Source organism: Solea solea, chromosome 18 (genome assembly GCF_958295425.1).
Source record: "Solea solea chromosome 18, fSolSol10.1, whole genome shotgun sequence".
Lineage (NCBI taxonomy): Eukaryota > Metazoa > Chordata > Actinopteri > Pleuronectiformes > Soleidae > Solea > Solea solea.
Window position 1 is genome coordinate 10,203,397 of NC_081151.1, and position 72,089 is coordinate 10,275,485.

General features: G+C 39.6%; 2 protein-coding genes across 12 annotated transcripts in view; one reads left to right on the forward strand and one right to left on the reverse strand.

Annotated features, from left to right (window-relative positions):
- The first annotated feature begins 13,562 nt into the window (after positions 1-13,562).
- On the forward strand, positions 13,563-24,230 carry LOC131445365 (protein delta homolog 1). The gene is made up of 6 exons (XM_058616409.1): positions 13,563-14,011; positions 14,395-14,473; positions 14,647-14,710; positions 16,208-16,338; positions 17,026-17,167; positions 22,773-24,230. Exons 2-6 carry the CDS (start codon positions 14,422-14,424, stop codon positions 23,560-23,562), a joined length of 1,179 nt encoding a protein of 392 aa, XP_058472392.1. The 5' UTR covers positions 13,563-14,011; positions 14,395-14,421; the 3' UTR covers positions 23,563-24,230.
- Positions 24,231-44,706: 20,476 nt separating this feature from the next.
- Positions 44,707-72,089, reverse strand: part of nrxn3a (neurexin 3a) — a 144,389-nt gene continuing 117,006 nt past the window's right edge. For 3 of the 11 annotated variants that reach the window (XM_058614638.1, XM_058614639.1, XM_058614636.1), the window contains 6 exons: positions 62,896-63,077; positions 61,632-61,803; positions 59,170-59,259; positions 57,570-57,877; positions 56,429-56,513; positions 44,707-45,981 (listed from right to left, as the gene is read on the reverse strand). In XM_058614638.1, the coding sequence (XP_058470621.1) occupies positions 45,341-45,981; positions 56,429-56,513; positions 57,570-57,877; positions 59,170-59,259; positions 61,632-61,803; positions 62,896-63,077 (1,478 nt within the window). In that variant the 3' untranslated portion in view covers positions 44,707-45,340. Of the gene's footprint in view, positions 45,982-46,140; positions 46,298-49,610; positions 50,156-56,428; positions 56,514-57,569; positions 57,878-59,169; positions 59,260-61,631; positions 61,804-62,895; positions 63,078-67,317; positions 68,315-72,089 lie in introns of those variants that run through there. The other 8 variants (XR_009233718.1, XR_009233717.1, XM_058614642.1 and 5 more) reach the window with 6 other exon arrangements.

The window sequence follows — 72,089 nt, forward strand, 5'->3', positions numbered from 1 at the left end:
TGGTAATTTCAGTTTCAAGCTGCAATGCGAGACTTCGTCTTCGTTTTCTTAGTCTTTGTGAAGAGAAAAGATGTCACATTATCCGCATGCCAGGCTCTGTCCAGCAATACTATCAGACCTGACCGCGTGCGCGACAGAATCATTCCCCGTCAAACTGCTAAACGACACGTATTTTTTTTGAGCGGCAGCAACTCCTATTAGGTGCTTCTTTGTGTTTTCAGTCACTTTTGCTTTAGTGCAATGTTGACTTTGTCTGTCTGCACATAAACGAATTGCTTCCTGTGTGCAGCGTGGAAATGTCGCCAGGCAACATGATGCCAGAGAGAGGGGTGCGGAGCATTCTGCACCCCCATTAGACATTTATATTCCAAAGTTATGCACTATAACTTTACCTTCATTTATCTATTTTTTTAATTTGGTAAATTACTGCTAAATGTTAAACTTAGCCTTTTCATCATCATTGCGCCGTGTTGTATCAGATTATGTGGAAACAAGTGCCTAGTACTTTGGGTGTGAATGACTGGATCATTAGCAGTGAGATTACTGAACATTAACGGCGTAATGTTGTCGGGTAAACTTCAGCCGCAGCGGCCGTGACGACACAGTGTTCTGACATTGTCATTCATCCCACCGTCTCCCACTGTGACTGATGGAAAATCAAACAAGCTTAGATCAACTATTTATAAGGAACGACAGAGGCGCCTTTGTAACTGACGTGCGCGGATAAGCCCACTGATCTCCACTGGTGACTGATGCCTGTGTCTAATAAGAAGGACTATGTGTTCTATATTTCACGGTCCCTCGACGTCGCAGCGCTGAAACAAGGGGAAACTTTCTTGAAGAATGAAGAGGATTATTTCACATCACTCCCCTCAGATTAAAAATGCTTTGAGTGGTGCAGAGAAGCGAGGCTGTGTCTGTAAGGCAGCGGTGATATTTTCTAATCTCTGTGTCTCTAAGCAACCTTCGCACTGCATCCCTTACTGTAATGTTGTGTCATCCCAGCAGCGATTAAGAGTAAACCTTGACTGTGGCGCTGTGGATTGTGGCATATTACTCACAGCACCGTGAGCCTGGCTCAATTTACAAGACAGTAATGTTCCGTGAAGATCTGTCGACTAATGTCAATCATTTTCCCCTCAGCCCTTTTTGCTTTGAAATCCAATGATTCGGATGCAAATGCGATTCCCAGCCTGCTGCTGTGAGTCACGCTGCTTGGTTTTCTCCATGTGGGCAGAGGAGAGGACACACTGATCTCACGCACGAACACTTGAGAACATGCCGTATAGTCAATACTTTGTCTGTTTGAGTTGACGCCGTTTGTTGGGTGGTGTATCTGCATCTGTCACCCGAGGAGGAGGAGGAAGAGGAGGAGGAGGAGGAGGTCAGTTTCTGTGTCGGCAAGTTTTAATGAGTGAATCCTGAGGAAAATAATACATGACATGCCATTGTACTGTGACAATTACACCCGCGCATGTTGCATATTGCAAAGATTTAGCAGGTTTTAAGTGTAATATATGCAAAGTGACACTCTAACCTTCGCTGTACAGTGTAATTAAAAGCCCCCAGGAGACTCCACTGTGACACGCTGTCTCTCCACACAGGTGCAGTTTGTCACCTTCACAATTATCTCTGCTACTTATATAATTATTAGAGATGACGGGGCGCCCTTGGCTCTCAGTGCCAGCTGTTTCCAAGCAACAAAGTGAGACAGTTTCATTATTAAATGGATTATAATTAGGTTACCTGTCAATCATGGACATGGCAAAGGAAGTGACACGCTCAGGGAGGGATGATCACTTTCCTTTCGTCGGCGTCCTTTGTTCTGTTCTGTGCGCTCGGTGATTCGCAGACAGACAAACGCGTGGCGTTAATCACGGCGTGTCCGTGCGGTGTGTGATTATAAGAATCACATTTAAAGGAAAGTGTGGTGGATACAGCGCTTAACAAGAGGAATCCTGTAGGTAAAACTTCACAGTGCAACCACATGGTGATAGTTTGGTAACAATTCTGAAAAAGGGAAGTAATATTATGGTAATGCCATTTTATTCCCGTAATAATTGTAAACAATAGATAATAATAGTGTGTGTGAAACATAAGGGTTATTATATATTATGATAATTTACATTTTTTTGTCACCTATTACACACATGCCAATTAAAAACCTCATTACCAAGCTATTGCATAGATGTTATTATAGAAATAACTATAATACTTTGTTACTATTACTTTGTTGAAATGACATTAGACGCGACATTAGACGCGATGCCCCTTTTGTCTGATGAGAGAAATGTGTTCAAAACGCGACCATGTCTGGGATTTTTTCTGCATTTCCGTTGCCAGTGCTGAGGAAACACTCAAAGGTCGCTCAGTGGGGCGCGCTGCCAAAGCTATGCACCAGTCACTGTGAAGAAAAACACGAGTGCAGAGCCAGAGACCAAACACCAAAAACTCCCGGAGGACGTGACGGGTGCATGCACCAGCGCTGAGATGATCTCTTCATAACCCATGAGGCCGTGTACTGAAAAATCTGCTTTAATGAGGGGCGCAAATGAGCTGAGCTTCGGTAGGTTTGCGAAACTCACAAGCCTTGCCTTCCAAATGGAGATATTTGGAAATGGCGTTTTGTGTTTTTTTTTCCCTCTCATTGCCAAGACAACAGAACATAAAAGCCAGCGTGAGTCATCGCTGAGATCTTCTTCTCCTCCTCCGCTCGTAGTTTGATGTGACAAAAACCTGGCGCTGAGAAAACAAACAACTCCAAAGACATTGGTATTACTCTGTGTCAAACATCGGTTAGTGATCAGTGATCACACTAAGTGTGGACTTGTTTTTGCACTTACGACACGAAACAAGGGAATACATTAAAAATTCTCTTCATGTTTTCCCCCCCCAAATTAATTTACGTTCCATATATTTCAGTAATCCTTTTAATCCGACATGAGACACAACAGTTGTGTTCCAGCTCTGTAAACCGCGCGGGGCGTTAATGATGTCTTCATATCATCATTAGTTTAATAATTACCCTGCTGACATTTTATAAGATCATCAAAATCGGTGAAGAGTGACCGTGTCACAGTGATATAATGATGGTGGGCAAATCTCTGTCCACATCTCTTACAGCCATTATGGTCTGATAATGTAAAAGTATATGAATCATAGTTTTAATCAGTTCATTCATCATTTATTTTGATTTGTTACTACAGTTTCAGCCTAATGTTCATTATGTGCAATATTTAAAAGTTGTTTATTACATGTCTTGGATGAAACGGTGCTATTGCAAGAGGCCCGGCTTTGTTCCCTCGGTGTTCCACACATCTTTATTCTCATAAATATTCACTAAAATGGAGCCGTTAGAGGAGTGTGTTTACTGTCCCGGGTGTAGTTGTTTATTGCGTCCACATCCCGCCTCGCTTCCCCGCACTTTGGCCACCGTGGAGGTGAAATTCCGCCACCTCTGTGCCGTTTGTTCCTAATTGCATTTTGTCTCCAGCAGATTTGCACGAAACGAGCTTCATAGAAACCCACGGCCTCTCTGTTCCCTCGCTCCCATTTGTCTCTCTTCTCTCCATCGCTCTAATTCCTCCTGCACATTTTCTTCCCATTGGTCTTTTTTCCACTTCACTTCCACAAAGAAATCGTTAGTGAGAAAACAAAAATACAGAGAGAGAGAGAGACAGCAGGTGATAGAATCAGAATAAACAGAGCAACAGTCATGCTGTGTCTGCACTGCTGTGCACGTCTCACTGCCTCTTTGTCTATTCCTGTCAATTTCGTGCCGGTTTCACTTTGGGCTTTTTAATCACGGCAGATTCAGAAAGTGTTCTCAACAATAAATAATACATTTACTTCAAGTGCAGCGCCGTTGAGTCTTCTACTCCGAATGTGATTGCAATTTTTTTATTACACGGGCAACTGCGAGTATCTTCCCGAGCACAGGTTGAGTCGAGAAATGAATTTGTATCATTTTTTTTTGTTAAAAACTGATAGCGCTCCCTCAGCGGTGGACAGAATGTCCGAAATTCAACATGGGAGATGGGGAAACGAGCTCCATCACGTTGGTTATAGTTGGTGGAGCGCTGACACTTTCATTATCTGTGTGAGGGAGGAACTGATGGACATTTTCAGCAAGGTCATGACTATGATCTTTAAATGTCAGTGGACTGCGGCGGTTTGGGTGTAAAAGCATCGCTTTTTATTCACGAGTACAATATGTTGTGTAACCGGCTCATAAAACACAGAGCGTGGAGCCTAAATGCTTGGGTTGATCGTGCTTTTCCTCGCAGGGTTTTTATAGTTTTGTGATCTAAGAGAGTGAGTTTATCTTCCCTCGCCTTGGCCTCATTTCAGACTGTGACTGCGTACGTGAATAATTCATACACAAAAGGGACTGTCGTGAACCGAGAGGCAATATCAACGCCGTCTTAACCTTGACGTGACAGCCACAGGTTTGTTTTGAGAGATGAGATTCGTTTAGACAGAGGGAGAAAATGTCGTGTTTTGTCTCAGTGGAGCGACTTCGCGGTGACAGCAGATAATCGGGAATCTAAGTGATGGTGTTTTACCTGCCGTTGTGTCACACAGTTTACATTATCGGTGATGGAAGTCTTTTTCAAATCATGTTTTGCATTACTGTCGGGTTCCCATTGAGGGTTTGTTTTTATTTTAGTTAAGTGTGGGCCACAGGAGGAGCAGCTGACGTCGTTAAACACTGTTAAACGTCGTTATTTGGTCACAAAAGGAAAGGTTTTAGCTGATGGTATTTATTTTCTCATTTATAATTAACCCTAAATGTCTAAATAACCCCTGCTGATTGATAATGGCCAAACAAAACCTTGAATGCACCATAGGGCAATTCCAGTTACGTCCCAAATAGCTTCCAGAAAAGACGTCACACAAAGAGTTTTATTGGTAATGTTCGTAACATCATTATTTATTGTTTAGCTTATACAATCAAACAATAACAGACGTTATAATTAATAATTATAAATAATAATTAAGTTTGAGACGTTCAGCTGTTGTTGAACAGCATCGCAGATCTGTGACCTTGCGTGTCCCTCGTCGCCCTCGTCTTCTTCGACACCTGCAGGTGGCGTCAGGTCATGACGAGTGACAGGTGGAGGAAGCTGATGTCAATTGTTATAACCATTATTGTTATTGTTGCTTTCACATCTGGTCTCTAATGCCCGAGGATGCGTTACCTACAATAATGCATTTTGAACAAAGCTGCATTGGTCCTGTGTGAGAAAAGGTTATTTTAATTATTAATCATTTATTTGAGATGAGTCATGCAACACAGCGGGTTGTGTCTGCTTTGCTGCTTATCTGCTGTGTCATTTTATACCGTATGTGTGTGGCTGTCATGAAAAAGACCTGAAGACAAAGAGTTGGGGGGAGAGACAACAGCATCCATCTCGATGGTATTATATATATATAATACATTATATAACACATGGACACAGCAGTGGACGCAGAGCAGCTCCAGGACACATTAATAAAATAACACCAACGTGGTGCCAGCTTTTGTAGACACAGGTAGAGTTATGTGAATGCACCATGAGTCATCAAAACGTTTTTAATACGCTCACCAACAAATTAACTGACCCCAACATAACGGCTGCATAAATCACAACATCTACCACCAGTGGTTGTGTTTAAGAGCAATTTTCAATCTGACACTGACATATAACCAAGTGTATATGAGGCAGATTCAGTCAGTAAGTGTTATGAGCCACACTGACTTACCCATGCTGTCTGTGTTTACTTCAGGGCCTGCAAATCAGCTCTCTGCAGCACCACTGCAATTTTGCTCTAAGCGTTGAGTTTGTAGATGGGAGTGTAAAGAGGCCTCAGAGACACACATACAGAACATGTGCCTTTGTAGGAACAAACTCACACACACCATACAAATACTGTGTACGCGACAACTTTGGGGCGCTCATAAATACCAGGCTCTAAGAACGTGGCACATTTGCACTCCTATGGTGTGTTTTCACCGGCTCTACCTCGGTTAAATGGGTTTCCACTGGCATACCTCCTCTGGCCAGGTTCCAAGCGGCACTGAGTAGGTGCTGTGTGTGACTGGCCCGAGTGCCGTCACAGGAAGAGACGTCCGACACAAAAATCAAGCCCGAATAATGCCGAACTGTAGATCAGTTAAACGTAAAGCGGCCATAGCATGGTCCTGTCTCACTTATATGTGAGATATGGAGGTGTACTTACAAACATGAAGTTGTTTTTATGGTCAAAAACGTCCTAGTCGCTACAAACGAGCCGGTACAACGAGAGTAGTTCTTCTTCTTCTACGGTTGAAAGTACGTCACCGTATGTGTCCGGGCTAGGAGGCGCTGCTGGTGAATTTCGCCATTTGCGTAACTAGTCAACAAAAGTGCCGTTCCGCTTCGTAGAGTCGCAGCGGTGGCTGAACTGTTTGTTATGGACTTTTAGGGCGTCATAAACGAGGTAAGGACGCAGATACACACAAAAATGCAGCGTTAATTGGCACTTCGGGGCTATGGGATCTTTAACGATCCTAAAAACGTGGGTTACTCTCCTACAACTACCAGGGAATTGTCTGAAATCACAAACCCTGCCGCTGTATTGCAGTCCAGTAACTGTATCAGATGGAGTCTGTGCTCCGGTCATGGAGGAAGCACTGCACAAATATGAACTGATTCTCGTGCTTTACTAGTCACCAGTCACTCGTTTGTGTGTGTTGCGTGTAACACAACACCGCAGTTTCATGCAGCCGTGCAGTGATGACTCCACCCACATTGAGTAGGTACTTTATTTGTCGTGGAGATGCAACCTAAACCGTGCCGTGTTGTGACGTGCCGTGCCGAGCCGAGGAGGGACCATAGTGGAAAAGAGCCATTATACTTCTGTTATACTCCTTCTTCTTCTTCTTCTTCACCTTTGAGGAACTGAACCTCCAGCACCACACAACACAAGCACTGTTACATCTGTATGCTTATTGGCTCACTGACGCTGTCGAGATTAACCACAATCAATGTCAGGTGACGCCGAGGACGTTTGGTACCCAGTTTGAGACCGCAAATGTGTTTGTGTAGTAGTTTGATACTCAGCCCCGATATACTCCAGCCTTTCACCTTTGCAGGATGGGGAATCAGTTTGTCAGTAAACAAGTCACGTACGAGAGACTTCCCTATAAGCCAATGAGGATTTCAGGCAGATGAATCTAAAACCACACGTGAGGGAATTGGTAAAACGAACTCTCCGAGCACGGGGGAATCAGTTTCTTAACCCGCAACAAGTGAAGCATTAAATCACTGTTAACACTCCATCAATTTTCACCGTGACTAAAACCCACACACAGCGCAGCAGCAGCAGCAGCAGCAGCAGCAGCAGCAGCAGGATTTAGTCTAAATTCTCACCTCTGATAACCATCTGTGTCTGGGTCACTTCAGGATATATCACTGTTTGGGTGGAGAAGTGATCGGTTTGTTGTATGTGGACGATGCAAGCACGTAAGCAAAGGTGAAACACACAGAGATAGCATCACCTTCCCGTATCCCATGGTAACAAGGAACAACTGGCATCAGGTGAAGTCCTTCTCCGTACATGTTATCCTCGTTTGTTTCCCCTCAATCTCTGCCTCTCCCTCCCTCCTGCAAACTATCAGCCTTGTCCATCTGCTTCCTCCACAACCTTTCCCCGACAATGAGAGGTTACAGTTGCTATGGAGATAACGACCGCACTATCTCCTTTAATGAAATTAAGGCAACATCTCTACTTTCTGGCTCTGATCTCGTCGGAGCAGATGGCAAATTCCACATTATCATTTAGCCGGTGCGGTGTTTACAAGACATGTACATATGATGTGATTGGTCGACTCCACCAGTGGTCCTGTTACATTCACGTTAAAGAAAGCAATGAATTAGATCATTAAAACACCATTCTCTTCAGGTGACCTCTTCAGTGTTGTCATGTGTCTTCTCTCAACAGAATAGATTAAGTGACTCCCAAACACTGGGAAACTTTTATTTACTTCCTTGTCATGTTTAAGGCCGCTTAAAAGCCATAGCTTGTATTTGAATTTATATCTCTCTCTTTTAATCGCACCTAAAAATGACTTAGAAAAGCCCTCAACTTGAGATATTTTCATTTAAATGTATTATTACATTATTGTGGCAGATCAATAGATTGATACTTGGCTTTATAAAGTCATTAATTGTTGACAAACTTGAGCAGATGCAGGCATTTGCATTCCACTGTGTTCTTTTGTCAAACTCCAAATAATTAGAAAATATAAATTAAAAGTAAAACATCAGGTCCATATAAAGTAGCCTGTCGGTGGCAGACTTGCTCATACGCGGGGTGTTCTCCTCCAGTTTAGTTTGGTGAAGAGCTTTGCTATGGCAAAGTTGCTTTGCTAAATTGCTAACGTCTTCGCTGCTAGCGTTAGCCGTCGCTGCACTCGCTACTCGGTGCTTTGCATTGACGTGGTAGGCTGAACTGCTTCGGTGCTACGCTAACTCCTTCTCACGCAGAAGACTTATCACTTTACCTTTGAAACGTGAATGTGAATACAGAAACTCGCATACAGAAACAGTAAAGTTAGAGATAAAAAATGAGATTAACGCCATTGAAAAACATAGCGCGCTAAATATGCCGCGATAATTTGACGCTCCTAATTGAAAGCGCTCAAAAAGTGTGGCTTACTTCAGTTTCTTTTGTCCTTGGGTCCATACTTTTAATAATAATATATTAATAAAATAATATGGTGGAGCGCGTTGAGCCCACACTCTGAACAAAGTCACTCAAAAACAGAGCGCACGTGATGAGTTTTGTTATATTTTACTCCTTTTCTAATGAAAATGACTGACATCCCCACCTTTTATTTGTTTCGGTGCAAGTTCTGTTCAACGCACATTTGTAAGTGGTAATTATTGATCCTTTTTTTTATTTTAGTGGTATAGTGCTGCACCAGAAAGCTAGTTTTCAGAGTCAGAGGAGCGGTTGATTCTGTGGGAGGCAAAAAAAAATGACTTACGTAAGAAAAGACAAATGATATTCTTCTGTACGGGATACAACACGGAGTCTTTGTAACACTTATGCCCTGCGTGAATAGTGAAAGAGATAAATGAGCTGAATCCAGGCACAAATCAGGGATTTCTTAACATTATCAAGACAGTAGATCTGACCTGCAGACAAACCAGAGGGCAACAGAAAACCAAGGCTGATACGGATCATCCTGCATGTAAAAATGAAATGGCTCGTTGCCCGTTAATGAGTCGCAAATATCAGCGACACCATCCGTTATCGTGCACAAACTGGAAATGCGGCAAAAAAAATCTCTCACCTTCCATATTTTCCTCTCACCTCTGTTTGCTAATTCAAGATATTCTGGAGAGGATTGTGCACAAGCACGACAGCAGGAGCTGAAGGTGCTTGAAGTTCTGCCAACACTCTGAGACTGAGGCAGAGCGGTTTGTCCTTAACGTAGTGCCAGGAAAACACACGGTATGCTGCCATTCAGCAATAGACACATCGTCTCTACCGGTTGCCACTGCTATATAATTGGTGTCTTTGGAAGAGAGAAATGTGCTCTCAGTTTCCGGCCACTATCCCAGATTTATGCAGGAGTTCTCCTCATCATGTTGAGAATAAAGAGACTCATGCGCTGCCCAGATGCAGCTGTGTAGTTTATCATTGCTGTGTGGAGCTAAAAGCATCTTTCTTGTGGAGACGAGGGCGTTTTGTACCCTTGAGAAATGGAGTATTTGTTGCACTACCTATGGTTCTCATTGGATTAAACTCGTGCATCCTCTTAGGCAACCGCAAGCGTCCTGGCTGTTGAAGGAGATGTAATGGGAAAGAAATACTTTGTGTTTCCTTTCATCCAGCGATGCAATTAAACAGCGAGCTCATCCCCTAAGTCCGACGCAGACTTCTCCTTTGTGACTAATTACGGTGCATGTTTGGAAGCCAGAAAATAGAATTAACCCAAGCTCTCTGTCTGTCTGTCACCCACAGAGGAAAGACAAGCGGAAGCATCCTGCAATCAGCTCGTTTTCCTGTTTGCTCGGAGTCCTCTGAGACCAGATAAGGAGGCAACATCCGTGTTAATTACCACTTTCATCGCTGATTTATTTAACAATTATTTCTTGATTAATCGATCGAGGGTCCATCGACAAAAATGCTCCGTTCAATTTTGAAGGTAGTGTAGTGTAGTCTAGTTATTAAAGTGCAATTACTGGACAAAAGGTAAGCGTTTAAGGTAGGATCGGTCAAGAATGCAGTAATATGGTTTGCAGAGTATGACACTGGTACACTGTGTGTGCACAGTATGTAAAACAGCTGCGAAGCAAAGAATAAGCAGATGTTGTGAACAGCATTCAAAAGCCATTAAATCCGTCACACATTTAACACTATATCTGAAATGTAACAACAGACGGTTGTTGTGGAATGTTGCAGATTTACACGTCGCACTCTACCTGCCCGCGATCCTCAGCTGCACCTCGTGTCATTATGTAGGTAATTGTGTTTGGGAGTCAATGCGCGGGATTCATTTCCGGCGCGCTGCCTTTTTCGCCGCCCGGGAAACAGAAATGAAATGATCTGTATCAAAGCGAGCAGCTTGGCCGGTGAGCATCACATCAAGCGCGTGTGGAAATCTTTAATCAGTGTGCTGGTAGACTTCGGTGCAAATTCTGTCGCGGCGGCTCCCAGCCTCGAGTGGTGTCGAAATGAAATAATCTACATGGGCACTTTGCAAATCCTAACTGTGCCTTCTCTGACATGTAATATGTTCTCCCCTGTGTGCACAGCAGTGCTGCGCTAACCTTCACCGAGATTAAAGCGAACATTTTCGCTGTTGACACTCGCTCCAGATGCATAATTCACTGCAATGAGGTTGGACTGTAATAACCGACACCGAGACTGGAGCTGTAACTTATTTTCAGTGCTAATCAATCAACTATATTATAATATAAGTGTATGTGTGTATAATTGCTTTAAAGCTCCAGTATGACGTAAAAGAGCAACAGTGGAGCCATCAGCAGATAAACGAAAAGAAAGACGGAGTTGGAAAGGGAGAGATGAGCAGATGAGTCCTCTGTTTGTTGCACTGTTGCAGTCTCACCACTAGATGTCACTAACTCCTACTCACTGGTCAAGATTCCGGATCTTTAATGCACTCAGTAACAGTGCAACTTTATTACAGTAATGCAATCCTTTGTGCTCAGTGTCTTCTCAACTTTACTTTAAAAAAGCAAGCAATAACACACATAAACAAAGGATAACGCGTCTAGAAATAAACTTTGCCGAAAGCAGAGTCACAAAATAAACAATGAATAACGATTTTGTAAAACTTAAAACTTTCTGATTAATCCTTTAAACCTCCAACAAATGAGACGTCCAATAACCAAGACGCGACACGGACCGGAGGCGGAATCTAAATGTAATGCTTTACAGTTTTCTCATTCACCCGTTCACTCACACATTCATGCAGCACATTCTGTGTGCAGCGCATTTTTATATCACACACACACACACACACATTCACACTGTTGCAGGCACAGCTGCCCAGGAGGAACTTGGAGTTGAGAGTCTTGCTCAAGGACACGTCGGCATGTCGAGTAGTAGTAGTAGAGCCGGGAATCGAACCCACAACCTCCCAGTTGAAGGACGACGGCTAAGATGAGATGAGACCGTGTGTAAAATCAGACGCTAGGAGAGGGGGGGGGGAATGTAATGGATGGATGAATGTTCCACTTAATATTAAACTCACACAGAAAAGACATTTCATTAAAAAGGAACGACTGCTGTGGCTGAAGAGAGACAGACAGAGAGAGAGAGAGAGAGAGGTGTCACTGCTATTATTATTCCCTCACTATGAGCTTCACCTCAGGTGGTTTGAAAATAAACTCAAAACCCAGATTGAACGAGGGGCTGTCAGAGTGGAGACGTGTCCTTGTCTCGGGTCTGATTCTCTGTGAGAGCAATGAGGAGCTCCTTTGTACTTTTCCATCTTCTTTTACATACTGTATATACAACATGTGCTCCCCGTGTCCTGGCTGCAGGCCCGCACACCTGCTTTGATCCACATCTTATCGAGGTGTGCTGTCATTTATCATATAAACCCCCACAAGGAAACACATTTGGCCCCTTTTTCAAACAACACGGTCTGAGAAGGACACAAAATGTACAGGTGAAGACGATTAGTGAGAGTGTCTCACATTTCCCCTGATGGCTGCTTGGGCACCATTTTCCTGAGCTAATAATGACGGAGCTCATAAAAACTCATCATTAGATGTATAATAGTAAGCCATATTCTTTGCGGGGAGGAAAATGCCATTGCCTGCCTTAGGGAGGGATAAAAGAGGATTGTGGGCGGGCAGTGAGTGGACTACAAATACAAAGAGCCATCATCTGTTTTAAAGTTGATTGGATTTCTTTGTGAGGAACAGCTTTGTCGTCTTTGATCACATGTACAGCACGTGTATGATGGATGCGACACACTTGTACTTAAAGTACTACGTGTATTTCCAGCTCATGTATTCAGTCTTCTCTTCCATCCATCATCCATCATCCATCCATCATGCTTAACCCTAGAACCAGTAACTACAACAATTCATATAATACAATAGTTTTTACTACAATTTTCATTGCGCCGCTTGAGTCAAATGTTCCGTGTGTTATTAACATGTGTATTCATTCATTCATTCATTCATTCATTCATCCATTCATTCTTCTTCTACCACTTTATCTACCTACCATGACCGTGTTACCCCGAATGTTTTTATTATTACTTAAAGGGATCATTTGTTTTAAAGCTGAAACAATTAAAAAATTACTATTTTGATAATCGATTAATCGGTTTGAAACTTTTTTCATGATTAAAACAAGATTTCCGATTGTTTAAGCTTCTTAAATGTGAATATTTTCTATATTTCTTTGCTCTGGATAACAAAGAAATCATGAAAAGTGAATAATTTTGGTTTGGGGACAAAACAAGACCTTTGAGAACATCATCATTTCCCGGTTTGACGAACACCGTTCAACATTTTTTTTTTTAAGGTTTTCTGATATTTTATGGACCAAACGATGAATCGAGAAAATAATCGTTAGTTGCAGCTCTAATTTGTTTGTTTCCTCACTTCAATGCAACAAACACCTCAGCACCATGAAGACAGAAGAAACCATGTGCAAAATAAACAAAGCCAACCATAGCAACTTCCACATCTGATCATCCTGTAAATCAACATAATAACAATAATATATAATATAATAAAAACTCTTTTTTGATTTTATCCCTGAGAAACTTTAGGGACTCTATGGTTGGTTTTTATTATGACTGATAATTATCTCTATCAATGTTAGATATTTTGATTTAGATTTTTTTTCCTTGAGTAAAAGCTGAAGAAACCATTGAAATATAAAACTCTGCTTACACATTCTACTGAGCATTTATTCTTATTGTTATTGAATGAAACTATATTGTACTGTAATATACAGCATATATTATATCATTATTATTATTATTTTTATTATTAATGCTGCTACCTTAAACTATGTCAGTGTTGACATTATTAGTGATATTTTCTGATATTTATATCATTTCTGATTCTCATCGTGTGTACATTCAACATGTAGTTATGCAATGTTGTTAATGCAGAGTCTGTCCCCGCACTGACTCACGCGCTGGGACATCGCAGGCTCACGGTGCAACATTACTGTACAAGTCCAGCACTCAGTGGGAGGAGCGTGTTCAGTGGGACGCGCGTGTCGATGCAGCAGGACCGTCCAAACCTCCGGGTCCACCTCGAGCAGCAGCAGCAGCAGTCCCGTCCAAACCTCCGGATCCAGCTCCAGCAGGAGGACGGTCCAAAATCTCCGTCCAAACCTCCTGCAGCAGTCCCGTGATCTTACCTGCGCTCTCACTTCTAACAGAACCACGCTTGGATTTAATTTGATGTAAAAAAAAAAGAGTCCAATTTCATGTAATATGACCAAAGCCACTTGGGAACCGAGCGCCGGTGCGGCATAGGTGAGCTCGTTCATCAGATTATTTAACTGGATGAGATAAAGATAAAGATAAAGATAATGTGTTGCTTTGGAGAAGAAATGCGTTTTTCTCTTTCCCCTCTGTTACCGCATGCTTGTGCGTAATGGTTATTTTTGGAAGCAGACGCATGAGGCACAAGCAGGCGCACCAGTTTTGTTCTATTCCCTCAGGTTGAATTATTACAGTAACATTTCATGTTGCGTTGTGTGCTTTTTACTAACGATATAGCGTTTTTTTTTCTTTTTTTTTTTTTTTTAGCAAATTAACTTTTGAGTTCTCTGATCGCTTTTAGATAAAAAAAAAAAAGCAAGCAAAATCACTTGTTCTGAAGCACAGAGCGACTTGACTCGCTTCATGTTTTGCAGGACAAAAGAGGATCTGACTGGAACACAATGCATCTCACAGCGCTGGCCTTAATTCTGCTCGTGACAGGCATCGCCAAAGGTAATCTGAGATTTTTCTCAGACATTTCATTTAGTCAGATTAATCAATGTTTCACTGATTTACTCTCTGCCCGGACAGAAAGTATAGCAGAATTAAAAAAAATTAGTTGTTTTATTTAACATAAACACGCTGATCTTTCTGTCTTTCTTTCTTCTTTTCTTTCTTTACTAAAGGTTGGGAATGCAGTTCACGCTGCAGCACAGAAAATGGATTTTGTGAGAAGCCGGGGAAGTGCAGGTACCTAAACCACCTCACCTTCATACATGTATCACTGCACTGACATGTATCACTGACACAGACATGTATCACAGACATTACATTACATGTCATTTAGCAGACACTTTCATCCAAAGCGACTTACAAGGGAATTGAGTACAATCAGCCAGGGGTGGAGTTGAACTTGCGACCATGATGTCTTTTGCAGAAATGATCACTGACATGTATCACTGACACAGCCATGTATGACAGACATGTATCACTGACATCACAGACATGTATTACTGACATCACAGACATGTATGACAGACATGTATCACTGACATCACAGACATGTATCACTGACATGTATCACTGACATCACAGACATGTATCACAGACATATATCACAGACATGTATCACTGACATCACAGACATATATCACAGACATATATCACTGACATCACAGACATATATCACAGACATATATCACTGACATGTATAACTGACATCACAGACATATATCACTGACATGTATAACTGACATCACAGACATATATCACAGACATGTATCACAGACATATATCACAGACATATATCACAGACATGCATCACAGACGTATATCACTGACACTGACATATCACTGACATGTATCACTGACATGTATCACAGACATCACATACATTATCACTGACATGTATCACTGACATGTATCACAGACATGTATCACTGACATGTATCACAGACATTATCACAGACATGTATCACTGACACTGACATATCACTGACATGTATCACTGACATGTATCACAGACATTATCACAGACATGTATCACATACATTATCACAGACATATATCACTGACATGTATCACTGACATGTATCACAGACATATATCACAGACATTATCACTGACATGTATCACTGACATGTATCACTGACATTATCACTGACATGTATCACAGACATATATCACAGACATTATCACTGACATGCATCACAGACATGTATCACAGACATATATCACAGACATTATCACAGACATTATCACTGACATGCATCACAGACATGTATCACAGACATTATCACTGACATGCATCACAGACATGTATCACTGACATGTATCACAGACATATATCACAGACATTATCACTGACATGCATCACAGACATGTATCACAGACATTATCCTGTGGGTTGCTAGCAACCTTATTTCCATAAATGACTGTAAAGAAGATAAATGCATGTTGGATCCTTCTGTTGTTTTTCCCTCTGTTGCCGCGTGTTTGCTCAAAGTGCCAGAGCAGAGCTTTGTTTGAACACTGGAAATTATTGCTTCCCACTTTGAAAGTTTGGCTATTGTATGTTCTCGTGAGCCACTATGGACATTTAAACTGATTATTCAAATACTGTTCAATCAAATGGTATCTTTAAAGACACTTTTACTGTTAGGATAAAGCAAGCAGATGTTATGGGGACAGGCACATGTCAGCACGTTTATTAATAGCCCTGGATCGTTCCCTTTTCCTCTCCCTCAGGTGCAAACCAGGATGGCAAGGAGATAACTGTGACCAGTGTCTACCCTTCCCTGGCTGTCTGCACGGCACATGTGAGAAGGCATGGCAGTGTGTCTGCGAGGAGGGCTGGGTGGGAAGCCTGTGTGACCAAGGTGAGGCTCATTACACTCCTATCTCCACCTACCTCTGGACAATTGCGTGCCAGAGGTGAGAGTGTGTCACAAAAGCCTCAGGGACTCCGACTGCAACTAAACGTCTGGATAATAAAGGTTGTGCTTCTTTTGAGTAGAAATGATTCAACTAAAGAAAAAAAAAAAGATATGATGGGGAAATCTGGGACAAGAGCGATAACAGCAGCTTCCAAGTAACTGCAGAAATCCTTTTTTTTTTAATAAAGTACCTTTCTTTTGCATTGTGATGTTAGGAAAGGTTCAGATAATAATCCTCAGGGGTTTTAAAAATGAAAATGTTCAAGCTTCCCTATCGTCACGTGTCCATTTCAGTGCATGCCCCAATTCAAATGAAACCCTTAAGTAATAATTCTGATGTTGACTGTAATAATGTGAAAATATATTCCTGCCTGGAAATGAAAAGAAAGAGAAAACAGTATTTTATTTTTTACTTACTTATATTAAGTACAGCTTGTATTGTGTTGCAGCAGCATACTGTGGAACTGTTCACTGTGTAAAATGTGTGGTTGTGTTCTCACTTTGTCTTGTTTGGGGTGTGAATGAGAGAGTGGGGGGAAAAAAAGAGACACAGAGACAAACAGATCTACGATGTGTGAGAGAAAGGAGATCTAAAAACAGCACTGCTTTGTTTTTTTTTCTCAACAACAGAAATCCGCCAGTGCTCTTCCAGGCCTTGTGCTGTTAATGCCACCTGCATAGAGACAGGAGAGGGGGGATACCTGTGCATCTGTCCCCATGGCTACGCTGGAGAAAACTGCCACCTGAAGAAAGGAGCCTGCCACACAAACGGGTAACAGCAGCTTTAATCTGAGTTTCTATTGAATTAACAGAAAAGTCCAAGGCTTCAAAGTCTTATCTTCATGTCTTCATCATTAGGAACAATAATCAATCATTTCTGTCGGCTCTCTCTGAATTGCCAAGGCAGCCAATCGAAACCACCCGACGCCCAGGCCAGTGTGTATGTAGCTGCTAATGGCAGGCAGTTTAATGAGAAAGTATTGGATGTTCTCCTTTTCATTGCTACACAATTTCATTGCTACACAATTAAGTACAACACTTAACCAGTGCATGCACAGCTCTGCTTCTGCTCAGAAACTTATGGAATGGAATAAGAGATTGAGAACGTGTGTCTGGAACATTAGAATGACATGGACCCTTGTTTAGTATACATTGAAACGAATGCAAATACACACATTTCTTCTAAAATGTTGTTATGTTCCGCGTTGTATTTACATTTGCGGTAGAACGCGATTAGAACGCGTTATGACACAATTTCCGTGTTCCCGTAGCAACCTCAAGCATCAACTGTTCTCTATGTGGCAACACAGAATAGGTTGTTTTCCTGCCGTGAGCTCGACGCTGACTGGAAAATGTGGCACGAACGTAACTTCCGGGGAAGCTCAGCTTCCATGAGAGTAGTGGATGGAGCAGTGGGCAGTCCTGCGTGAACTTTGTGATGAAGTCTGTGGACAAACAATGCCGCTCGTTGCTCAGTGACAAAGACCATTTTCATTTGTACATATACAGTGCAAATAAGAACACACTATTCTAGTATTTCAGTTTTACATAATTATCATATCTCCTTGTTCTGGTTGTTCGTGTGAATGATTTATGTATAAATAAGTGGGCCTGAAATGAGCTTCCCCGGTTTCAAAGATACAGACTTAGCATTTTATTTTTAAACACGAATTAAAATTGCATATTTATTCCCATCACCTCCTGAGGGAAATATCAGGCTCATTCAGCAGCTCAGCGCTCCACCGTGTTCACCAGTTAAATATTACCCGTGTTTGCTCTTTAGTGCTGAGCAAGTATTCGGCTTTAGCGCTGAGCGGGTGAGAGAGAAGAAGAACGCCGAAGAAGTCGTACTGTATAGAACAGCTATTAAGCCTCAGGATTATGTTGTTTAAAGTGGTCGTAAATTTACTGCATACAACAAAATGGCCAGACTTGTCTTGTGTAAAACACAGAGCCACGTCCACTGCCAACAGCGCTAAGTTTACATTGCCAATGTTTCCTGTCAGGTATTAAACGTGCTTTCACAGCATGTCCATGAACTCTCTGATGTAGAAAGAAGACGCACTGTATGAAGGTGCATCTCAGTTTCAGGGGCTTTATCATTCTGCAGCAACATCTCTAACGTGAATGCATCAGAATCCCTCAGTGAGGCTGTCACATTTGAGTTATGTCGGCGTCCCGTAATCCACTGCTCCCCAGGCAGAAGGCTTAATGGCACGTTCAGATATTTGTCTTGAATTTGCCTTCAGGTGGTCATCAATCACTGATTTAACTGAACTGAATCCATCATTGTAAAACGTCACAGCGGAAAGGAATCGATGACACAACATTGTTTATGCTCTAAGAGCCAGGGTCCTTATGGAACCCAGTGTGGGACACATTTAAAAAAGCCATTCCTTGTGTTTTAGTGTAGACAAAGAATATACTTACTAAACTTTGGTAAAAATGATGATGTCATAGTCCGGCCTCTCTCTTGTGCTGGCATTCACTGAATCTACCTTTTGTTGTTGTTGTTGTTGTCATACTTTTGTGTTTGGAGATTGTTTGGCAGTGTACTGTCCACGCACATCCAAGATATTATGATGTTAATAATAATAATAATAATAATAATAACAATAATAATAATAATAATAATGATAATAATAATGATAATTAATCATTTAAATCATAGGACATTAAAACATAGGATAAAAAAGATATTGCAGCCGAAGAGAGGAGGACGATCTGATATCACTAGAACACGTCCTGTCTACTGACTAGTGTTATGTCAGAAAAAAAGTCAATAAACAGGCAACACTGTTGTTTTGTCTGTTTGCTTTATGATAACATTTATTGTCTTTCTTTTATTTCCCTTCATTTCCCCAGGCTGGGTTCATATTTATATATATATATATATATATATATACACTCAGTGTGTGTGTGTGTGTGTGTGTGTGTGTGTGTGTGTGTGTACAACGTCTCTCTCTCTGTTTTTGGTGTAGCAGCGTTACAGCGCCACTTACAGTCCTGGCATTTTGAGCATTTTGAGTCATTTTAAGTTGTTTTGAGTCGTTTTGGGGGGCTTGGTGTGGATGGAGACATTTCCAGAAACGTTGCCGTGTTTATGGGAACATTTTTCAAAAAAGTTTGTTTTCCGTTTTATTCCGTTTCCATGTGGGCGTGGCCTTAAAGCTGCAGCGTTAAACGTTGATTTTTTATCGACGCGATCATTCCACCAAGTTTCACCCGTGTTAACAGAAACAAAGCACCATTATTTATACGCTGTGTCCTTTATTTGAAACCAGGCTCTGTCAAGCAATACTATCAGGCCTGACTGAGGGAGCGTTTGCGTCTCCTGAGGATTGACTTGCCAACTTTTCCTCTTTGCGTTTACGGTCCTACTACAGCCGCGTCGTTTGCAGCCGCGTCACAGTGTTGCTATTGCGTCTGTCTGTTGTGACACAACAACAAATCAAGCAAATGTCGTTTGGTAGCAACAAGAGAGCTAATCACCGCGATACTGAGAGACACGGAGCGCCGTGTGGAGCAGATGGCTTTAATCAGCACTGCGTGAACTCTTTCGATATTGGTTTGAACGTGAAGGGCGTTTGTTTACTTCTAAGCCTCAGAGATGAACAGAGGTGACCGTTAACTGGGGACATCATGAAAGGTTGAACCACGTAATGAAAAAATCTTTTCATCAGGAGGCTGCAGTTAAACCAAGGGAACCACATTTGCTCGAGGCATTTCCCCGCTACTTAAGTCACTGCGGCTGAGTCGATGAAACATTTGACTTAATGAAATGACAACGAGTAGCTGAATGCACCAGTAGTTCTGTCCTCATTTGGAGAGATTCAGTCAGGCCATGGAAAAGACTTCCTTTATGGGTCGCTTCCCCTCTGAGAGCGTCACGCTAGAAATGTATTGATTTATTTGACAAGGACCATGAGGACAATGTATATTAGTAAACATGTCTGTAAATATGCAAATTGGGTCGTTTTGGTCTGTAGTTTATGGTCTGGCGTCACAATGGACTCCTTGAAATGCTTTGATAACAATAATCGCAATTATAAGAAGTGTTTTGATGATCGATTAGATCATCGAAAAGTTTCTCTGGTTTTTCAGCTTCTTGGATATTTTCTGGTTTGTTTGTTCCATTTTTATTTGTGGACAAAACAAGACATTTGACAACATCAGCATTTTATTGTGGACCAAACAGTGTCTTTATTATCATGTGCACATGAGGTCGCTTTTAGTGTGTGTGTGTGTGTGTGTGAGAGTGTGTTTGTAACAGGATGTATCATCGTAGTTTGACCTTTGTCTGAGTTGTAGAACCAGGATGTATATTTTTTTTCAGACGGATTGAAGTCAGTGTCTCTCTGTGTCTGTCTGTGTCTCTCTGTGTGTGTCTGTCTGTGTCTCTCTGTGTCTGTCTGTGTCTCTCTGTGTGTGTCTGTCTGTGTCTCTCTGTGTCCCTCTGTGTCTGTCTGTGTCTGTCAGTGTCTCTCTGTGTCTGTCAGTGTCTCTCTGTGTCTCTCTGTGTCTCTCTGTGATACCTGCTGCATATGAAACAGTTTAAAAATGCTGATTTTTACCCTGGTGAGGATTTAAAGCAGACGTCTTCTTCACCCACTCGGCGGGATTTGATTTGACCTCACCTGCTCCTCTCTCCTGTCGTCAAATCCATGCAATTCATTCCATATTTCTCTTCAAGGTTAAGGTCGGTTTCATTTTGGTCTACTTTGCCGCCTCTGCGATAACGTCTGAGGCAAACCTCAGTGACAGAGGAAGGTGATGCTCTTACCATGAAGCAAAAATGCACAGGGAACCAAAGTAGACAACAAAACAACAATTCCCATGATCCCTTGCTGCTTTCCAACATCTTCAAATGAGGTGTTTTAAAATTCAGTTTTTGCTTTATGATTCAAGTCTGATTTAATCTTCACAAAAAACAAAAAAAATAGATTTAGAGCTTTAGAAATCACCTTCAGTGCTGGATTACAGACAGGACGGATCGATGTGGAATCCTCCAGCTGCCCATCACATGAATATGAAAGAGTTTGTGAACACAATTCTCTCCGCGCTCTGGAGCTGTCAGGCAGCCTTGTTATTGACTTGAATGACAACAAAAAAAAAAGTCAATATCTTACTGCGGCAGTGTCAGTAAACTGGCAGCTCTCCTCGATCACTGAATCCTTTCAGTCTCATTATTATTCTGACAGTGAGATTTCTGTAACTCCACTCGTGTCTCTGAGGAATTTATCTCCATTAAAAAAAAAAGAAAAGAAGAAGAACGAGCATCAATCAGCTCGTGGTACGAGGCGCCACAGACGCCAACGCAGTTAGAGCCATTACTCTTCTGACTTAACGGAGACTGACGTTCACTTGAGTAATCAAATCAGCTTCTATTAGAAAATATTGATCGTTTTTATCAGTGAACTCATCGTCACATTGATCACATGCTGCTTCGTGAAAGATTACACTGCAGAGGCAAAGTGAAGACTCGTTTTATGTCTTATTAACGCTAAAGATCTTCAATTTGTGTTGCAACTCGAATCCATACCAAAGTAGCAATGAGATTTTTTTTTTTCTCGGGCTGAAACGACGAGGAGTAGATAATTATTTAATCAAGTCATTTCTCTGCTTTCAGCCTCTCAGTGCTTTTATTCAAAAGCGATGCAGTGTTATGTATTTTTAAAATGGTCACTTCTCATGATTGTCTTGTCTTCATATCTGTTGTGATCGCTTTTGTTCTGAAGCAGTCAGCGGACGTTATAATCAAGTGTTTGTTTTGTGTGGGAAATAAGTTTCATTCCACTGTCTGTCACAGACATAATTCCTGGTAACTATTGAATCAAAGAGCTGAGACGAAAACAATGTACGAGACGTCAGAAAAAAACATTATAGTGGGATGAAAACACAGGAAAAAGTGACTTTTTTTACTCGAGAAATAATATAACGTGTTTTGTATTGAACTTGTTCCACAACAGAAAAAAAATGAATGTTCCACTTTCCTGCGTATGGATTTATGTGCTTTATGATTTATGAGACACCGGCTATCTAAAAACCTGCAGTTACACTCAAATGAATCATAGAATCATGTCACCTGTGGCTCCTTAGTTTGATATTGAAAAGTTTGCAAGATTAGAATATAATATAATCTTTTTCTGTTGTTCTTTAAAAAAAAACAAACAATACTGTGGGTTCTAAACTGTTTTATTTAACCATTAAATCATCCATTTTTTTATCTTCTACAACTGCCCTTTAAAGAGTAAATGGCCATTTTAACATCTGCCTGTTAAAATGATTAAAGTCTTTTGCTCTACAGCTGCAGACAACATTGTCAGCCCCTATTTTCCCCCCACTGTGTACTCACATTGTGCTGCTCTGTCCTTCAGCTCTCATTGTCAGAATGGCGGAACGTGTACAGATGCCAGCGGATCAGCAGCTTACGCGTCCTGTTTGTGTCCCCCCGGCTTTTCTGGAGACTTTTGTGAGCTCAGCGTCGACAGCTGCCAGCCGAACCCATGCCTCAACGGTGGCAACTGTACAAACCACGGTCTGGCCTTTGCGTGCGCGTGTGCGCGCGGCTTCACCGGATTCACTTGTAACAACACCACCAGCTTCTCGCCCTGTGCCGGCCAGCCCTGTGCCAACGGCAGCACGTGCGTCGGTCAGCCCGACGGAGCGTTCCGGTGTGTTTGCCAGAAGTGGTTTACAGGCCCCACGTGTTCCCTGCACCACAGGCCGAGGAGCAGGCCAAAGCCGGGCGGCGCCAGGCCCGCGGACCACCGCGTGTTTGCGCTGACGCCGCAGCATTACTCGCTGCCGGCTCACGCCTTCCACAGGCTGCTCCGACCGCCCGACAGAGACCTGCTGAAGATCACGCTCAAGGAGACCGTCCACTCCTCCGGAGTCCTCGTCACTCAGGGTCAGCTCGTCTGCTTTGGCATACTGGCCCTGCTCACCTGCATGGTCATCCTGGGCACCACAGGCATTGTGTTTTTTGGCCGCTGTGAGACGTGGCTGGCTAATGCCAAGTACAGCCAGCTGGTCAGGCAGCAAAGGGAGCACCTGCTGAGAGAAGCTGGAGGCGCTCACCAGGAAGAGCCGGAACACTCTGTAAACATCATTCTGCCAGAGAAGATTAGACTCACCAGCTTTGGGAGGCACTACACCTCCATTTGATTAGATCGCATCTTCCTCTTCCCTCGTCTCCCTCTGGAGAAGTCCAATATGAATGTCTAATAATAGCAACAAAGAAACCACTGCCGCCTGACTGCAGCCGTACCGTCGTGTTTATAACGTGAGAGACTGTGGACCTTGGAATGATTGGAATCACTGAATGTAAAGTCAAAGACGACACTGGATTGTAAATGTATTTCTAAATCAAAAATCCAAAATGTCAACCGCTCTTAATTTGGCAACAACAATGATGTAAATATTATAAAAAAAGATAATAGTTTGAAGCACTTTTGAACGGGGTCAATGCTACATTTACATTTTGTAATTATTATAAGTGTTATGATTTCGTATTTGTTAATATTATTTGGGCTGTGATTTTTGAGCCAGAATATCAAACACAATCTTTTGGATCATCTAAGAATATATACAGTATATATATATTATCCCATCATAGGCTGTGGATGTCATTTTAACCTTTTGTTACACTTTTGTGATATTTCATATAGAAAGTGATCACTTTTTTAAAATCAAAGTGAACTGAAGGCGCAGACGTCCACACGCAACATACTGTGAACTGTTCATTTCATAACTAGTAACAGAAATGTGTGAAGTGAGCCTGTGAAGTCACCATAGAGTGTTACGTAATAAAATTGGACCGTGTTTTACCTAAACAGTTGTACTTTTAAATCTTTCAGATCATAACTCATGACAGAAAGTCCTTGCAAGGATGTCCATCAGTATTCCACAAGGTGACGTTCTAAAATTCATGGATAACAATAGTAATTATATTTGAGCATTAAAAATATCATTTTCCTGGTGTATTGACATGACAGAAACATACTAAATGATTTCATGCTGTTAATTTAGGGCCGCTGCGGCATAAACCTTACATTGGGTGGTGGCCTATAAGACGTTTGTTAATCACCGTGTATGATACCAACATCTGCTCTCTCCTCCCTCAGGAAATCCCCCACAGAAGCAGCTCACTGATTATTAACTCAAGGAGAACTGTTCACTTCCACTGTCTTCACCCTAGTCTGTGTCGCCTCCTTGTGGCGACAGATATTTATGCTCAGCAGCAAGTAACTGAGGCTGAGGGACCGTTCGTTTGTAAGCAACTGAATAGTTGGGCCGAGAAAGTGTCTTCAAACGTCTTCAGTCCGAAACAAAAACCCTTAAACTAACCATAATGTGGACGTTGCCTTTAATTAGCACGTCCTCGTCCTGTGCATCATTTCAATTTTAAGAATTACTGCTTTTTTTTTTTACTCCCCAAACCTGGCTGTCTCCATGACAACAGCAGTGTTCTTTTATTCTTTATTTATAATCTTTATTTTTCCAACCAAACATTTACTTTCGGTTAACTGTCAATTCTAGCAACACAATCTATTTGAATCAGTTCATAGTTTTTCAGAATAAAAGCTCTGAGCTCGATATGAAATATTTTTGTGCTGACCACTGATGTAAAGCCTCATCTTGTCACACTCGTCATAAGTTTAATCATTTTAAGCTGAAAGAATTACAGCCTGCACACTTGCACAGGCTGTTTCACTTACTTAATGGATTAGATGTGGCGATGGATGACTGTGTCATTCATGTCTTCAGTCGCTGACGTCGCAGATGCAATAATTACAAAACGATTACCATGTTTTTACTGCACTGTAATAGAGCGTGTTACCAAATTCTACAATTAAAGACATTAGTAAACGCTCTCTCTCTCTCACACACACACACACACGTTTGCAAAGCATTCATAGTGAGGACACTCATAGACATAATGCATTACCCTAACCTTAACCATCACAACTAAAAGCCTAACCCCAACACTAACCCTAACCTAAACCCAATTCTAATTCTAATGTGTTTTGCTCCTCACAAAGATACCTGTACAAGAACACACACACACACACACACACACACACACACGCACACACACACACACACACACACACACACACACAGGTTTCCATGTCTTCACCTTAAATGTTGAAATCTTGATTTTTGTCCCCATAAGGAAGACAAGTCCCCATAAGGTGACTATGTAAACAGATTTAGGTCCTCACAACATAAGGAATACTAGGTACAAACACACACACACATCGCTGTAAATGAATGCACATGTGTGTAATTGCTTTACATGCATATATTTTAACCTATCACCCTGAATACAACTCCAACAATTTTCAAAACCCAGGCCTTTACCCATGTACACATGCAGCATCTACATACAGTAGATTAATGCCTCATCCTAATCCTAATCAGCCATTTAAGATTTTTGTGGACTGAAAATGAAGTGATGTCAGCTTGTGATCGATCGCCAACTGCTGACTTATTGTTTATGATCATGTCAATGAAAGGCGGATTGTTTTCTTTGTTAAATAAGGTTCTTCCAGTCTTATATCAAGTACCTTAAAGTGATACTTGAGTAAAAGTACAAGTATGTGATCAGAAAATTACTTTGGTAGAAGTTGAAGTCACTTTTTTTTTATAATATTACTTAAGTAAAAGTCTTAAAGTTTGTGACATTTACTGCACTTAAGTATCAAAAGTCCTTTTCTGATATAAAATATACTTAAGTTTTAGAAGTAAAAGTAAAAGTTTTACTTTGTTTTAGTTTGTGGGTTCAATTCCTTGCTCTGCTCGTCTATACGCGTCCTTGAGCAAAGACACTTAAGCCCATGTTGCAGCGTGTGAATGGGTGGAAAGTGTATTATAAAGTAGTTCATTAAAACTAGAAAAGCTTTATATAAATACAGACCATAATACCAACTCTTCTTCTGATTTTATTTGGTAGTAACGAGTATTGCTAGAAATATGAATAACAAAGTAAAGTACAGACATGTGAATTTTAGTACAGAAACAAAGTATTTGTACAAACATCATTTCAAACATCTAGTGTTGTAGCAGATGATCCCGGCACCAAATAACCCAGATTATATTCCACAGATGTCATTCACAAACAGTGTTTCAGGGTAAAAAACACAAAAACAAAAACAAAACACTTCATCAACAGTGTGTCAAGTTATGTGTCCATGTATCTGGCTCCTTGCTGTGGGGGAGAACTGCTCCATTCTTTATAGACGACTGTGAATAATGATAGCGTGGAGACAGGGGAGCACAGAGGCGGAACATCTGATGAGATGAGGTGGCTTTGGCATTATTATCTGTTTTCATGAGTCATCTGCCTCTGATGTACTGCCCCATGCTGTGTCCTCACCTCCCTGACGCCTGTGAAGGTTACGAACACTGTGATTTTTCATGACAAGTGCCTCCACTCCTAAGCTGTGAAGACATTTGTGTTTCGATCCATACAGGTGGACACATCACTTGGCATAATAGGATCAAGTGTGATTATCCTCACTTAAGAGGTCAAAGGCTGATGAGAGGACTGTGAAGAACTAAGTGCCGCGTCTTTGCTTTCCAAGGAACCTATAATCACCATCAGTATAGTGTTTTAAAGGAGGCCGACCACTAATCAGACACAGCCATGTTCATCCTGTGTGAAAATGACTCAGATGATGAAAGAGAAGAATTACATGTCTAAATAAAAAAAAAAGATGAGTCAACTAATTTTGCATTTATATGCACAAAATCACCCATGTCTATTTATGGTAATTAAAAAAAAAAAAAAAAAAATTCAAATTCACAAACTTTCAAGGTTTCCCACCACCTATGTCTCTATAGGTGTGTTTCCACCAGACTGTTTTTATGAGCATTTTGATTTGCAAATAAATGGAAACACAGGTCATTTAAATATAAATAAAATATATATAAAAAAAATCACATTCAAGTACATTTAATGACTGATTTATTTGCTTATTTGTGTCACGCACTCAATAGTCTAGACACCACGAACAACATTGGAAACAACATCCTCTTCCTTGACAACCATGCGTTTTCGATAAACCTGGCAAAGATCTCATTCTTAAATAACCAATGTAACACATCACAATCAGATAGCCAAAATAAATCAAATTAAATTTCTCTCTGCTCCGTGTACCTAGGGCAGTGGGGCAGACACAACAGTCAAATCACATGGAAAAGTTGGCTTATCAATAAAAAACATGAGTTTCCTGTGCTACAGAAACACTGGATAGACTGATGAAGAAATACACTTGAACAAATTGTGACCATAAATCAACAGTTAATGGCACTATTTATTAATGCCAGGGTTCACAAATTGCAGAATGTGTACCTACAGTGGTACGCAAGCTTCCTCTGGTGGTATTTGGAGGAAAACCAGAAATACTGTTCTACTGTGCGTTGAAAATGAAACAACAAAATAATAATATTAAATTAAATAATAATAAGAGTCCCCTTAATCTAATTTCACTATCAGTGTGTGAAGTAAATCTGCCTCCTGTGAAAAGTCCATAGTTGTATACACTACTTTATTTTAATGATGTTACTACAAGAGCTCAATATTTTCAAGTTGACTTAACCAGGTGCAACCTTCTGTGGTGACACAGGCTTTTGCGCCACCTACTGCTCATCCCGTTGAACTAACTCCCAGTACTTGCTTTACAGCACTTGATAGAAACTTGTGTCCCATCTTTCTCTGCAGACAGCGTGCTTCCACCATCCTCTCTCATCCTTCCCAGTGGGGGTTTCTAATTAGAACAACCAATATCAATAATGGTCATAATGACACCAATGTGGTTACATTTGGGCTGACAACATGGGTCACAGGCAGATTTGTCCACATTTCCATGGTGGCCCTACCTGGGTACTAAGTGGGCATGGGCTTGCAGTGGGCAAATTACGCAAACACTGGTGGGGCCACCATGGAAACCACAGACAAGCCCACTTAGGACCCATATTGTCAGTCTGAATATAACCCTTATGGGGTCCACATGGACATGCTGGCCGGCATGTGAACTGAAGACACATTGAAATACAACAGGTTGCAAAAACAACAACAAACTAAAAACAACCCCCACACACCCACAACGTCCATCTCAGAACTTTAATTCTTTTCTGAGGTTGTGAGTGACACAGACAGAGAGATTTGTTTTCCGACCAGTAAACAGAAAAAGACATTTTGCTGGATTGCAGACACACACACAAAGACGCCTGCCATGCTGGATGAATATGTTGCCCAGGTGGACGCAGCAGACAGAGATGGGTCAGTGGACGTCTTCACAGATAATTGCGTTTCCCCTGGCAACTGATGGAATCTGAGGTTGGCTGTTTGAAAAAAGAAGAAGAAGATATTTCCAGCTTTTTCCCTCTTTCACAAGAATGTTAAATACGTGGTAAATGTCAAATACCTGCAGCCAGATTTCACAGATCTATTAAAGATTAGGAAACCTGTAAAATTGGACTTGGATCGCCTTTATCTATCTTAAAGGAACAGGAAACCACCAGGTCCAAATAAAGACAATTAATTGACTACTAACACAGGATCATTGAAATGAGTAACGCATACATGAACCATATGACCTCGTAGCAATGAAATGCAAGAAATAAGATATGACAGAAACATTTACCAAAGCTACAGTTAAATAAAAGCAGGGTGGGAATAACTGTATTTCACACACTTTCTATTGCTGGAACCCAAAGTAATAGCTGGTGTTTCAGCAGCCAGATGTAAAGAAAAATACAAAGGGAAATGTATAATTAACCAGTATACATTCTCTGTTCCTCTGTTTTAGCAGGCTGTTGATTTGGGGTGGCAAAATATTCAAATACTGTACCTCGCATGAAAATGTACCCAAAACAGTACATTGATTGAAAGAGAGTAGGTCATTCTATAGGGAAACTATACTTAGTTAACTACTTAGTTTGTGGTGTGACTGTGTAACAGGACTGACAAAATGATTAAAAAGTAAGTTTCCACACCCTAATTGCGCCAAAAGAACCAAACAAAATCTTAATTTTTGACCAGGTGACATTTCCAGCTGGGGATTTGGGCCCGAAAAACATCACTTGGTCGGTAATCAAGAGGTTTTCCTAGTGTGCAGACACGTTTGTTTTTTTTTTCGTCAGGAAAACGTAATCAAGGCTCTGATTGTGTGGTGAGGCCCCTTAATTAAAGGTCCAGTGTGTGAGAATTAGTGACACCTGATTGTGAGACTGCAGCTTGTGTATTATTTGTTACGATAAGACTGTTGTATTTCATCAGATGGAGGACAGAATTCCACCAGACATCGAAGTGTGCTGCATGCAGTTGAGTACATGTGTCACAAGATGGCAGCAGCTACATGTGAAGTGCAGTAATGCATCAGTGCAAGTCAAACAAATGGAGGCTTTTCATGTTCATACACGAACAAATATTCTCACCAAATACACCTATTCAACAAATAGAACCAAGATTGTGGCTCTAGTTGAAGCCTGATTCAATAAAGTCCTGGTACGCTCTGCAGCTGAGCTACAGAAGTTGTTCGACATTGCTTCTGGAAATTGGGATTTCATTTGGAGAATAGCATACTATATACTGTCAGATGAAAATGATAGAAAACTACTGTCAACATTTTCATATGCCAGTGGGAGATGTTTTAGATCAGGGATGGGCAAGATTTTATTTCCACAGTGACAATAAATGAGGCAAACAAAGAACCCCAAATAAAATATTTTAAATGTTAATATATTGTATATGCAGCACGCATATCATTCACATTTTAAAAGTAAAAATACTGTAAAAAACACTTTCTTTTTTGTCAGCTGTGACATGTAACCTCACCAAAACTGTGACGATTTCAAAATAAAAGTCTGCCTGTGTTTATTATTATGAAGATATGAAACCGACATGTTTGGTCTCACAATATCAGACTATGTGCAAAAAACCACACTTTGTTAAAAACTGAGGCAACTTTTCTGTTTCTGAGCCAACTTCAAAAAATCCGCAACGACGTCATGGGCCGGATAAAACCAGCTTGCGGCCCGGATCTGGCCCCTGGGCCTTATGTTGCCCATGTGTGGTTCAGACGTACCTGCCATCACCCATCAAGAGTGTGTAAATGAAAGATTCAGAGTATATACGTATGCCCAGTATGTGAGCAGAAGGTGTCAAACGACTCTGCATTATTTTGTAAAATCATTACTTCTTGTAATATGGAAATATGAATAGTTCTGTTCATTTGAATAGTTTCCCTGTTGCAGTTTCTGTTGTCAGACAGCTGGATGAGTAAAACATGATCTCTGGTTTTAGGACTGATAATCACAAACATGACGCGGAAACTACAAATTTGCACAGTGGATTCACATACTTACTTACAAGGAACAACACAGCTGAATATCTAAATATGTAAAAAAAAATAGAGATATCATTATCATCAATTACACGGGACACAGTCTCTGTCTTGGTAACAAAATAACATATTCAGTTTTAGTCAAGGATGATAAAACCTAGTGGCCACTAATGGATAAACCTTTAAAACTTCAAAATACAAGTTGGTTTTTTTCCCCAGACTGGAAGGTTGCAGTTGTCAGATCATTTTACTGTGTTTGCTCTTTTGATATGTGGAAATATGAGGCTTCATATGGATTCATCTCTGCTGCATTACTGTGTTTTTCCACCTCAGCATGTTGACTGCTGTGATGTTTGTTGTGAACTCCAGTTTTCCTTGACTGAGTAGCCTATAATGATTATGTCACTGTGACCAGGAAGCATCCTAGAAGGCTTGTAAGGTTATAATGTCCTCCACTCCTTTATTGCCTCCCCTCAATAAAGCATTAATCATCTCCTCATAATCAGGAAGACTTGTTTTTTAGTTAATTTGCTAAGGAGACGGTGTCGCTGTATCTCTGAACTGGACTCACATGAACAGAACAGCCGAGGATGTGGCTTGGGAGAGAGGTGTGTGTGCATCTATTGGCTATTTCACTGCATCAGTTTGTGGCCTTGGGTTAATGACTCGGCTGCAGACAGACTTATAAGCCTCATTAAACAGTCAAACAGCTTCAGTGGATCCATCTGTTCCCTCTCAAACACCTTAAGAACAGACTGCACCTCACTGATTAAAGATATTTAAAAAGTGATGTGCAGGAGGAATGTAGAACCTCTGTCATGAAGCTCAGTTCTTTCTCCATGATGGAGTAATTTGAATTCCTCGACCTGGCACAGCAAACTGGGTTAGGGTTAGGGTTTTAAAGTCTCAGCAAAGGCTTCTTCCCTCATTTCATTGTCTCATAGATGGAGACATGAACTTCTATGGTTCCCTGCACTAATCAAAATACAGGATTGTATTCATCAAGGAAATCCCCAATTTGTCCCACAGATAATTTAGTTTTTTCTAAAATTGACCATTTTTTTTTTCCAGTATTCATGTGGGATTTGCTCTCCATATCTTCTGATGGTGTGACTGTTGATTTGGAGGGATAATCTGTGACCACGGACAAAAAAAGGCAAGTAAAAAAAAAGTCATAGTATAGTATGTCGTCCAAAATCACCTAAAAATGTCATAGTATAGTATGTCGTCTAAAATCACCTAAAAATGTCATAGTATAGTATGTCTTCCAAAATCAGTCAAAAAAGTCATAGTATAGTATGTTGTCCAAAATCAGTCAAAACATGTCATAGTATAGTATGTCGTCCAAAATCAGTCAAAAAGTCATAGTATAGTATGTCGTCCAAAATCAGTCAAAAATGTCATAGTATAGTATGTCGTCCAAAATGTGACAAAAAAGGCATAGTATAGTATGTCGTCCAAAATCAGTCAAAAAAGTCATAGTATAGTATGTTGTCCAAAATCAGTCAAAAAAGTCATAGTATATAGTATGTCGTCCAAAATCAGTCAAAAAAGTCATAGTATAGTATGTCGTCCAAAATCACCCAAAAACGTCATAGTATAGTATGTCGTCCAAAATATGACAAAAAAGTCATAGTATAGTATGTCGTCCAAAATCAGTCAAAAAAGTCATAGTATAGTATGTCGTCCAAAATGTGACAAAAAAGGCATAGTATAGTATGTCGTTCAAAATCAGTCAAAAAAGTCATAGTATAGTATGTCGTTCAAAATCAGTCAAAAACGTCATAGTTTAGTATGTGGTCCAAAATGTAACAAAAAAGGCATAGTATAGTATGTCGTCCAAAATCACTCAAAAAAGTCATAGTATAGTATGTCGTCCAAAAACAGTCAAAAAAGTCATAGTACAGTATGTCGTCCAAAATCAGTCAAAAAAGTCATAGTATAGTATGTATTACAAAATCAGTCAAAAATGTCATAGTATAGTATGTCGTCCAAAATCAGTCAAAAAAGTCATAGTATAGCATGTCGTCGAAAATCACCTAAAAATGTCATAGTATAGTATGTCGTCCAAAATGAGTCAAACATGTAATAGTATAGTATGTTGTCCAAAATCACCTAAAAACGTCATAGTATAGTATGTCGTCCAAAATCACCTAAAAATGTCATAGTATAGTATGTCGTCCAAAATCACCTAAAAATGTCATAGTATAGTATGTTGTCAAAAATCAGTCAAAAAAGTCATAGTATAGTATGTCGTCCAAAATCAGTCAAAAAAGTCAAAGTATAGTATGTCGTACAAAATCAGTGAAAAATGTCATAGTATAGTATGTCGTCCAAAATCAGTCAAAAATGTCATAGTATAGCATGTCGTCCAAAATCAGTCAAAAAAGTCATAGTATAGCATGTCGTCCAAAATCAGTCAAAAAAGTCATAGTATAGTATGTCGTCCAAAATCACCTAAAAATGTCATAGTATAGTATGTCGTCCAAAATCAGTCAAAAAAGTCATAGTATAGTATGTCGTCCAAAATCAGTCAAAAAAGTCATAGTATAGTATGTCGTCCAAAATCAGTCAAAAAAGTCATAGTATAGCATGTCGTCCAAAATCAGTCAAAAAAGTCATAGTGTAGTATGTCGTCCAAAATGTGACAAAAAAGGCATAGTATAGTATGTCGTTCAAAATCACTCAAAAAAGTCATAGTATAGTATGTCGTTCAAAATCACTCAAAAACGTCATAGTTTAGTATGTGGTCCAAAATGTGACAAAAAAGGCATAGTATAGTATGTCGTCCAAAATCACCCAAAAACGTCATAGTATAGTATCTCGTCCAAAATCAGTCAAAAAAGTCATAGTATAGTATATCGTACAAAACTAGTCAAAAATGTCATAGTATAGTATGTCGTCCAAAATCAGTCAAAAAAGTCATAGTATAGCATGTCGTCGAAAATCACCTAAAAATGTCATAGTATAGTATGTCGTCCAAAATCAGTCAATAAAGTCATCGTAAATACACCTTGTCAACCTTTGTGTTTAGTCATCTGTTAGTGGTGGGGTTCGAACCAGTGTTCCTTAAGGGTTTGTTCTAAATGGAAGTGTCACAAACCACTCAGCCAACTGTTAGCATATACAATTATCAGTCAAAATAGTCATAGTATAGCATGTCGTCCAAAATGTGACAAAAAAGGCATAGTATAGTATGTCGTTCAAAATCACTCAAAAAAGTCATAGTATAGTATGTCGTACAAAATCAGTCAAAAATGTCATAGTATAGTATGTCGTACAAAATCAGTCAAAAATGTCATAGTATAGTAGGTCGTCCAAAATCAGTCAAAAATGTCATAGTATAGCATGTCGTCTAAAATCAGTCAAAAAAGTCATAGTATAGCATGTCGTCCAAAATCAGTCAAAAAAGTCATGGTATAGTATGTCGTCCAAAATCACCTAAAAATGTCATAGTATAGTATGTCGTCCAAAATCAGTCAAAAAAGTCATGGTATAGCATGTCGTCGAAAATCACCTAAAATGTCATAGTATAGTATGTCGTCCAAAATCAGTCAAAAAAGTCATAGTATAGTATGTCGTCCAAAATCAGTCAAAAAAGTCATAGTATAGTATGTCGTCCAAAATGTGACAAAAAAGGCATAGTATAGTATGTCGTTCAAAATCACTCAAAAAAGTCATAGTATAGTATGTCGTTCAAAATCAGTCAAAAACGTCATAGTTTAGTATGTGGTCCAAAATGTGACAAAAAAGGCATAGTATAGTATGTCGTCCAAAATCAGTCAAAAAAGTCATAGTATAGTATATCGTACAAAACTAGTCAAAAATGTCATAGTATAGTATGTCGTCCAAAATCAGTCAAAAAAGTCATAGTATAGTATGTCGTACAAAATCAGTGAAAAATGTCATAGTATAGTATGTCGTCCAATATCAGTCAATAAAGTCATCGTAAATACACCTTGTCAACCTTTGTGTTTAGTCATCTGTTAGTGGTGGGGTTCGAACCAGTGTTCCTTAAGAGTTTGTTCTAAATGGAAGCGTCACAAACCACTCAGCCAACTGTTAGCATTGACATCATTACTCAAAATAGTCATAGTATAGCATGTCGTCCAAAATGTGACAAAAAAGGCATAGTATAGTATGTCGTTCAAAATCACTCAAAAAAGTCATAGTATAGTATGTCGTCCAAAATGTGACAAAAAAGGCATAGTATAGTATGTCGTTCAAAATCACTCAAAAAAGTCATAGTATAGTATGTCGTTCAAAATCAGTCAAAAACGTCATAGTTTAGTATGTGGTCCAAAATGTGACAAAAAAGGCATAGTATAGTATGTCGTCCAAAATCAGTCAAAAAAGTCATAGTATAGTATGTCGTCCAAAATCACCCAAAAACGTCATAGTATAGTATGTCGTCCAAAAACAGTCAAAAAAGTCATAGTATAGTATGTCGTCCAAAATCAGTCAAAAAAGTCATAGTATAGTATATCGTACAAAACCAGTCAAAAATGTCATAGTATAGTATGTCGTCCAAAATCAGTCAAAAAAGTCATAGTATAGTATGTCGTCCAAAATCAGTCAAAAATGTCATAATATAGTATGTCGTCCAAAATCAGTCAAAAAAGTCATAGTATAGCATGTCGTCCAAAATCATTAAAAAAAGTCATAGTATAGCATGTCGTCCAAAATCAGTCAAAAAAGTCATAGTATAGCATGTCGTCCAAAATCACCTAAAAATGTCATAGTATAGTATGTCGTCCAAAATCTGTCAAAAAAGTCATAGTATAGTATGTAGTCCAAAATCACCTAAAAATGTCATAGTATAGTATGTCGTCCAAAATGTGACAAAAAAGGCATAGTATAGTATGTCGTTCAAAATCACTCAAAAAAGTCATAGTATAGTATGTCTTTCAAAATCAGTCAAAAACGTCATAGTTTAGTATGTGGTCCAAAATGTGACAAAAAAGGCATAGTATAGTATGTCGTCCAAAATCACCCAAAAACGTCATAGTATAGTATGTCGTCCAAAAACAGTCAAAAAAGTCATAGTATAGTATGTCGTCCAAAATCAGTCAAAAAAGTCATAGTATAGTATATCGTACAAAATCAGTCAAAAACGTCATAGTTTAGTATGTGGTCCAAAATGTGACAAAAAAGGCATAGTATAGTATGTCGTCCAAAATCAGTCAAAAAAGTCATGGTATAGCATGTCGTCGAAAATCACCTAAAATGTCATAGTATAGTATGTCGTCCAAAATCAGTCAAAAAAGTCATGGTATAGCATGTCGTCGAAAATCACCTAAAATGTCATAGTATAGTATGTCGTCCAAAATCAGTCAAAAAAGTCATAGTATAGTATGTCGTCCAAAATCAGTCAAAAAAGTCATAGTATAGTATATCGTACAAAACCAGTCAAAAATGTCATAGTATAGTATGTCGTCCAAAATCAGTCAAAAAAGTCATAGTATAGTATGTCGTCCAAAATCAGTCAAAAATGTCATAGTATAGTATGTCGTCCAAAATCAGTCAAAAAAGTCATAGTATAGCATGTCGTCCAAAATCATTAAAAAAAGTCATAGTATAGTATGTCGTCCAAAATCAGTCAAAAAAGTCATAGTATAGCATGTCGTCGAAAATCACCTAAAAATGTCATAGTATAGTATGTCGTCCAAAATCTGTCAATAAAGTCATCGTAAATACACCTTGTCAACCTTTGTCTTTAGTCATCTGATAGTGGTGGGGTTCGAACCAGTGTTCCTTAAAGGGTTTGTTCTAAATGGAAGTGTCACAAACCACTCAGCCAACTGTTAGCATAGACAAATAACAGTCAAAATAGTCATAGTATAGCATGTCGTCCAAAATGTGACAGAAAAGGCATAGTATAGTATGTCGTTCAAAATCACTCAAAAAAGTCATAGTATAGTATGTCGTTCAAAATCAGTCAAAAACGTCATAGTTTAGTATGTGGTCCAAAATGTGACAAAAAAGTCATAGTATAGTATGTCGTCCAAAATGTGACAAAAAAGGCATAGTATAGTATGTCGTTCAAAATCACTCAAAAAAGTCATAGTATAGTATGTCGTTCAAAATCAGTCAAAAACGTCATAGTTTAGTATGTGGTCCAAAATGTGACAAAAAAGGCATAGTATAGTATGTCGTCCAAAATCAGTCAAAAAAGTCATAGTATAGTATGTCGTCCAAAATCACCCAAAAACGTCATAGTATAGCATGTCGTCCAAAATGTGACAAAAAAGTCATAGTATAGTATGTCGTCCAAAATCAGTCAAAAAAGTCATAGTATAGTATATCGTACAAAACCAGTCAAAAATGTCATAGTATAGTATATCGTCCAAAATCAGTCAAAAAAGTCATAGTATAGTATGTCGTCCAAAATCAGTCAAAAAAGTCATAGTATAGTATATCGTACAAAACCAGTCAAAAATGTCATAGTATAGTATGTCGTCCAAAATCAGTCAAAAAAGTCATAGTATAGCATGTCGTCCAAAATCACTCAAAAAAGTCATAGTATAGTATGTCGTCCAAAATGTGACAAAAAAGGCATAGTATAGTATGTCGTTCAAAATCACTCAAAAAAGTCATAGTATAGTATGTCGTTCAAAATCAGTCAAAAACGTCATAGTTTAGTATGTGGTCCAAAATGTGACAAAAAAGGCATAGTATAGTATGTCGTCCAAAATCAGTCAAAAAAGTCATAGTATAGTATGTCGTCCAAAATCACCCAAAAACGTCATAGTATAGTATGTCGTCCAAAAACAGTCAAAAGTCATAGTATAGTATGTCGTCCAAAATCAGTCAAAAAAGTCATAGTATAGTATATCGTACAAAACCAGTCAAAAATGTCATAGTATAGTATGTCGTCCAAAATCAGTCAAAAAAGTCATAGTATAGTATGTCGTCCAAAATCAGTCAAAAAAGTCATAGTATAGTATATCGTACAAAACCAGTCAAAAATGTCATAGTATAGTATGTCGTCCAAAATCAGTCAAAAAAGTCATAGTATAGCATGTCGTCCAAAATCATTAAAAAAAGTCATAGTATAGTATGTCGTCCAAAATCAGTCAAAAAAGTCATAGTATAGCATGTCGTCCAAAATCATTAAAAAAAGTCATAGTATAGTATGTCGTCCAAAATCAGTCAAAAAAGTCATAGTATAGCATGTCGTCGAAAATCACCTAAAAATGTCATAGTATAGTATGTTGTCAAAAATCAGTCAAAAAAGTCATAGTATAGTATGTCGTCCAAAATCAGTCAAAAAAGTCATAGTATAGTATATCATACAAAACCAGTCAAAAATGTCATAGTATAGTATGTCGTCCAAAATCAGTCAAAAAAGTCATAGTATAGTATGTCGTCCAAAATCAGTCAAAAAAGTCATAGTATAGTATGTCGTCCAAAATCAGTCAAAAATGTCATAGTATAGTATGTCGTCCAAAATCAGTCAAAAAAGTCATAGTATAGCATGTCGTCCAAAATCACCTAAAAATGTCATAGTATAGTATGTCGTCCAAAATCTGTCAATAAAGTCATCGTAAATACACCTTGTCAACCTTTGTCTTTAGTCATCTGATAGTGGTGGGGTTCGAACCAGTGTTCCTTAAGGGTTTGTTCTAAATGCAAGTGTCACAAACCACTCAGCCAACTGTTAGCATAGACAATTATCAGTCAAAATAGTCATAGTATAGCATGTCGTCCAAAATGTGACAAAAAAGGCATAGTATAGTATGTCGTTCAAAATCACTCAAAAAAGTCATAGTATAGTATGTCGTTCAAAATCAGTCAAAAACGTCATAGTTTAGTATGTGGTCCAAAATGTGACAAAAAAGGCATAGTATAGTATGTCGTCCAAAATCAGTCAAAAAAGTCATAGTATAGTATGTCGTCCAAAATCACCCAAAAACGTCATAGTATAGTATGTCGTCCAAAAACAGTCAAAAAAGTCATAGTATAGTATGTCGTCCAAAATCAGTCAAAAAAGTCATAGTATAGTATATCATACAAAACTAGTCAAAAATGTCATAGTATAGTATGTCGTCCAAAATCAGTCAAAAAAGTCATAGTAATGTATGTCGTACAAAATCAGTCAAAAAAGTCATAGTATAGTATATCGTACAAAACCAGTCAAAAATGTCATAGTATAGTATGTCGTCCAAAATCAGTCAAAAAAGTCATAGTATAGTATGTCGTACAAAATCAGTCAAAAATGTCATAATATAGTATGTCGTCCAAAATCAGTCAAAAAAGTCATAGTATAGCATGTCGTCCAAAATCAGTGAAAAAAGTCATAGTATAGCATGTCGTCGAAAATCACCTAAAAATGTCATAGTATAGTATGTCGTCCAAAATCAGTCAAAAAAGTCATGGTATAGCATGTCGTCGAAAATCACCTAAAATGTCATAGTATAGTATGTCGTCCAAAATCAGTCAAAAAAGTCATAGTATAGTATATCGTACAAAACCAGTCAAAAATGTCATAGTATAGTATGTCGTCCAAAATCAGTCAAAAAAGTCATAGTATAGTATGTCGTCCAAAATCAGTCAAAAATGTCATAGTATAGTATGTCGTCCAAAATCAGTCAAAAAAGTCATAGTATGTCGTACAAAATCATTAAAAAAAGTCATAGTATAGTATGTCGTCCAAAATCAGTCAAAAAAGTCATAGTATAGCATGTCGTCCAAAATCACCTAAAAATGTCATAGTATAGTATGTCGTCCAAAATCAGTCAAAAAGGCATAGTATAGTATGTCGTCCAAAATCAGTCAAAAAAGTCATGGTATAGCATGTCGTCGAAAATCACCTAAAATGTCATAGTATAGTATGTCGTCCAAAATCAGTCAAAAAAGTCATGGTATAGCATGTCGTCCAAAATCACCTAAAATGTCATAGTATAGTATGTCGTCCAAAATCAGTCAAAAAAGTCATAGTATAGTATGTCGTCCAAAATCAGTCAAAAAAGTCATAGTATAGTATATCGTACAAAACCAGTCAAAAATGTCATAGTATAGTATGTCGTCCAAAATCAGTCAAAAAAGTCATAGTATAGTATGTCGTCCAAAATCAGTAAAAAATGTCATAGTATAGTATGTCGTCCAAAATCAGTCAAAAAAGTCATAGTATAGCATGTCGTCGAAAATCACCTAAAAATGTCATAGTATAGTATGTCGTCCAAAATCAGTCAAAAAAGTCATAGTATAGTATGTCGTCCAAAATCAGTCAAAAAAGTCATAGTATAGTATATCGTACAAAACCAGTCAAAAATGTCATAGTATAGTATGTCGTCCAAAATCAGTCAAAAAAGTCATAGTATAGTATGTCGTCCAAAATCAGTCAAAAAAGTCATAGTATAGTATGTCGTACAAAATCAGTCAAAAATGTCATAGTATAGTATGTCGTCCAAAATCAGTCAAAAATGTCATAGTATAGTATGTCGTCCAAAATCAGTCAAAAAAGTCATAGTATAGTATGTCGTACAAAATCAGTCAAAAATGTCATAGTATAGTATGTCGTCCAAAATCAGTCAAAAATGTCATAGTATAGCATGTCGTCCAAAATCAGTCAAAAAAGTCATAGTATAGCATGTCGTCCAAAATCAGTCAAAAAAGTCATAGTATAGTATGTCGTCCAAAATCACCTAAAAATGTCATAGTATAGTATGTCGTCCAAAATCAGTCAAAAAAGTCATAGTACAGCATGTCGTCCAAAATCAGTCAAAAAAGTCATAGTACAGCATGTCGTCCAAAATCAGTCAAAAAAGTCATAGTATAGTATCTCGTCCAAAATCAGTCAAAAATGTCATAGTATAGTATGTCGTACAAAACCAGTCAAAAATGTCATAGTATAGTATGTTGTCCAAAATCACCTAAAAATGCCATAGTATAGTATGGCGTCCAAAATGACACAAAAAATGTTGTCCAAAATCACATAAAAAAGTCATATGCTGTCATATATCACCAGAAAAAGGTCATAGTATTGTATGTCATCCAAAATGACACCAAAAAAGTCATAGAATAGTAAGTTGTCCAAAATGTGTAAAAAAAAGTCCAAATATACTCCACACACACAGACTGGTGTTCTGATGTCGGTTCACTTCTCCCTCTCTCGACTCCACTGATGATGCGTTATGGTTATTCGACAGCTGCTAACATAGATTGCAAAGCAAAACCAGACCTGCCTGGATTGGATCATCTGTGTAATGGTGCGCTCACAACGAGAATGATGCAATTTTTTTTTGCATATGAAGGCATGCAAAGACGGATTTTGTGTCACTCACACTGGAGGATGTTTCAAAAATGAATGTAATAATAACATAGCACTAGCATTAAGTCATGGCTTGTGTTTACTTGTTGTTTACATGGACACAATCCATGGCAGCAACTTCATAAGTATGAAGACTTGGTCAAGATGACCAACTGAAGTTCAAACTCAGCATCAGAATAGAAAACCTACATGATTTAAGTGACTTTGAAAATGTCATAGTTGTTGGTCCTGATAAGTGCACATATTCAATAATATTTAATGTTAAAGTGCTAATTTCTAATCCTGTCTACCCCACAGGATTAGAAATAAGCACATTTGAGAGACAGCTCAGGTTGAACTGTTTGGAGATAAAGTAAATGAGTCAAGGTTGAGGAGTGATAGTGATTATATTGGACAAAGGACATTGAAGATGGAGTTAAAGGAGGACATGAGGACAGTTGATTTAACAGTAGAGGACACAAAGGAGAGGACAAGATGGCGGCAGGTGATTTGCTGTAGCACTTTAAGGGAGAAAAAAGTTTGGGTTGTGATGCTTTGTTCTTGTCCATGTCCAGGACTATGAAGACGACAATAAATGTTTGAAATTCATATAATAAGAATAAAACCCAGTTACAGGCCTCCGTATTGGGATGCAGCTCAGTCCTGCCATCTGGTGTTCACTTTTGGAATGGGATATATATATATATATATATATATTATTTATTTAGTTATTTTTGACCGGGATATGTCATTTGATCCACACATAAAACTCATTTACAATACAGCCTTCTTCCACCTGCGGAAAATAATGCAAATTAGAAACATTCTGTCCTTAAAGGACGCTGAAAAACTAGTTCATGATTTGTAACATCTCGATTAGATTACTGTAACTCCTTATTATCCGGATGTTCCAACAAGTCTGTTAAAACCTAGGAACTAGAAAGAGAGACCATATAACTCCAGTGTTAGCTTCTCTATACGGGCTCACCGTTCAGTTTAGAATTCAATTTAAAATCCTCCTCCTCATGTACAAAGCAGATCCCTTAGGTCCCAAAATACTGGTTTACTTGTAAACCGAGAGTCTTTACTCGGTGGTTCCGAGAGTCTGTAAGAGCAGAATGGGAGGCAGAGCCTTCAGTTACCAGGCTCCTCTCCTGTGGAACAAGCTCCAAATAACAGTTCGGGAGGCAGACACTCTCTCTGTATTTAAAGTTAGAATTAAAACCTTCCTTTTTTGATAAAGCTTATAGTTAGAGCTGGCTCAGGAAAACCTGGAACATCTCTTCGTTATGCTGCTATAGATCTAGACTGCTGGGGGAATTTCCTGTGGTGCACTCACACTCACTCTCTCGCACTCAGGGTATGAACATGACTTTATTATATGTCATTAACCTTGTGCTCTCTCTCCCTAGTTTGTGTCTTTCCTTCCTTTCCCCCCTCTCTCTCTCTCTCTCTGTGTCCTCATCTTGCAGTTTGCAGGATCCAGATCCAGTTTCGAGGCTACTACTATTATTATTATTATTATTATCATACATATCATCACTGACTTGATACAATTGTTGTGTATCTGCTCCTGGTCTCTTTCTTCTCTCTCTACCTCATCTCCCTCTTGTCCTTCCTGTCCCCCCTTACTGTCCCCCACCTCTGGGTTTCTCTGCTCTCCATGATGTTGTATGTACAGTGCCTTGAGATAATGCGTATTACGATTTGGCGCTATACAAATAACATTTCTTATTGAATTGAACTGAAGTGAATATAGAAGTCTATTTGAACTTTGAAACAAAGCTATCAATTGTTTTATAGAACACTAATAGTGATATACAAATGAAAAAAAAAAAGTAGTTTTATACATGAGTAAATACAAACGGCACAGATGGTGCCAAAAGAGACCTCGCCTGTACTTTCTGTACTAAAACCTCTCTAATTTTGTTTTGCTTCACTTGATCAAAGTCAACCTTTGGGGAGATAATGTTCACACATTGTACTGTGATTTGATTGAAGTTTAGAGCTGCAGCTGCATCATTCCAAAAGGACACACATCCTGAAAGTGCTTTTTCTTCTTCTTCTTCTTTTTTAAAGGCGAGCCTGATTTATTTTTTCATTTTTGTTGTGTGCCATCTTCACTTACTCTTCACCAGCAACACATGTAAGTGATATTTACACAGCTTAACAAATGTCGGAAGTGTTCCCTTTACTATGACACCCAAAGTATTCCAATAGACCACGTGGTTGCAGATATATTTTAGACATTCATTTTGGCAGAGCCGGTGAAAATGAAGCAGAGAAAAGTGCAAAAAAGTGCAAAACACAAACATGCAAAACCTATGCCAAACTTAAACTCCCTGTTCTCTATGCATTTATGTTTAATTGCACTTCCTTGATATTTGTTGTAAATGCATCTGTGCGACCATTTTTATGAGCTGTTGCTGATTTGTTTTCGGTGGGTGGTTGGCTGTTCTTCCATCAGCATGGGCATGGCTCCACGGCTTGTGTTCGCCGACTCCGTTGAAAACAAATGCACATGGCCACGAGAGGGGAAGGGAGGGGGGGAGTGTCAGCGGAGAGATTTCTACGCCGTGGAAAAACCGACTAGACTTCCGCTTTAAAATAAACAATGAGAGAAAATGGAAACATAAAAAATGGCCAATGAAATCCTGTCAAAACATGACGTTTAACTGGGATGTGACTAGACAATGATTCCAGGTGAGCAGTCAAAACACCAGTTAAGAAAAACTGTTAAGCCTCATCCATTGTAGCCTCTGACTTTCTGTCTTTGTCATAACTCTGACTTTATTCTTTATTGAAAAATAAATAACACTAGTGTAACCCAGAACAAGAAAGCCATGATACAGAAGGAAGGGCACCTTGTATTTGTTGGACAACTGCAAGTAGTTAAATATTCATGCAACTTTAGAAACATCTCTGGTTAGATCTCTAGGCTAACAATACATTTTTATTCTTTATGAATATCAATATGATTCTCCACATTCTGATTTAAAGTCTTTCTCCATGTAAATCAACAGTTAGATAGATTTCATCATGTCAAATACGCTGATAAACCATATGTTCAGTCTGTACAATAGAGGTACTAAAAAATTACAACTGTCATGATATATGTACAATTTCCTACCTACAAAGTACAACAGCTAGTGTGTAATAAAATATGTAAACAAATTTCTTGTTTTTTTGACACAGCTGACTGTGACAGTAGATAGAATTCACACTTTCAACATTTTGATTTATTTTTGTATACACATTTGATAACAGTTGTAGTACTGCATTTGTCTTCCTCCTGTCACCTCCATAGAAAAAGAGAACGATAGGCAATGAACCGACATACTGTTTGTCAAAAAGATAAAACCACCACTGGCTGTGCACCAACAATAGACCTTTTCTTTGAGATACAGTGATTTTGTTTTTCCCGTGGGTAACAGTTTGAAGGGTTCTAGAAGAGGGGAATGAGTTCAGATCTGATGATGAAGAACTGTTTTGGCATTAAAGAGAACATGGTCCAAGTTGAACACGGCATACTGGACTTTTACTGTACTTCACTGCAGAATTAGGATGACATGCATTGTACAGTCGCTCCTTACCAACAGAACCTGCCACGTCCTCCTGCAGAGTGGACAGTCACTCTGTCAGTCACACAATGAGAATAGTCGTGGTGAATCAGATGCCAGAGCAGAATGGCTTCTGCCCATCGTGATTTCATTTTATACACAGGAATAGTTATTTTTTCTGTTTCTTTTTGACATTTTTTTTCTTTTGCTCAGAGCAAAAATATGTAAGACACCACACTTGTAGTATGTATAAACCATAGAAATCTGTCATATTCTGATACGGCAGTCCTTTTTTTTTTTCTTTTCTTTTCTTTTTTTTCTTTTTTACTTTTACAGTGATTATGTGCCTGGCCCTCATTTTAAATCACTACATGTTGCTTACATGCTGAAAATGTAGAAGATTATGAGCCTTTTGCAATTAACAATTATACAAAACAGTTTTTTTTTTTTGTTTAATGCCAAGAATCACATAGCTCTAAAAGTCACTTGGGAGAATGTTGTAGCCGTGAAATATACCGAAATATGCTGATAACGTCTCTGACCAGACAGAAGAGTGAGATCTCTAAAGTTGCTATTTAGCCTTGTCTTTATGCTTACAATAGTAAGTGTGCTTTATATTATAGTACATATCATCAGTTCAACTACTCAGCACAGTATAGGATTATTCAAGTTCCATGTTATACCATCATTTGTCATAGCTCCTCACAAGGAAACTGATAAATAAATGTTCTCGGAGTTCTTTCTTCCGTCATTCTCTCGTCTTCGCAAAAGTCTCACAGTCACACATAATACTCCTTATCCTTATTTTTCTGTTTCTTGTTGCTGCCTTTCAAGCTCTGCTGTTTGTCCTTCATCACCGTGCCATTGCTCTGCACAGCTGAGTTGGTTATGTAGTTCCTGCTCTCGTCCACCTGGTAGGAGCCTTCATCCCTGTTCCTGTACTTATACATGGCATACAGGAGGATGAGGATGCACAGGGCAGCGGCTGCCACTATTCCGATGACCATCCCGGTGGTGCTGCTAGATTCACGGACCACTTCCGAGGGCCCTGGACCTCTCCTGACGCCCGGCTCTGTTGGGGGTGCTGTGGGTATATTACGGAACATTGGGGAGGTTATTAATGTGCCCCTCAGCTTGGTGCTGTCTACCTCAAAGGATGTGGGCAATGGAAGCAACACTAGGTCGGGCTGGGGTTTTAGCTCGCGGTTATTCATTTTGCCGGCCGGCTGTTTGGCCGGAGCATTGTGGTAGGTTGCGGCGGAGGCAGAGGTGGCGGTGGTGCGGCTCTGGTCGGCGGTTAGTAGTATGGCGGTAGCAGTAGTCCTACTGCGTCTGGAGACTGAAGGTTTGTTTGGTCTAAAAGTCTTGGGTGTGTGAGCTTTGTAGCCACCTTCAAAGCCTGACGTGGACAAGGTCTTATCTGTTACCAAGGAGAAGGTCGTGTAAAAATCTTCATCATCAGTAGGGGGCAGGTTAGACTTGAATGCTTCCCCAGAGCCATACCCCGATATCACCAAGCCATCATCATCACAATCATCGCTGCCTCTGTCCGACAAGCAAGGTACCCCCGCCTCAGTGGCCTTGGACAGGGACTCTTTGGTGGTCTCATTAATGGTGAGGAGTGGGTGGTGGGTTGAGGGAGTGGGAATGAAGGGTGCACGAGGAGCTACAGAGGGGTGCAGCTACAGAGGGGTGCGCTAATGGATCCTCAAGTACTGGGATGACTAACTCAGCTCCTGGGGTTGGAGACACACAGATTAGAAGGGAGCAAAGGATTTCATGACACACACTTAAGAACAAACATCTAATCACAAAAACCAAACAGGCAAACCGAAATCCAAGAAATAACCCAAGCACATTAATTTAAAGTCCTCATGACATGGCTCATGGGGCGCTAGCCGCCTCCATGTATTTAAGTATTTCAGTTTGAGATGATCTGCGATGGAGGTAAGTGAGTGTGCATCCTCTCGTCATACTGTCACATGACCCTATGAACTGCCATATTGGCAGCCGGAGATGCCGCAGAAAGGGGACTGGTGCAGGACTCAACCTGTCAGATACACAGCTCGTCCGATATATCGCAAAATCGTGAATATGTCTGATCCCTATAATGCCCCGGCTTGCCTTTTAATGAGTTTAGAAACAGCCGGAGACGACGTTATTCCAGAGCTGCAGTATCCTGACATCTTCAACTTCTTGATTAACTTCAAGAGTCACTGAAGGTTTACAAGAGTCTGGAGGCAAACAAATGTACAATCTGGCTTTGTGACAAACGTTCACCTGTGGAGTCTACTGGCTAAAGATAGCGTTGTTGTAACTGGACAGGTAGGTGTCGCGTTAGCATTAGCAATCGGACAATATCTGTTGTTTGTGTTTGTTCCTACAGCTTCTGTCTGGAATACTGGAAAAAGTGATAAAAGTGATCTAGTGATATTATTAGGTTTTTATACGAGCACGTAGGTGACATTTAAAGTAGCATAGACATGACTAAAGCATTAAAATTGTGATATCGATGTCATGAGGACTTTAAGAAAAAAAGATAAATCAACATACAAGCATACAAATACATTTATTTAATATTTCTAATGCAATTTTCAAAAGGTTTAAGAGGTCTTTGGGGTTGAGCAAATCAAGGGAAGGAGTATTAAACAATGCTCACTTTAGGTACATTTCCCTCTTGTTTTCATTTTAAAACAGTCAATGGTGAAAATGTTTGTTCATAGCAATGTGTGCGCTTGTGCTAACACAAAGCAGATTTCGTTTTAGTGGCTTGGAAACTTCGGAGCATAGTGGACACAAGGACTACTTCTGATTTTTAAAACTATGACATTATCAGCATGGACAAAGCCTCAAAGTGATTAAGTGAAAAAGACATTTATTGTTATCCCTTTTAATTAACTTTGGAATAATTAACTAAGAATTAAGTCAAAGGTGTTATTCAAAACAGGTTATTTCCTCATAGGGGTGTGTCAATATGACAGAGGAAAGTCCCCTCTGGGACTCTTAGATCATCTTAAACCTCTTGCTTTTCACAGGTCACACAGACAATTCTAGTTATAGTTCTACAAACATTTTCTGACACAAAGCTGTTTAAGAGGGTAAAGGTGAGCTTGGCCTTTGGAGTTCAGTTTCAATGAGAGATTTGTGTGGCTACGCGTCGACTATGTAGCCACCTTTACTTAAAAAAATTAAAATAAAATAAAATGAGGAAACTCCCCTCCATCTGGATACAGATCACCGTTTCCTTTTTATTAAAGAGGAAAAAAAATGATCAGGATTGATTTGAAAATGTTTAAGCAATTTGAGAATAAAGTCAGAATAATGTAGCATACCATTAATTATACATAAAGTCAAAATTGCCACATTATTGCCACAGATATTTCATGTGTACATGAAAGGGCAACAAAATCACTGAACACAGGTCTTTTCCCAGGACTACACCTTTACCTTTGTAGATTTAATTAAAAAAGAATAAAATCATACTTTCTGCATAGTTTGTATTAAACATTGATTTTGTAGAGCAGCTCAATGACCAAGAAACATTTGTTTAACTATAACTTCAGTGTTGATGTCAATGGTAAAGCAGTCACCTGAATGTTCACTCGGCTCACACTGAGATTAGCAGCTGTCCCAAGTTTTTAAAAGTAAGAGATGCTACAAACATAAACACATTTTTTGACCTGTGGGAATGAGGTATGTACATGTACTTGACTGTATGGTTTTGTTTGTTTGATTTTCTGGGATAGTTTTTATTCGCCGTGCGGCTAAAATTATTTTAAAATTCCTCTCATGAAAGCCGAACTAGTTCGGAAGCACATTGCGGTCCAACAGCTGGGAATTTGCATAAAACAACACAGTTCACTAAATTGTTGGTCATTTCTATCAATACAAAAACGGTTAAGTTCTTAATTTGCAGTCTTTTACATAAATTAGCATGCGGCCACTGTGGCGAAGCTAAATAATTACAATAGATAAAGTGAGTTTTGGGTTGTTACTTCTGCATAAAGTAAAAATGATTTTTTACTGTACTTTAATGTTTAAAGGAGGAATCATGACTGCACTAGGGGTCAGCCAATGTCACGGCTCTCTTTGAACAAAAAAGCCCATTTAAGAAAAGGTTGTGGAAAAGTTTGACTCATCCCAGATGTGATCTCGAGCAGGTGTCATTGGAGTGAACATTCAAGTTTCATTGACATAAAAAAAGGAAAAAAAAACCAAACATCCACTGCCATCAAGTCTGTGCATACTGAATCTTTGATGCTTATTCCAGTTCATTGAAAAACACAACTAATACAAAAGAGTACAATGCAGACACAAACAAAATACCACGACACATTCACGAGCACACTATGAAATAAAAGTTATTTTTATTATTATAATATCATTTCAAACAATAAAAGACACAGTGATAAATGTTTAAAGATTCAGTCGTCAGGGTCCACAGCTTGATCACAGATGCAGTTTGAAATATGAGAAAAGTGTTGGCCGCGACAATGATTCTCAGCTGTTGTACATTACTGAGAGTATTATGAACTGTAAATCTGCAATAGCTACAAACACATGTGGCTGAATAGTAAATGAAGGTCATAAATAAATCAAATGGTTCAATAAAGAGTCTAAATTTATGCATACGGTATTAAGTAATAAAGTAATTACTCAATATTTTGAAAGTGATATGCCATTAAATACTTGGAAATAAATGGAATTCATTCATCAGCAATATTACATTTTAAGTGTATTTTATTGTTACAGGAAGTCCCGTGGTTGTTCTATGAGGACAGATGTCAAATTTGACCTAAGGCTATATTTTTAAATGAGAGCCCCTCATTTGCAAGTACATTTAATCCTAATTGTACAGTACATTTAATGGCATATTTGACTGTTATTTATTACTTTAGTGTTTGACCACGAGCCGTTATTGCCACTGACTTGAGTGTGAAATACATTCGGATACATTCCACTCCTCTCATTTCACAAACTGCATCTTTAAGGGAAAACAATTCACCGACACGCCAAAACACATTCGTAGGATATATAGCGTCAACTTACATCAACAAATTGCCCGCATGATTTAGGCGTGGAGAAAAGGATTTACAAAGGAAAGGTTGTGTAAGAATGTTGGATAGCCACTTGGTACCATTAAATATAATTTTTAGCCATTGAGTGTCTTCTATCTTAAAACATGACGGTACAGGGAGGCAACAACACATACATCCACACCACATAACATAAAAAATAAACACCATAATTCTGTTTTGTTTTTTTTTTCCAATGTTTTTCTTTTTTCCTGGTAAATAATTTCCTTTTACAAAAAAAATGTGTATCTACATTTCTTTTATCATTTTTGCAATAGACTTCAATATTATCTAAAATCTATCCATATTTTTGCTTAATTGCCATTTGTTCTTTAGAGTAGAATGGATGGATGACTTCATATTTTAACATCTCTAAAGACAAGGGAGAAGGTGAAGAAGGGGGCGGGACCTATGAACACACTACATAGGAAATGAGGGTGATGAGGGTGACAGTGTAAGTCAGTTGCCATGTCCATGTAAAGGCAGTACGAAGCGGTCGGGCGGCATTAGAGCTGTTGGCTGTAAGGAAGGGATGGGGATATACAAACAATGAGCAATATTCATGCCCATCTACAGAAAAGAACAGAAGAAATCTAACACTGACAAATCTGACAAACCCTAAACTGCAACTTCTTAGCCATGCAATTCATTTGTTTTTTGTCTTACAGTCAAAATATCATTATGCAATAAGAATGAATTTGTTTTGTCAAAATAGATTGAAAAAGAAAAATCGGACAAGAATGGACGATACCGTATGTGAAAAGTGTGGATCTAGAACTGCTTCACAGAATAGTTTGCGGGTTTTTGCTTTCCATGATTACAAAGACGCCAGCATTCACTTTCATCGCACAGCTGTTTAAACATTGCACTCTTTCAATCCAGTACTTGCCAATGAAGAATTAAATACCAAATAAAACACACAAGATAGTCACTGAAGTAGTTCCAAATCACATCAAGTCAAATTATATCAAAAAAAAATATATAGTTCACACTGTCTGTTTGAATGTTAATCTGATTGACAAAAAAACAAACCAAACATATTTGAAGAAGCCAAAAAACCATAATCAGAACCAAAATGCCAGTGATCAATTGGAAAAATGTAGAAAATATGACCAGGTAAAGCTACCAAATGATATATGTTAAGATGAAAGAACAAAGCCATTTAAAGATTGTTTTGCACACACTACAACCAGATGCACACAATAGAAAACAGACACCGCTGAGAGAGGCACTCGACGCGAGGACGGGCTCCTCTCTCATGTGCTTCTTGATGACAAATCTATCTGCTAATGTTAGTCTTTAAACATGAACCGGCCGTGCAGTCTGGGTGTACATCAGAGGGGAGACGGTACTGGCTGAGAAGGGGTTATTACTCATTTTTGGTTTCGTTTTAGTCGTACTGCAGGATGTTGATGCATGCTTAAAGTAAGTTGCATTTAGGGAAAGTAGAAAATAAAAGAAACAACACAGCAAACTGAGGGCAGGTAAGACTGAACCGATGTTTCGAAAAAAAATAGGAGACGGACACTGTGTCCCAATCCCTTACTATAAACCAATGGTAACAGTTTGTACTGGCAAAAACCAACATATGATGAGACATGCATGCAGGTAGACATCAGTCAAACTGCAACCTGGTGAAGCTATGGCCAGTTCTCTACATATACTTTGGTTGCCCGTTGCAATGTGACACAATATCCATTATCAGCACAGACTGTGTATAAAAAGTGAACTCACGCCCATTTTGGCGCCTCAAGGTTTGCAATTTGCACTTCTATAATTGGGAATTTACAAAATAGACATCATGTTCTACAGGAGAACATCTGAAACTAGTGGTTGAGACCATTAACTCCTCAGGAGAACAGTTCATAATGAGCCACCCCCCCTGGTGGCTGTTCAATAAATTGTTACTTCCTGTTTAGACTCACTCTGCAAACAGGAGACAAAGTCCACTTTGTATATACAGTCTAGAATTATGGCCACACTCCTCAGATGTATTCGTTCATAAAACCCTTGTTCAATTCTATGTGCAGTGTGCAATTGGGACACAGCTCAAGTTTAAGTGATGGTGGTGAAGGAGGTGGAAGAGAAAAGAAAAAGAAGGAAAAAAAAAAGGACGGAAAGAAATAAAGCATAAAACAAACTTATGTTCATAGTTGCATGTCGTGTACTAGACATGGAATGTAGTTTTGTTCAGAATTAAAAGAAAGTACGACGTAGAGTCGAACGACAAGCTCAAAGCTGATATCCATAATGTTGACGGCCACAAGCTATATTTTCTTCTCAAGGGTCGGATTCAAATACGCTGAAGCCATGGTTCTCAAACTGTGGTCCGGGTACCACCAGTGAGCTTCCTGCGGTGCTTGGAGCAAAATAAGAAACACTGTTCTACTGAGTGCGTAGAAAGTGGAACAAATAACAAAGAAATGATACTAAATCAAATGATAATTAGAGTCGCCTTATCTCTCGCTCCATCTTAAAGTAATTCCACTCTACCAGTGTGTGAAGTATATGTGAGGAAGAGGAGGAGGATGAGAGAGCAATTTATCTTATTGGGCATAAATCTGCCTCCTGTAAAACGTCTGTATATGAATTTTGCTCGGTCTGTTTACACCACTGTATTTTAACGCTCAGGTGGTACTTGGTCAACAAAGTTTGAGAACCACTGTACTAAAGTATTGGTTTGGAATTGTTTCACAGTTTTATATACAAAGGTTCCCTGAATTTAGAAATTATGGATACCAGCGGTTACCCCATTTCGACATATGATTGAAGATTATGTCTAATGCAACCTACATGGTTTATTTCCCATGTAGGTGGAAAGATTTTATTCCATAAGATGGCAACTTCCATAAGTCTGACTTGAGTGGAAATGAATCCGGACGAGGAATTTATTTACAACTGTGTGGAATGATCAAGGACATTGTGCTAAATGTGTGATTCACTGCTTGAATCATAAGTTCATTTTTTAACATTCAGTAACGCTAACTTGTGATGAGTCACCGTGTTTAAGTGCATCTCCGTGTTTCTGTGTTTAGGAATGTTCCTGGCATCCAACGCTATGTAATATGTTGTATTGTGGTGCCTGTTACCACTGTGTGTAAATGATGGCCCTTTATTAACTCCTGATTTTAGAAGAATCCCAATCCGCCAGTGCTGTGTGCAGAAGAGGTGCGATATCAACCGAATCTTTTCAAAGTCCACCTTTTCACAGAGTATCTGAGGGTAATGGAGTGCCTTGAATTATCTGATTCCTATCATCTAATTGACAAAACTTTAAAAAAATGAGGCAAACTCATTGACCTCATGTTATCATAGGAAAACACGAAGTCAAGGATGCTAAGGCCCTCAGAAACCAGTTGGAGTGACTGACCGTAACAGATAACAAAAATGTAATGACATTGGCAGAGAAGCTGTATTAAATGTCTCGGCTATCTAACTATTTCATGGCCGATGCCTCATACTGTTAATAAGGTCATAATTCAGTTCCACTGTGAGGCATCGGTGCCTCTGATCGCAATCAGCAGTTAATGTCGCGATAGTATTGTTTGTGGTCCACCTGATAAATAGAAAACCAATATTCACTCTGTTTTATCTCCGTTTTTAGTCTTACTCTCAGTTTTGAAAACATACCGCAAACTGATAAAGCTCCAAATTGTGGACCAATTAGTCTCTGTCTGTTTTTTTTGTTTTTTTTCTGGGCAGAGAGTGGACAGAGGGTCAATTGACACAGAGAGGCTGTGTGGTCACCACCACCTGAGCCACTTTCACACTGTGAATGTTGATGTTTTCTATGAATAACTAATTATCTTTGGACCATACTAGGTGGCGATGCACTCGTCTTAGGACGGAGCCTTTCGTCCATACTTGCGTAAAGTTAGCCATGGCGGATATAATAGTGCAATACCACTGGAAATCGTGGGGGCAGTATAGAGTTAAAAGTCCAATTTGTCAGGAAAACGATTAAGGAAAGTCAATACGGCTGCCAGAAGTTGCTGGCTTATCCCTGCGGCCAGAGAACAGTGAGTGACTGCCAGGTGCTCTGCTTGTATGTTTGACTCAAGGGGCTGTGAGAGCGACTCATCATCGATCTCTCTCATCGGCAACACTAATGAGTAATATTCCCCATTAATGGGACAATCATGCGGAATAGAATAACCTCTATAAATGGTCTCCATGGTACTTGGCACTGCCGCTTGGGATGGACGGACGTAAAAAGGAGGAAAACGGAGTATAAATGAGCCTTTAGTGAGTTTGACTCCTACTGTCCATGAGCTTTTTTTAAGCTGAGAGAACATAAACAACAAAAAAAAAATACCGGCCTGGATTTTCACCATGTTTTTCCCGCTGCTGTGTCTATTATTATTATTTCTGAATGAAAGCCCGGGGGTTAGGAACTGAAGAGCGGCCAGTTTGAAGGCCAGTCGTAGGTATGCATGCAATAATACTCGTCTGGCTCCCTGCTGCATTATCTGAGTGTGTTAGTTTGCCAAGTTTGATTCAATAACATTTCAGTCACACAAACATGTTTAAAAGTCTGGTTTTTGTAGGACTTTTTCATTAATCTAATTTCCTTTACTGTCTTTGCTGCTGTGACATAAATAAGATCACTTCCTGTGCCACCTTATGCCGTCATTTATTGCCATCTTATGAAATGCACTGAGCAGTAAAGGAGAACATGACAGATTTACAGAGAACAGAATCACTCCATATTGTCTCAGGGACACACGACAGCCACACTGACACAAACATACAGTGTGGGCAGACGACGCCGGGCGACATTCAGTCTGATTTCATGACGCTACGACCGCCGAAACTTAAACATGAAGAGCAGACAAAGCAACCAAGGTGGACTGAATATGAGGGGGTGGAGTCAAAGAGCATGCAAGGAGATAAATCAAACGGACCCTTGATCAATTATTACCAAATAAAGTAGTAGTATTTTTTTTGCCATCCACACTGAAATATGTTCAAAATCAGAAAACCCAAACTGAATATTGAGGAGAAAACAACTGTTTCATTTGGAACATTTTGTGTTTAGGATAAAAAAGTTGATGGCAAAAAAAACAACTTTTATTTTTCACCCTTTTATTTGTTTTCGGACAAAATGATGTCTTTATGGAACAAAAGACGTGTCGTACTTCCGACCAGTATGTGGAAACAACCAAAACATCATGCCACGAGGCCTTAATACAAGAACGTGTTTGTGAGTAACTGGCGATTAGACGGGCTCGATGACAAAAAAGAATGGACGATAGAAATCCGAAAAACACCACACAAACACAACCTAAACAGGATATAGCAGTGACTCCCAAAACAACAGAGGAAAAACTTCCAAAACAAAGCATGCCGCTGTCAACGTCAAAGTGATGTTAGGTGTTAGAATGGCGTGAATTTCTGTGTCAACACATGACTGGATGACAGGGGCCCTGTCTTTGTCTTTCTTCACGAATCCCCGTGTGAATCTCAGGCTACACAGCACAGCTTGTAATCCATTTATACCACCTTTCGCTCTCTTTTTGAAAAAATTTGGGAATGGCCTTCGTTTTAGCCGAGCGGCACCAGCGTCCTCAGCCAGCGTGTGACTCGATGTTACTGTGAAGAGCTGTACTGCCAGTGAAATAACAGCGTGTTCGCTTCTTCACAGCAATATTGTTGACTACAAACTCAGCTTACATCATGACTGCATTATATTCATTTAAGTTTTCTATTGTCTCTTTAATGTGTTCTTTAATAACTTGTCTCATTCAGCCGTTTACATCTGATAGAAGCATTAATTACAGCTGTCTTAGTGAATTGAAAAGAAATAATAACCAACAAGAGCATTAAAATTAATACTATTTTAAATCAATTGTGTATTTTTTTTTAAAACATAAAATTAAACCACATTAAACCAGGAGGAAACTCTTGGTCTATATATTTGTGCAGATATGTTACTGAAATATGGAAATTCCCAAATTCTTTCAAAGTGATTCTTTGAGTTGTCAGAATGCTTGAACATTTTTTTTAGAATTTTTTTTTCTTAATACCTAAATACAAAAATAAACAGAATAACGAGTAAAAAAGAAAAGAAAAGAAAAGAAAGCAAAGGTGTGATCTGAAAATAAAAAAAAAGCTTGTACACAGAAATTCAATGATATCTGTTCTCTATCACGTGTACCAACACAAAGATCTAATTATGGAGAAAAAACACAAATGAAAACAAAAAAAGAAATAAAAAATGTATCAATGTGGTTGCGACAACAGGCTGCCTAATTCACTGTAAACATTTTTTTTATTTTTTTTTTTTGTTAATACTGTCAAATATGTACTATTTCAAAAATAAAGGAACATTTGCAAAGCAGTGAGTGGCCAGAGCGGTGGACTCGAACACGATGCAGCATCAGTGTAGTGAACATGGTTCACCATCATTCAGATTTTGTACTGCACTGATGACGTGTACCGACCTTAATTATTCCTCCCAGCCGACAAAATCTGGATGGGCACTGGTGACCATGTTAACCAACGACCCCATGTGCAAGTGTAGCTCATGTTATGAATTACCTTCCAGTGTCAGCACATTAGCTGAGCTGTATCACTGCTGTATTAGACAGTGCATGTGATCATCCAGCTTTTCCTTGGGTTGGATAATGTGTAGTGCAGCTTGCTGTCACTACACTGGCTGTTTTGACTGAAGTTACACTTTGGCTAACCATGGGGGGGAGCGTGATGCTTGGAGGATTTCTCGATCCTCTGGTGCAGATGAGTGAAAGCACAAAGAAAAGCAAGCAAATGCACAAAACTAACCAAACCCACCTGCGTGGCTAGTTTCGCACTCCTCCAGGTCTTCGTCATCGCTCGAACACTCTGCGGACGACACTATCTCATCTGCCGAGTGCTTCTTGGGCAACACATAGGTCGTTATAAACACAAAGGAGACACACAAATACAAGATACGTTAGCGGGTGAGCACGACCCGTGTTAGTAAAAGCTTTAAACCCACCTGCTAGCTTGCTATATTGGTAGCCTGTGATGATGGTAAAGGCCTTTGCACATCATCAAAAACAATCCCGAAAAACCCGCCTGCCCCTGCGTGGCCCAGCCTGCATGTCCATGTGGGCCCCATAAATGTTGTATTTGGGCTCACAATATGGGTCCCAAGTGGGTTTGTCCTCAGTTTCCATGATGGCCCCACCCATGTTTGTCCACTTCAAGACCATGCACACCATTACCCATTCCAGGCTACCTGACGTGGGTACTCAGTGGACATGAGCTTGAAGTGGGCAAATTATGCAGGTCCCATATGGTTTCAGTAACATAGGAAACCAGTGGGAGCAAATGTGGGTGGGGCCACCATGGAACCACAGACGCTCCCCTCAGGTCTGACAGCATTGCTTGCCAGAGTCCATTTTTAGATGGACACAGCATACAGATGCCGTATATGGTCATGAAGACCATAAACATGCAGAATAATAACATCATCAACAACAACAAAAAGTGACCTACTGCAGCTTTAAGCTAGTACAACTCACACTACGCTTCGGCTACAGACCGTGGCTGTTTGTCAGGCAGTTTAAAGATTCAAGGAAGGTCTTGTGTGTTGTCCACAGTCCAAGCTTTGTGCACTTGCTTGTTTGAATATTTTTAATAAATGGTTGTCAACAACCAAAATTGTGATTGGCTATGTGGAACCGAAAACACTGACCTGGGATAAAAAAGAGCCGGACAGAAATAACTGGCTACAGTTTTATTAACAATTAAAATCCTCGGTTGTGCAAAGGCCTGAACAATATAAGCGTCATCTGAAAAAGCAGCTGTATTTTCTGGACTTAAACCACTTGAATGTCAACCCTGTGACACAAATTCCCATAGACTGCAGGCACAGTTGTTTTTAGTGTATTTTTTCAAATGCCTAATTATTACCATTATTACCGCTTTTATAAAAGGCACTCAATACCTGTACAGTTGAGGGGGATCGGTGTTTCCGTGTGGTGGTGGTGGACATCATGGTAGTCGTCTCGATGAAGGTGGTGGACAGCTCTGGGGGCATGGCCGTGGACCTGGCTGAGCCCGCCACACTCGGCACATCACCTACCAACCTCACACTGCCGTTAATCTTGATGTTGGGGTTACCCTCAGCAGCCATGCTCAACACTTTGAGGCCATTATAGTAAAGGCCAGACAGTTGGCCCTGAAAAGGCCGCCCGCGATCGCTGCCACCGATTGCGACTTTTGCCTGTGTGTTGAATATTGTCAGCTGCCGTCCTAGAGCAGAGGAAACAATGTCTTAGTATTTATTATGTTTGTGGCAGTGCCACAAATTTGAACATTTGGGAAAGCATTTTTTTGTGTGTATAAAGAAATACATTTCAAAAAAGTGAATTTAATGTGTAAATACATACTTTAACTTAGAGGATGCATTCAATTTGAAACAAAGAACACGATATCCCTTAACAAAATAATTGCCAGAACCTGGGTCAGGATGTGCAGGAGATTTTTGGAGTGTCACAAAATACTACTTTACTTGTGTATAGTTTTAAAAAGCATGAATACAATGAAGTTGTCAAACATGACTTGTATTTTTTGGTAGGAATATTATATAGGGAAGGGTCACAAGGTTGTCAACTCAATGTGTTGTGTATATGCTTATACATGAGCCTGTGTGTGTGGAATTCTTTCTTGTCCTTAAATGAACTGTTGAGCTCAGATTTCCAGTTCCCCTAAACTTCCACTGAAACACTTGGCCCTAATCAAAACATTGGCGCTGTCCAACTGTTGGATGACAAGATTATCTGCCTGAAACTATTCCTCAATAATGTCATTTATATCTGAAAACCCTCATCAGGACAGTTGGACATTGGAGGCGGACCTACAGGAGTACTTTAGTTTATCAATCTCATTGTTTCCCTGACCTTTTGACCTTTTCCCTATACAATTCCCACAGTTTGCACATTCAAGATACAATATACTGTACTTTAATAGTAAGCTACTGTATTGTCTTTGTAAGTTCTTGACACTCGAAAGCTTACACATAAAACGTCACAGTAGTCATGTCAGTATAAACAGAACTACTGCCATGTAAGCAGTCATTTCCTACGTCCACAGTAACGTGACAGATTTGTTTAATTTAAAGATGCCCACACAATGTGAAGCCAAAATCCACCACTTTGCACTTGGATACAAACCAGTTACATAACAAGAACACAACATGTCATGATAATGAGATCATTATTTAGTTCATCAATTAAACTCATTCATTTTATGTGTCAAGTTATTATTTATTTTATTTATTTTACAATTTAATAGTTCATTTATTAGATTAATTTACAAGTTGGAAGACAACATGAGTTTGCTTTTACAGCTGCATGCGCGGCTTTACATTCACTTTGTTAAATAGATACTTGGTTTACTGCTGTCAAACCTCCGAAACCACACACTGCACTTGAATTGTGTGTTTTTAGAGAAAGAAAGGATGACTTACATTTGACCTTGTCATTACAGACATGTTTCCACATCATAATAATAATAATACCAGTGTTGTGTTGGTTTGAAATTACCTTTCTCTTGTAGCCACTCTTCTACTGGTCTGGTGTATTTGAAAGGAATTTTCTTATTGGCCATTTGATAGCGTTCAATGTCGTTGTTCCCTTAAAAGTTTAAGAAAAGATTTATGAAGACATTTATAGACCAGCATCAGCATCATCTCATCCAGTCTCTGTGCCTTAAAATTCTTTTTTACAACAGATTTAAGTTATTTTATCTGAAGGTTTAAGTGGTAACATCCTTAAAGCAAACTTTAGTTTAAGATCCTCATCTTTAGTTTTCAGAGAGAAGCAGAACAGGGATATCGAAAAGAGCATCACTGTGTCAGCGGAGTCTCTTTCTGCACCATCATCTCACCACCTGTTGTTACTTAAAAGAAGGAAGGCCTAGTAAAAGACAATACTTTTATAATAATAATAATAATAATAATGATGTCACTTTTACAACAGAGGTGCAAATGTGCACTAAATGAGTCTTCAACTACAAAATATAACCAAATAACTGTTGATATCTAAATATATCTTAAGATATCTAGATATCTCTATGTTAAAATTATATTATTTTTCTCCACACAGACCGCTGCCTCTGGTGATCTTGGGATTTGCTTATGCCTTGGGTCGATTAAATACAGTAAGTACATTAAAAAGGTACAGTTAATACTGTGGGATAATCTACAGTCTTAAAAGTCATTAAGGAAACTCTAATACTGGCAGGACGGAGGAAGACTTCATCATCATCGTATTCCAAGGACACACCCTCCTGTGTGTCTCTCCTTTCTTCTCGCTATCGTCCTCTTTCCGCCGACACTGGGAAGGGGATCTTTGCTTTGTCAGCATGATGGAAATATGACTGTAGTAAACCATCCGCAGTGTTTTCATTTAATCACATGGGATTAGATGGCAAAGCCTCACCCAGCTTCTTATCGGCCTCCCTCACACACCGCACTGAGCGGCAACTCCCCCCAAAGGTTTAATATGGGTTCAAGATTGTGTCTGATAGTGGTAATTGTATTTGTCCTTTAGGGGTGTATTGGGTGGTGCAGTAAATCCTCACTCGCAGCCTGCGAGCGGTTTATATGCTCAAGTGTGGCTCAAACTCTTCCCTGTACTTTACACCATCATTTTATGTTCTTCCCTATCACTCTGCAAAAAAACAAATTAGAAAAGAAAAAAACACATTTCATATCAAATTTCTTCCCCAAATAAAACTTTCCAACTACTGTCAACAGACAACAGACAATGCAGTTTTTTTTTTAATTAGCAAGATTTCATGGACACCAAAAGTTTGATTTGCATCAATCCAGTGTTTAAGAGAGAGGTCAGGTCATCTGGGGCATCTGTGGCATCTACTAACAGGGTTTAATAGGGTTTACCCCGTCTCTGAATATAATTGAAAAACAAACATAGAATGTAAAAGTGTGCTGTTGAGTGTATTTACTGGTCAGATTTGCAGATTTGGGACCTGCAAAGAAAACAATTTAATTTAATTTCATATCAGGAGCTAGGTCGGCTGCCATTTTGACGCTAAGGCTTCATAGTTTCTCAGACACACTTAGAAGGGAAGGGTGAGGTGAGGGATATTCAGCTGCAACTTCACCATTAAAATGTTGTGGAGTTTTACACACATGGGTGCTGATTAAAGAGGTTGCTGTGAGAAATAAACCATGACTGTAATGCTACTTCAACACTTTTAACTCATTCAATGGCTCACAAATTAGCATATATATACTTTAGTACTGCATATAGTTTGAACTATGGCCTCACTCAGTCTCATTGAATTCTAATTCTTGTGACTAAAGTGACAAGAACCACTTTACCAATGTAAACTGCAGCATGCAGGGGTCTCAAACTCAAATGACCTAATGAGAATCTAGAAGGGGGCAGGTCAGGTTAAAAAGTCCAGGTTTCATCTGTTCAGCTGGGGTGGGCGATGTGAACTTTAAATCATATCACAATATTCCATCATGATATCACAATGACTCAGTTTCACAATAAAAGTGTTTGTTTTAAAAAAAAATATTCATGATGCAAAATAAATCTATAAATAACCAAACAAGACAGAAATAACTCATTATAAGTGGTGGGGCCAGATGAAACTGATATTAAAATACAATTGGACAATAGATTTATTACATTTTGTTCAAGACTAGGGTTATGAAATTATAAATTGTGAGTGGATGAAGAAAAAAAAGTGTTTTTTCTTACTGATACCTGTGTGTGATAAGTAAAAAATCACATTATAAATTATAATTTCCCCACTTTGTTACAGGTTGGTCAAGATTAATTTTGACCGAGCTCAAACTGCCCATGCTTGTACAATAAATCAGAGGCAGTAGTTCAATGTGATAATGTTGCTAACCTTCTCAGCTAACCCAAAATGACATGACCTTTTTGCTTTTGTCTTTCCAACATATACTGTATACAGTAAAAAAAAGGGCTGATTCATTTTATATTAGATTGATGAATTAGTGTCGTACCTGTTGGGAAGTGCTCGTTGATTGACCAGTTATCCACCTGCAGCGTAGCATTGCCGCCATTCCTGGTGAAGCGGACAACGTGATACTTCCCGTCATTCACTGGGATGCTGCTCTCCTGCACACTGATGTCCACTGTGCCAATGTTGAATGTCACTCCAATCTTCCCTTGTTGCTGAAAAATAGCGACAGTTCATTATGGCCATTGACGCAAAGCAGTGGTGAAACCTTTACGAACAGGATGAAAGCCAGCAGGAGGATTTAAATGTTCAAGTGAAATGAGCAGCAATTTCTCTTTCAAGTTCAAGTGACAATTATTGGTCATTTGAGCAGTTAACAAACGTCAGTTTTCAGCCATAAAAGGCTGTGGCATAAAGCGATGAACATATTCTAAGGATATCTGCTTTGAAAGACTTGGGAGACCACTGACCAAACTACAGATTCTAAAGATTTTTAATATTTTAAACGTAAGCAGAATGTGTTACAGAAGCTCACAAACTGCTGCCTGTAGCTCTTATGTGATCTGTCTTGCATTAAAAACTGTGGATGAAGTAATGGCTGAGATGATGGAATTGACATGATTGAGGCAAGTTGAAAATGAATCCCAAACAGGGCTAGTGCTAGTTATTAGCTATTTGTTATATTAGTTATAACACTGCAAAACACTGTTAAATATTTGTCTTATTTTATCACTGAAATGAAATTATTTGACTTTTTACAATGTTTTTTGATTTCTCACTTGTCTACCTCTTACCCATTTTTTTGGGCAATGGTAGCTTTGCTTTTGTCTTTCAACTCAAAGGTTGTGGGTTCAATTCCCGGCTCTGCTAGTCTATGTGCCGATGTGTCCTTGGGCAAGACACTGAACCCCACGTTGCTCCTGACAGCTGTGCAGGCAGGGTGTGAATGGCTATGAAAGATTGTGTGATAGAAAAATGTGAGAGTGAGTAAGTGGGTGTGAATGGGTGAATGGCAAAACAGTAGTGTACATTGAATATAAATGAATTTTCCTGGTGTGGGATCAATAAGAACTAATCTTATCTAATCTAATCTAATCTACATCTGGTTGGTTAAAATCCCCAGTTAGCATGCTTTCATTGGTTATTGAGACGTTCTGTGCCCAATTACTGTTCTTATGATAACTATTAAATGTTTTAATTAATATTTTGGTCGGTAAATGTATCTGAAACCCTCACCATGGGATTTAAAACAAATTGTGGCTTTTCCAGACTGATAAAAAAAAAGTTGAAACTGTGTAAGAACTTACTATGTGTAGCATGAGATAGTCTCCCAGGCCAGGTGCGCTGTCAATCCGAACCAGGATGCCATCTTTCAGGGAGGTGCTAAAGCCGACAGTCAGCCTGTCTGTCCTGGTGCTGGGTCTCTCATTGGCGGGCCATTTGAATGTAATGAGGCCTCCTCCTTTGCCAAAGATGTATGTTGTGCCAGCTGAGCAGAGCGAGAGGAAGAAGGAAAACAAAAATCCTCATTTAAGTCATTATTCCTCCACAAAAACCAAGGCCTATTCACCAATAGGCGACTGATTTATCTTTCTATTGCTACTTAATTTCAATTTCCCCACTCCCTGATTATAGCATGACAAAATATGTATCCTTTGAGAAAAGACCACCACCAGAAACTATATTAGAATATAGTTTTTGGTGAAATGCCCATGAAAGATTGATGTTTGGTTCTGTCGGCAAGTACTACTACTCTGCTTCTTTCCAATGTAAGAAACAACTGTCCCAAAACTGAAGCACAACTCAAGCGTTGATAAAGGCTGAGTCAAAGATCCAGTGGTGATAAGAAGTAGGCAGGTTGGTTTGGGTAGGTTTGGGTTTAAATGCCTCGAGATCGTCAGGTTAAATCTTTCTAGCTTTGCCCTAATGGAAACAAACGCTGCTTGTTAAAGGGGACATAGACCGGAAGCTCCAATTAACGCTGTGTATGTGTGTGTATCTGTGTCATTACCTCGTTTATGAAACCATAAAGTTTCAGAACAAACAGTTCAGCCACTGCTGAGAAAATAGGGTTTTATTGTTTTCCTGGGCTCTGCGAAGCGGATCGGCACTTCCCTATGCTGATGATGTCATCAGAAATCCTCACCACTCGTCTCACCACCGTAGCGCCTCCTGGTGCGGGCACTAGTCCGGGCACATCCGGTTGCGTACATTCAACCGCAGAAGAAGAAGAACTACTCTCGTTGTAGCTGCTGAGATGCAGAGCATCCACCGTGCCAGAGGGGGAGCTGTGTATCTGAGAGCTGGCCTACCAAATATGTCACTTCCAGGTACCTGGCCAATCACAGGACAGTGGGAAAGCTCTCGTTGGCTGGCCAATCACAACACAGTCCACGTTCTGGGGGTGTGATTTTGGTCTGAAACAGCGCGGCTGACGAGAGCGTCAGTGAGGAGATATTTTGATCGGCTCGTTTGCAGCGACTGGGAGGTTTTTAACCATGAAAACAAGTTGATATATGTAAGTAGACCTCCATAACTAACATATATGTGCGATACAAGCATTCGATGTCACCTTTAAAGTGCTCTAACCTGGTGCATCATTAAAAATATGAATTGAAAATTGACCCCAAAGAATTAACGCACTTTTTATGTAATTTGTCCACACAGCATAACTCTACAGTACAGTTGTAGGTGATAATTCAAACCCTAACATTGTATTTTGGGTAGTTTGACAATAATAATAAAAAAGAAAAATTATCATGCTAATCACAGTGTCTATATAAGCAAATTCTACGATTACAGCTTCAGGTTCAGGTTTTTATGCTGTACATATGGGGAAAACACATGCATTTCCTTTAAAAAGATTCCAGTTGTTGCAGAAGAAAACAGCAATAAACATTGTTATTCCATATGTTGCCGGAGTCTCTGAGAAACTAAGAAAGGATTTTTGAACCAACAGTACATCCCCGCACACTTCAAACCCTGCAACACTCGCAGACAGAACCTCATTCATCCCAAGGACAACACTCCAAGGCAAAAACAGAGCAATGTGGTTTATGCAGTGAAAGGTAATGAGTCGTGTTTTGAACCTGACATAAAGGGAAAGCAAACAATCTCTGCATAAACACATGGCACAGCACGGGAAACACTTCTCTTCGCAAACAGACTGCCATGGTAACAGTGGTAAACTCCCTCAGCGTTCACACAAAATGCATGGTTTCCAGAAAAGACAGGTAGGTGCAGCGATGAATGATTGGTAAACAAACAGCTTCCAAGTCTCTGGTAGCCAGACTGGCAGGTTGGTAAGAAAACAGAAAGTTGGAGTGAACTCAAGAAATGACCAGAGGACATGGAGCACGTCGACTAAATACACAAGGGAGGCAGGGATAACTGGGCTAAGATTGGACGTATTAGGATGCGCAAGAGATACTGAAGAAACACTGCAGGGAAACAGGAGATAAAAGTCCAAACAAAGGGAAATTAGGAGTTCCAAAAGTCTAAAAAGTCATTTCAAGGTCTCAGATATAGAGATACATGAAAACAATGCTATAAAAGCTGCTGCTGCATCTGCATGGTCAATATGGCAACCCAATCACAGTCCCATTATTATCCGTCATGTTCTGCATTTGGTACCCAATTGTTAAAATGGCATTTTTAATAAGGCCTGAGGGCAGAAGGTAGCTCAGTGGCGTTCTTAAAAAGAAGAAAAAAGAAAAATTAGTTTTAGCGTTGAAATATGCAAGTTTCAGGCCAAGATCTTTTAATGTGATTCATAAATCTGTCAAAGGAGGTGCAGGGAGATGTCATCCTCAAGTGTGGAATAATAATTTCTGTTACCTGAGAACAGAGAGCTGTTTGTTGGTAACAAAATGAAACCCTTGTATTTAATTACCAAGGTAATTTCAGACTACAGTATGTATGTTTAATGCTGTATATGCAGTATATCAGCGCTACAACAACAAGGTGTCAATTACGTGTTTAGTGAACAGTGCTGAGGCTTCACAAGCCTCCAACGACTGTGTTTCCCATCCCGATCCATTACATCGGCGGTCGTCAAACTAACTTCCTGCAGTTAAGTGAAAACAGGGACAGATTTTCTCGCATTGCTCATTACTGTGGATGATATAATCAGTTAGTAATTAAGAGAAAAAAATCATCGGTGATTGTCTCTGAATATATCCTATTACTTTAAACATGCTGGTGTCTGGCAGAGATGCACAGAAAGACTGACCCAGCTGACAAATCAAAATGTTCCTATTTTTGTCACTTGTAATTATTTGGCATACATAATCATGAATTGATGGTAAATGACTGCATTTTAAAGCTGCGTGTTCACGAGCAGGAGTGAACCCTCATCTGGTGCATCATGTCCAACTACAGCTGCAAGCGAGCACTTTGGCTGTCAATAGCCATCTTTTCCATCTGGTCCCGGCTCGCCTCGCCTCGGCACGGCACGGTTTAGGTTGGTTTTCCACTACAAAATAGTACCTAGGCAACGTGGGCGGAGTCATCACTGCACGGCTGCATGAAACTGCCGTGACTTCCTTTTGCACGCGACACACACAAACAAGTGACTTGCAAAGCAGCTGTTTTCAGTGTAACTGAATCATTAGAATTAGTTAATTAAAAATATTTGTATTTTTTTTTTCTTTTTAAATGGATATATATATATTTTTTAAAAGAACAGTGCAATCGGTGAATTTGCCTCCTAATTGCTGTTCAAGAAAATTTCATTTTCAGACAATTCCAAATTGGCTTCACTTTTCTGGGGCAGTCCATTATGGGTGAACATGCCTCATTAAATACCCAGTGTTACAAATAATATAGTGTCTTACAAGTCCAAAGCTTATGTAGAATCTATCATTTAGGGGGTTTCATGCATGATAAAAGTGGAATTGCTTCCTAAAAGCATCACCAACACCCACTCCATACAAAAAAACTCCACTGAATTTCACATTATAAAACACCTTAAGCAATGTCTTAGTGGTCTGACATGTGTTGGACATGGTGTGAATGTCTTTTTTTTTTTTTGTTCCACACCACAACCAACCCATCATCCTCCCAGTGTGAGTTTTGCCCCCAATACTTGCTAAAATGATAGGTCTCAAAGGGCACATCGTGTTCCCACTGATGTGTCTGGAATTAGAGTGCTTTTCTCTATCGCAGTGCTAGTGCTCAGCCAACGTGGTCAGCAGAGTGAAGACAGTGAAAGAACAAAGTTCACGTTCGCTTTGCAAAGCCAAAATATTACATGTCTTAACAAGCTCCAACACTTCCCTCCAAGACTGTAAAATCTGAGATGAGCTTAAACACCATGAAGACGGGGCACTTGAATTCGGTTTCTCTTCCCTTTTCATTGCTGCCAGTCCCAGATTGTCTCTCCACTGCACACACCAACACTTATTCCTTCTTGTCGCCAAGAAAAAGTACCTACCAAGTAGCTGAGAGTGACACAGCTGTGCCATCTGTAGGTTTGGCACTAAAGGAGCTAAACACCTGCCCTGAAATACATTAAACCAACATGGTTACAATAATCTTCTTCTTCTTCTTCTTTTGGCCTCTGCCTTTAGGGGCCACCACTGCCTCCATCCTTCCATATCCCTGGTATTCTTGTAACGGGTTTACAAGAATAAAATTGGGAAGTCAATAATTAATTTTGAAAGCCAATGGGATTTATTTTGCATACTCCAAAACATGAGAAAGTTAACCATGAGAAGGACTAAACTCACCATGACCCCCCTTCAGCGATGCTGGAGGTCTGTAAATGGAGATGGGCAGTGAGGAGTGGTACCCGGCCGCATGCGGGTGATGCGGCTCAGCGCGAGCATAGGGAGCCGCTGCCACCGGAAGTCCAGGGGTCACGGAGTTCTCCGACCTCCATGACAGGGACACACTCCGCTTTGCAGTTGCGGCGATACATCCCAGAATCAGCCACACCACCCAGGCTCTGTGATAGAGGACAATGAGCCCGGGGGCCTGGCAGGTGGCCCCCTTCATGGGACCCCATAAAGGTGGAGCACCAACGAGGTGCATGGCTGAAGGCAGAGTGATTGAAACTGACAGACCAACAGCTTCATGACTGAGATAACCCCATAATAGTAATGACTGTCATCACCTGATTTTTTTCCAGATATCTCACTTACATATCACCCAAAGAGACAGTCTGGGTGATATGAGACAACCACAGAAGGAAAAAAAAAAATAATTAAGATTTAATTACTTGGGGGACGAATAAGTTATTATAGTAGAATTTTGAATTAAAAATGACTGTAATTACAGAGAGAGGATGGAAAAGCACCTGGTGTGAAGAGAACGCATGGCTCATCCTGTTCAGCCATTTGTTAACTCACTGGCTGCAACACACTCTACTCACTGCCCCATCTCTGTCTAACACCCCTGTCTCCAGATTCCCTCTCCAGACGTCAGCCTCACAAAGAAAAATCCTCAACGTCTCGTCCTGAGAAAAGTCACAGAGCAGAGTAAAGTATATCCACGTCCGTCCACTTCTGCATGCTCCACTTCACTGTCACTCTGTGAAGATTTCAGAAGGAGCACCCGTTCAATTTAAAGTGGGTCAGCAACATAAGAAGAAGATGAAGAAGAAGAAGAAGAAGAAGAAAATAATCACTCTTTGGTTTTTGCCAAGCCAGTAACAGACTGTCCTTATAATGTTCACTCAGTCTTTCCAGTTTCCACATGCACTACGACAGAAGACAGCAGAGACGATTTGGAACCAAGAGGAGCCGCAGCAAGAGCAAGGAAGGGAGGGAGAGAGAGAGAGAGAGAGAGAGAGAGGGAGGGTACGACATAGAGCAAATAGAGTGAGAAAAGTGAGCCAACTGATAAAAATATTTACAAAGAACGAGACAGAGAAGTCACATGAGCACAGAGGCACAATGGAAATGAAATACCAGACAAAAAAAAAAAACACAGTGAAAGAGGGAGAGGAGAAAGAGATTATATGCAGAACGTGACGACATGCCCACAGCCCTGGACCTTTGAAGTCACACACACCAGCTGTGCAGCATTTTAGAGCTTTTCCCCCCACAAAACACGGACAAGCATTTGCTGCCCTCAACCTTCAAGGTCCACATACTGCAGCAGGGTCGGACCAAGCCTTTATGGGACCCTAAGCTGAATTTGATTTGGGGACCCCCCCCCCCCCCCCCCCACCAACCAGGAGTCACCTGTGCTTGACTGTAATTGATAGAAAAGTAACTGCTGTGTTATTCACTCCAAGCCAGTGTCACTCTTGTATTTATTTATTTATTTTTAATATTAAAGGGCAGTAAAATTAAATTCAAAGTGTGGTGATACTGGACTTGAATTAAAAAAAAAACTTCATACAACAAACATTACATTTGCTACAAATTAGTAAACCTGTTTAATAGCCTTGGTTTTTAAAACTTAGAACAGATGTCAGTGTCAGTGACCATGACCAGTGAGAGCAAAAGTAACAATGGCTGCAGGATGAATCGATGAGATCAAGAAGGTCTTTTTGGGAGGTGACAGTTGCTCAGTGGTACAGCAAGTTGACTTTCAACTGAAGGTTGTAGTATAAGTATCAGTATCACAGTACCCTATAGCCCAGCCCCCTCTTCTTTTCATTGTCATCACATTGGTTCTGATGATTGTTCACGACAGGTACCACATTTGTGTGTCTTGTCTGTCAGTAAAGTCACAAAAAGCACACATTTATGGCCGTGATCACCTCACCTGACACAGTAAAAAAAACTAAAACCGTGTGTAACCTGACCTTGGTGTAAGACTTTATTGGTAAGAACTCGGAGCGTGGCAACATTTTAAGAGCAAACAAAACACGAAGAGAATTTAGATAACGCGGACATCCAGGGACAAGAATGAGAGCAGTGTAATGACAGCAGAATATTCAAAAGTTCTCTCCCCGTTTATGCTGCTGTTACTGAGCCCCTGTCAAGCTGCCATCGCAGTCGTCAAATCATGTCTCTCAGAGCCTCCAAAAATAGTAAATTACCAATGTGATAAAGCTTAACGGCCGCTGATATTCCTGCCAGCAACAGAGGAGTGGCTGAAAACTAAATTAGGACAGTGTTCTGCTGTTAAGAGGATATTTTTGCACACAAACTGTGGCCACGCTGGTCTAAAAAAATAACCATTTGGGTTCATGTGTAATCAAAGAACATTTTCATTTAATAAAAAATCTTAATGATCTGGATCAGTTATTCAAGTGAGTAAGATGTTATTATTATTATTATTATTTTAATAATTATGGCCTATAGCTCAAAAACATTATTATCAAATTAAAGTTACATATACATTAATAATATAGTGTATCGCTTGTCCTAGTCCACAAGACTGCAGTGAGTAGACAATCAATTTACACCTGGCACAAGAGGAATAAGCCCCAGAAGGTCATTGCTGAAAGGTCTTGCTGTTTCAAAGAATATTTGTGGAGCATTAACTGGACAGGAAAAGGTGCACGAGCAACATGGATGATTGTCAGACAAAGCACATTCAAGAACTTATCTCCAAAAGGCTGCTTATTACAGCGCAGCACAGTACAGGCTGTGTACCGGAACGACGAGCCAAACTGTTTTCCTGGAAAAAAAAAACTATTCAATCCTCTCAGCGTTCTCCGTTGTCATTCACTTCACTTTATTTAATAGTTTAACTTCTGAAATGTCACTTCACTCTTCCACAGCGGAACCTCTCTCTGATGTGTTTCCTTTAGCTCATGTTCAAGTTATGGCCCTTGACATTATTGTGCTATTTAAATGACACTAGCTTTTCCGTGTACTATCTGTAACTGCCAAGCTTCAACTGAGCGCGCTCAGCTTTCGAGTGTCAGCTGGTCTGTTGAACACCACAGAGACAGTGTTTGCAGTGAATGTGTCAGACATAACAACAAAGTGAGACATCATGAGAGGACTCGGTGTCTCCCAAATAAAAACTTTACTCCTACCCTTCAGTATATTCATTAAGATGATTTGCATCTTCATTTTGTAAAAGACAACTTTTCCTCTCATCACTTTCGTTGCGTTCTCTTTCTGTCCGTGGTGCATTCACAGTACCCGCATGACCTCTTTGTGTTGAGACTCTTTTCAATTCATCACTGCGGTCGCTCTGACAATTTGAGGCTGCAAAGGAGCACAGGGTTATCCAGACAAGTGTTGTGGAGGGAAATCGATCGGGCCACTGAACCATGGAGGCCTGGCTGTGCCTCACTGTGAGCCCAGGGGGGGTGGGGGTTGGGGGGGATAGACTGAAGTGATTCAAAATAAAACCTCAGAGCAAGAAACAAACTGCAGTAAGACCCCTGTCGCTCAAAAGACAAGAGAAGATCGAGTGAAGCGCTCTGCTTGGTACTCGGTGGACGTGTTTGTATTTGCTCGAAAAGTTTTTAAAAAAGGGATTCGTACCAGATCACTATTAATAATAGAAAGTCAAATTATGACAGTTAAAACTGCCGTGGGCAGAGTTGAATGTTGAGTTTCATTCCCAATCTCAATTTCAAGTATCGGGATGGGTATTGGAGCCGACTTGAGCATTTTTTTTTTTTAACTGATCAGAGATCGACAGTCACTTGATACTACCCGTGCTTGATGTAATTAGTCATAATTCAATACGATGGCTCGTCTTGATTCGTTCCTCTCTGTCTTCTGGGAACACATTGGATGAACATTGACCTTTCCTTCTTCTCCTCTACCAGCAGTACCTGCAGCCTCATGGCAGCTGATCCACAGTAGATGCAAGCTGCATCAGCTACTACTACTACTACTACTAGTGAGCTCTAGTGTTTACCAGAAAACAGCCAATGAAAATATCTTTCACCAGAGTTTCAACATACACTAAAAGTGAAGGACAATCTTAATGCTTTCAGCAGACCAAGACATTACGGACAATGCTGTGCTTCTAACTATTCTATTCCAATCTGACTGTGTCCCAGTGCACAGAGCAAGGACTATAAAGACATGGATTGACAAGTTTGGTGTGGAAGAATTTGACTGACCTGCACAGAGCCCTGACCTCAACCCCATCAAGCATCTTTAGGATGAACTGGAACAGAGATTGTGAGCCAGGCCTTCTTGTCCAACATCCGTGCCTGACCTCATAAATGCTCCACAGAATGAATGGCTTCTTCCTCTCTAGGCGACACCTCAGTGGATGATCCGCATATTTGATTTGGAAGAGATTTTTACGCTGGATGTCCTTCTTGATGCAATCCTCCCATTTATATGGGCTTGGGACTGGCACGATGGAGTACACTGGATGTGCCCCTCCCCGTGGCTAGGGTCAAATTGGAGTGTCCAGTTAACAATGAGTAATGGAGATAGGGTACCTTGCTCAGGGGCATCCCAGCCCTTGACCTGGAGAGGACTCGAACCAAGTATTTGGAGTATATAAAAGTATGTTTTAAAGGCAAATCTCAGCATAACACTGCTGCTATCTCACACGCCACACACAGTGTGGACCCAGCACAGACAGATAACACAGGAGTCTGTTCTCCTTGTTCCTCCAAATT

What these genes read in the sequence shown, in the direction of transcription:
- LOC131445365 (XM_058616409.1), top strand. Translation starts at nt 14,422, where the DNA reads ATGCATCTCACAGCGCTGGCCTTAATTCTGCTCGTGACAGGCATCGCC. An exon ending in CGTGACAGGCATCGCCAAAG is followed by an intron (nt 14,474 to 14,646) that starts GTAATCTGAGAT and finishes TCTTTACTAAAG; the next exon opens with GTTGGGAATGCAGTTCACGC. An exon ending in GAGAAGCCGGGGAAGTGCAG is followed by an intron (nt 14,711 to 16,207) that starts GTACCTAAACCA and finishes CCTCTCCCTCAG; the next exon opens with GTGCAAACCAGGATGGCAAG.